The sequence below is a fragment of the Parus major genome, chromosome 8, assembly GCF_001522545.3.
Source record: "Parus major isolate Abel chromosome 8, Parus_major1.1, whole genome shotgun sequence".
Classification (NCBI taxonomy): Eukaryota; Metazoa; Chordata; class Aves; order Passeriformes; family Paridae; genus Parus; species Parus major.
In genome coordinates, this window is record NC_031777.1 from 12,755,954 (window position 1) to 12,828,042 (window position 72,089).

The 72,089-nt window shown below is 38.3% G+C and overlaps 1 protein-coding gene and 1 long non-coding RNA gene across 2 annotated transcripts; one reads left to right on the plus strand and one right to left on the minus strand.

The window, feature by feature from the left end:
* Positions 1–5,204: 5,204 nt before the first annotated feature.
* SNX7 (sorting nexin 7) lies at positions 5,205–34,174 on the minus strand. The gene is made up of 9 exons (XM_015635934.1): positions 33,764–34,174; positions 27,855–28,037; positions 25,893–26,003; positions 25,314–25,478; positions 24,183–24,384; positions 22,602–22,801; positions 19,555–19,641; positions 13,395–13,547; positions 5,205–5,610 (listed from the first exon to the last, which is right to left on the minus strand). The coding sequence occupies exons 1-9, from the start codon at positions 33,935–33,937 to the stop codon at positions 5,530–5,532; spliced, it is 1,356 nt and encodes a 451-aa protein (XP_015491420.1). The 5' UTR covers positions 33,938–34,174; the 3' UTR covers positions 5,205–5,529.
* An 83-nt stretch (positions 34,175–34,257) lies between these two features.
* On the plus strand, positions 34,258–58,637 carry LOC117244764. Its single transcript, XR_004498454.1, has 4 exons — positions 34,258–35,492; positions 42,245–45,161; positions 54,172–54,243; positions 54,381–58,637. It is a non-coding gene; the product is annotated as an uncharacterized LOC117244764 (long non-coding RNA).
* Positions 58,638–72,089: the final 13,452 nt, after the last annotated feature.

Here is a 72,089-nt window from a genome sequence, read left to right on the forward strand (position 1 = left end):
AGTTGAATTTTCTGCTTTAGCGCCTCCTCTTTTATACTTCTCTATTAATTTTCTTTCCTACAACAAGATGGTAACAAAACAGGTGCAATCATAGGAATAAAGGAACATCTGGAATGCACCAATAAATACTGAATAACTTTACAATGTTAAGCTGTCACAATTAATTCACTTACAAAATTTGTCCTGTCCTGTCAGTGAATGAACACATAGTCTCTGAAGAGCTATTCTTATTTAGGTATCTTCTCTCAAACCAAATTACAGATCTTTTTCTAATCTTGCATTAGATTTACTTTTGTATCAGCTGAGTATCTGCCAGGTTATTTTGTTTATTGCAAAAGGTATTGCTGATGGACAAAAGCAGGAAAGGATGTACTGAATTTTAATAATGTTTCTCTTAATAATGTAATTACTGTCAATTTCCACTCTATTTCATAGACTCCTAAAATATTTTCTAGGTTTAAAAGGACCCTCAAAAACTTCCTTCTTTAACCTTTTATTAGATAGAAAATTTGGACTCTTGTGCTGTGTTATTGAAGAATCAAGCAGTGAAGAGATGAAAAAGCAGCAGTGATTCTGAAACTCCAGTGAGCTGCTGCTCCTTTACAGACCCTGCCAGCCTTCAGGGCTCAGTACCAGCTTTGTCAGGCCCCAGCAATTCTTACAGGCTCGTGGGCAGGAGGTCTTGATGTTCAGAGCAGCTCTGGCTTTGTCTTCTAACCTGACAAATAATGCAGTGCCAGAGTCTGAGTGTGAGAGTCTGACGGTGGAGAAAAACAGAAGTGAGGAGCTTTGTGACAGTTGTACATGTACAGAGCACCTTGCTCAGCTCTCATTTTACATCCTATTTCTATACCTCCTTGTGAAGGCTTAGTTTATTATTTAAATGAACACACTCCAGGATACAAATAAAAAAAACATATTTGTTTTTGTTTGCAAAAGGAGCCTGGTGAGATGCTTCATTTTTGAAAAAAAAAAAGGGAGAAAATCATATTGTAACATTGCAGCTACTTATTTTTTGATTAAAGAAGTTAATTCAAAAAAGCAGTTCAGTTGTTCTATGTGCTGCCATGGTGTTATAAAAATTATTTAAAGAACAGTCAATCTTCCCTGCATCACATATTCACTACTGCTTTGATTCCAAGGAAGTTTCTTAGTTTGGTTTTAAGAGTTAATGACTTTCTGGTAACTTTTGGTTAAATATTAATGCAGACATAATAATGCTTATTCCTTAAGTAAACTTCTAAGCAATACAACTATCAAATGAATTATTCCTGCTGAAAAATCAGTCATGTCACAGTCTAGGTACAAAAATTTTAACCTCAAATGAGACTTTCTGCCTGTAGGAAAATGAATACAATGGTTTTTGGTATTTTTTTTTCCAATTATATTTTAGATAAGGACATTCTCTTACTGTTCTTAATTTCTTCAGTTGTGTATCTTACCTAAACCAGGATGTACCCTCATTTTTCAGGTCTCCAGAACCTCCCAAATCTGCTGAAAGTTTGTGTCTGTCCCTTTCAGGTTCAGGTGAGTTGCTGCCTCTCTGTTCCTCCCAGTGAGGCAGTGGCATCAACACTGAGGGCTGCATCCAAACATTGGTGCAGCTTGAAAATGCAGCACAGTGGATTTTGTGAAGTTGTTCATGGTTCATCATGTTGGCCAGGACTTCTTTCAATCACTCTGTAATCAATAAGAAGCCTCTGTGGGATTGCATAGATAAGGCTTCTCTCTCTCCACACTCATGGCAGGCCTAGAGTAAAGATGATGGCTATGTGACATACAGCCAGATAGCAGCAGGTCCACACAAGTAAAAGCTGTAAAGCTATGAAGTGCTTTATGAATGTTTTGCTGTCCAGGTGCTTTCTGCAAAGGTTTTACAATCTTGTCCTCTACTCACTCAAGTCAGTCGCACCAGCTGGCAGGTAGGAGCTCCTCCATTTGTTAGAAAAGGGATTATTTAGCCATTTTCCTTGAGTAAATCTAAACCAGAGTAGCCTATTACACACACCTCTGTCCTCATCCATTCTTTATGAAGTTGCAATGGACTATCTGTCCAAAATAGTGGGCAGTGCTGATAAGTGATATTAAAATATGATTTAGACATATGAAAGAAAACTACTTGATACTCCTCATGGCCTGCAAAGCTCCTAATCAAAGGTTGATTTCATGATTAATTTATGCCAGCATTATCCCTATTTTAATGATACTAGAAGTGATATTCTGCCCATAGCCATCAGGTAAATGAAAATAATTCAATACATAGCACACAAGTCTTTTTGAATGGTCACTATTTTAGGCATAGGCAGCAGCAGAGGCAGAACCTGTATTTATTTCTTTTTTCTCTGGACATGCATGTTGCCATAGATCAGTTGTAAAGTGATAGAGTCTGTTATCAGGCAACCCTTTAAAATCATTCAGTGATAGGGCCACTGATTTCTTACCCACAGCCCTGTTTCACCTTTACTGGCAGGAATTTGCTCAGGAATGGTGACATCTCCCCTGTTAGGTACCAGAGAAGGTTTTTATTCTTTCCTTTTCATGTGTTTTCAGTCTAATGAGAGAGAGAGATATGCACTGTTTATAGGCCCTAGATATGAACCACTGACATACACAGAGGCAGCATGAAATTCCAGTAAGAGGCAGACTGATTTTCAGTAATCAAATAGTTTAAGCACTTTCTAATCATAAGCCTAAGGAAGGTAAGACTCAATAAAAGAAAAATCTTTGGAAATAAGTCTAAATATGCAATAGACTTTCTAAAGTTTTAAGTTTCAGAAATATTTGCATGAAAAAAAGGGACAATGTTTTATTGTATTAAACAATAGACCTTATTTTACATGATGACAGAGCTACTAAAAAAAAATCAGGAAAATAAATACATGGTCACAAGAAGTGACCTCTATAAAACTGACTGCTGAAGTTTTTCCCCCATAAGTAATGGGCTAAGAGAAAAATAAATTAAAAATAAATATAATAAATAAATGAATAAAATATAATATAATGAATATAATGAACATTTCTACCAAGAATGCAAACTGTTCAATGGTGCTTCTGATTTCCAGTTGTCTCAGGTAACAACGTTCTAGTCCAGAAGAATATGCAGGTAAATGCAACACACATTGGCATGCTAACCAGACATTGTATGTCCTTAGAGGTGCCTGAATTAGCAGCATGGTAGTAATTTTTGGTTACACTCAAGTACTTCTATCCTTCCAGTAAGCCTATTCAAACTCAAAACCTTGAACCTCCACTTGTCTGGTATTCAGAGTGTTACTGCTGTCTGTCTTGTTGCAATCCTGTTTATAGAACTGTACACTACAGAGAGATTAGGAGCTAAAAACATCAGGCTAAATTGAGTATTAATAAATGCAAATAAATGCTCACTGGGGAAAAGCCAATTCTCCTATATATACACACTGATGGATATTAAATTATTCAGTAACCTTCAGAATAGCTCTATGGACAGTTCTGTGGAATGGCAGCTCAGCATTCAGTGGTACTTCAAAAAATAAATTAAGAATATGATGACAAAAATCAAAGCATAATTATGACAACATGTACATTTCTGGTGTGTCTGCATTTTAAACACTGGTTGCAGCAGAACTAGAAGATACAGAGAAAAGCAGTAACAATGAGCACAGATATGAAGTGCCTTTTGTACAATACAGTACTAAGCTCTGGCTTTTCCTCTGGGAAAACAGGCAGTACTTGGAAAACACACTAGGAGTCTGTAAATTCTTGAGTGGCACAGGGAAGACAAATAGGAAACAGTTGTTTATCTCTTCTCACAATTTAACAGGCAGAAGGCATTACCTGAAGTTGTTGGGCAGCTGGTTTAGGAAATCACAAAATTAATTGATTTTTCCTACATATTAAATTGTGGAATTCATTGATATTCAGTATGGAAAATCCTATGAGTTTAGATGGAAAAAAAAAAAAAAAAAGGGAAAACCATTTAGGCTATTAAGCCATTGACAGAAGCTGTCATGTTAAAAAACATCTTCAGGAAGGTACAGCGGGAAGAGAGCGCAGTTCAGCAACAGTTCTTCCTTGCCACTGGCAAGGATCCACTGCTCCAGCATGATTGGAGAACACCCTGTGAGGCTTCTTCAGCACTGCACTGCCCTCCTAGCACAGACTCACCTTGCATGGGGAGTTGTCCACACTGGGAGAGATGCATGCTCCCTGCAGGATTTCAGGAGAATCTTAACTGACACTTCATAGATGGAAAAAAGAGCCAAGCTTTCACTACTACTTAATGGGGGCAGCATCACAGCACTTTTCCTACCATTGCTGAAAAGGTCACGCTGATATTCCAGGTCTTGCAATATGCATTTTTTAAGATCAAAGCCACCAAATCCTTGCCCACCTTAGACAGGTCCACAGCCACTCAGGAGCAGCAGACATGTGCTCTGGAACTGTCTCCTGCAGCCATCAGGTGACTGACCAGAGCAAGCCCACAAAATGCCACCACAGAAGGTGCAGGTGATGGCTGAAGCCCTGCTCTTCTACAAGGCCAGAGCCCTGGTTAGGCTGTCTCTGATTCCTGCACCTCATTCTTCCCATGTAAAGCTTGTGGCTTTCTCAGACCTTAACCACCAGGTTAACTCCAGAAACTATAGCTGCAGACTGGAGGACCTTTTGGGTGGAATAATTCAGTGAGTGGAAGACTTTAATGCGTATTGCATGAGTGAATCAGCTGATCATTTTAATGCAAACCTCTTATTTTCTTAACCCCTTCTCTTCCACATTGACTGTCTAGAGAGGAAAGAAGTTAAGGATTACAGGACAGTCAGCCATGGGAGCAGAGGGTTTCACCCTACAAACTCCACATGGAAGTTCTTGTGTTGGCAGATCAGTATTGTGACTAATGGTATCACTGTACAGTGTTTCATGAACTGTCACTTTTTTCTTTATCCTTTAAAAAATGTCAGATTGAAGATTTCTAATAAACATATAAATACTGCAAAATTAAAACTAAATAGCAACCCTTTAAAGCAGCATTAATATCATAGAACATGTTTGGCATCTTTATGTCCTATGTTGCCATTGGGCAACTAGCAAGATCTATTAAAATAATCCTGAAGTCCTAGTCCTTGAGGACTATGTGACATAATTCTACAAGAAATTACTCAAGAAAGTGTATCTAAAAAGCATGCTAAAATACCAAAATACTTCTAAAAAAGACTAGGTACAGACTGATGACAAATTTTCCTTATTCAACTTTTTATTAAAATGGAGCTATTTTTACATATTTAAAATACTTCATATCAAAATTACACAATATTTATGAAAACAATTGTATGCAAATGCATAAAAATATGTAAAATCAGAGCTAAGCAATATAAAGCAATATATAGCACGTTTCAAAATGTATTTCAGGGCTAGAATACCTGAGTGTTCAATAAGCTGGTTTCTTGCATTTCACTGATTTTGACAATTAAGTTTAATAATGTATCTGATCTCATATAAAACACTTTGGTTGGGAATAACTGCATGGAAAAGGCAGTGATCAAGCAGATATATTACTCAAGGCCTGTCTTCAGAATCCTCATCCACATGAAGATCCACTGTTTGAGATGTCAGGAAGGACTCCCATGTAGCAAGGCACTTAAAAAACCCAAAGACATACATATGAGCACAGCAGAGATTTCTATAAACTGTTAGCCAAGGAAAAAATGAGTAAAAAACCCAGCAGAATACATACACATTGTCACAAGCTGCTTTTGTACGTGAGAGCAAAATAAGGTTTCCTAGGCAGCTCAGTGATATGCAAAATGTTAGCTAACATGCTGAGTGAGCTGTAAAGGTCAATTTTACATAATGACAAGCACACACTGTGAGCACTGTAATTGTATGTTGTAGCATGGAAGATGCTAACATTAATTATGCTCTTCTTTAATCTCTTCCTTTAGTTACAGGCAAAGATCTCTTCCAAATAGAAAGCACATTGTCGGGCACTGTTTCCTTGTAATCTCTGTGGATTCCTAATGTATACCAAATTTTCCTTCCAAGTTAAATTAAACCTTTTTTTTTCCTAAATAAGGAGAGAATTCATTTTTCCCCAGCGTAGTGGGAAAGAAATAGAACCAGAAAGGGAGGGGCTAGTAGTAGGGAAATTGTTATCCTTACAAGTGGTATTTCTCAGCTTATGGAAAAATGCATTTATAATTATAAAAACTGGTTTTTTATTTGAAGCATCAATTCTGCAGGCAGTAAAATGAAAAAAGAAACCCCAGAAAACCCAGAAACAAAACAAATAAAACCCCTAAATGACTTTGGTTCAATTTGGCTTAAATGAGTGTTGGCAGCTTGGCAAGCCATTCTAAATCATAAATTAGTGTTGAGAGCCATGGCAAGGCTATCACAAGGTATCCTGCAGTGCGTTGATCCTTGTTACCAAAAGCACCAGGTTTCTACTATTTCAAGTCTGCCAGTTGAACAGGACAGACAAATTGCTGAAATAATTTCCTTGTTCTGATGCTATTGAAAAAAAAAGCCCTTGGAATGGAAATGTTCTTACAAAATTTTGACTTATAAATTCATACCTATTGTTCTTGACAATGCATCCAATTTACTACTTACTCTACACAGCTTTTTTTCATGAAGAATCTTTATTATGCACCATAAATCAGTCTTCTGAAATTTCCCAGGAAATATATATTAAAACCTGGACAGCACACTCTATTTACCTAAACTTTGAATTAATTCAGTGCCCTGAAAACAGCATTATTTCCTAACTGAAATCTTTTGCCATAAACAATTTAAGCCACAGCAACTTGCTAAGCCCAGCTCATTGAAACACCTCGTCTCCATCTGTCATTGCTTAGGAGATGTGGAAATGACCCTGTTTGAACTTGCAGCCACCTAACTCCATTAGACATTTCTTGTGAATGACTTCCAAACTCTGCCATTAAATATGGAGATTTAATCATACTACACTGAAGAGCTAGGTCCTGGTGCATGTCTGTGTGTAAGCAGATGAGTGGGAGGATCTGATAGTGTTAAATATAAGCTCAAAGAGAAAAACAAAGAATACACACAGAATGACTGGAGATTGGGGGAATCCATGATAACACGAGGATACAGAAACAGGGATACCCATAAAATTAAGGGTAACAAAAGTAACAAGAAAAAGAAAAAAAAATAAGTCAGCAGTAGCTTTGTCTCTGAAGACATAAGAAAGTAGAACATGTGGGTCTGCAAGACAATGAAAGCAGTTACAACAGCCAACTGAACTAAAAGATCACCAAGAAAAAGTATGAGCTTATTTTTGCACAGATTTTTGGCTATTATCAGGCACGGTAGAGATCACTCCTGTTATCCACATTTTGCCCCATAGACTATGGATGCCATGATCTCTTCTGATCTTGCTGACAAAAGACCCAAGTAACTTCTGCTGCTATTGCACACAATATTATGCTGCTGTTCAGAGTATATCTATGATTTGAATTACTGTAAAAAGAGATAACTAATAGGGTAAGATTCAAGTGGAAATTTGCTTTCTTCATTGACTTTTTGGAGAAATGTTATTTTGAAATGGTACACCAGGGAGAAACTGAAGATACTGCCAGCCTGAAGACTGAACTGAAGCATTGAAAACTGGTTTCTGATTTAAAAGTTCTTTTTGATCTTTTGTATAAACCCTTTAAGTTTGATCATTAGATTCTCCCCTACTTCATGTGACACTGTGGCAGCTGAGTCTGTCTGCGAGGCTTGAGCTGGAACATGGCCTCTTGGTTTTGAAATGTCAGTGAGGCAGCTGCTAGCAATGTGTCTTCACTGTGGCACTCAAACTCATCAATTTCTGTTAGAGCCCAGCCTGGATTACCATCCTAGAAATATGCAAGGTGCAGCTGTTGTTCTAAGCTTTTTCTAGGTGTGGTACAAGAAAACATCATTTTTTCTTGAAGGGTCTTTCATTGGCAATGACAGATTTTTTTCTGAGACACAGTTTTTGATTTAATTACCACATAAATCCATGCTTTGTTATTTTGTAATTTCAGTAATGTGAATTAAAATACATGTATCAGCACTGGCTGCAATGTAAAAATGGCTTTATGTTATCTTTTCAACACAGAGGCAAGCTGTACATGGTAAAATGCAATCACAATACACTGCTTAACCAGATAGATATGATCTACTGAAATCTGTCCAGACAAAGATGCAAAGCATTTTTTTCTCAAACAAATTATTTGGCTTTTCATTTATCCCTGTTTATATAACCAAAACACATTTTTCAAAATGTAAGAGCAATGTTGGCTCATTTCACTGTCAGACATCAGAGTGCTGCTACAGCTGACAAATTTTATAATTAACCACACCAAAACTAAACTAGGTCTCTGTGCCTTAGGCTCAAGCTTTTCATATTGTGAAGCATGAACTGCATAAACGACATTTTGTTAGTGATGTATACTTCAACATTATTACAGAATGATTTTACTCCAGTCTCCTGGGAGGTTGAAAACGGAGATCTAAATAGAGGATCAGTCAGTTTTCACAAAGGAGACAGAAAGCAAAAAAAACCCCAGAAAATCCAAACTGAGGAAATTAAATGTGTTTGCCCAGGATTGAAATTCATAATCCAATTACTCGTAAAAGCCCAATGGAAAACATAAAAAAGCCTAAATATACAAAATGCAATAGCAGGAACTTAAATAAGGCTACTTTACCTAAAATATTCTGATTACTACTGGAGGACACATACCTATTCTGCAACATCATTCTTAGAAAAAGCAGCAAAAAGTTTTTCATATAGTACAATTGCATATATAATGAAAAAGGAGATATAAAAATTGAACATGTATTAAGGATGCTAGCAGAAGCAGTTGTGTCACATGCCATGTTCCCAGTTATACGTGGCTGATACCTTAAAAATAGCACTTATGATGGCATTTTTTGGAGTAGAATCTGAAAATGGAGTCTTGTTTGTGTCTGAGAGAAACAAAAAATATTTTCATTATTTCTGTGTGCATGGAAACAAAAGCTAGACTGCACAGAAATAGTTATTCGCATTCTAAAAATCGTCTTCCCAAAATTATTTTAAAAAAATTTAAAGGCTGAAGTGAATGAGGGTTCAAAGATGGATCTGCCTTTGAAGTGAGATGCACAGGGACAAAGAGGCTCAGACAGGGGAGCTTTTGAAAATCTCCTGAAGTTTGGTAGCAGAACTCCCAACCATGGGACATGATCAACACACAGGAGCAGCCAACTTTCTGCTACATGTCTAAATAACTGCTTCAATGCATCACTACAGAGGCCTCTAGGGCAAATAACAAATCTCATCTATTTTCTGCAGCTTTTACAAAACTGAGAAGTACACAAGGGCTTTGGAGTTAGAGGCAAGTTACTGTAATAGGGAACAAGTATTGTTTTGCTCTAATGAATCTTTTGGATCAATTTATTCCTGTACAACAATGTAGGTCACAGAAATATACTAAATTGTACTTGAAATACTTAAGAAAATCAGGAAATTATTTATATATGTGAAAAATAGTAAGGTGTGCCAATACCAACAAGAATGTGACTATATCAAAGGTAACAGATTATCTGATTAAGATGCAAGGGATTAACAGGATTAATTTCACATGCAATAAATAAAATCAAATGCTGTACTTTAAAAGAAATGTTCATCCATGCTCAAGAAAAAACCACATTCTTTCAGTGCCAAAACTTATTAGCAACCCAGATTAGGAAAAAACACCAATCTGCCTGCATTTCCTGGAGTACCCAATAAGCAGTGGAAACCCAAACTCTGGTATATTTGCTGGACTTACAATGTCTAACTAGTCTTTGCATTGGGCTGTAAAATCTAGCCACTTATTCTGGTGATTTTCCTGAAAAGAACAGGATATCAAAAATTCTTTGGCTGCATGTGTACTAGCTATACTAAACACATGAGAAAGAGGACAAATGTAGCATATGTTTAATTGCTTTTGCTCTTTGAAGCCAGAGTTCAATAGTGCCTGGTTTAGTTCTGCTAGTCTGCAGCAGCAACACTTCAAACCCGCCAGCTAAACAGCACTGCCAGCACCACCACTAACTATATCTTGCTTTGGGTTTAGTAATGCTGCATCTTTAGAATATCTATTTCTAAATTAATGAAAATATTCATGGTGACAATCAGTTTCTCAGATGAAAGCTCCACCCTGTGGAGAGTTTGTGATTCCAGCTGTTTGGCAGATACCTCTTCTGGACTAAGCTATCAAACAATGGTGTCATGACTAAGGCCTGATGAAAAGGAATAAAATAAATGGTATAGTGTTAACATGTGGTGAATAAATGCTGTTTACTTCAGAATTAGGAGTAAATTTATGAACTTCTAAAAATTAAAATCTTTTCATATTGTTTCAGAAAGTCCTCTTTATTTACATTGTATTTACTGTCACTGTTAGTACTGTATTTTTTTGGACTTAGGACTTTGTGGAATATGGAGAGACTTAAGGATGTATTCAACTATTTTTCAGAGGAAAAGAAGTACAGAACTGTATGAACCACTGAGACCACCTACAGGAATACCAAATGACTGATCAGTCACGGTAATGCTTGGCTCCTAATGATTTAAAATACATTATAACAAAGCTTGCACATTGTCACTTGAAAGCTTTCATTTTCATAGGCCTGCACAGGAGCACTCTGTAAATCTGCAACACTGGGCTTTTATTCATGTCTTTGTTACCACAGCATTGAGAGACACAAAACAGCTATAGAAACAAAGAAACAATTCTTATTTGAGTATAATAAATGCAGATACCCAATGAACTGGAAGACTACAGGAATAACTCTTAAATTTATAAATCTGCAGAAACATAATTACAGGTAACACTTTTAGAGTAACATTTATGTGAGCAGTAATTCAGCTCAAGGAAGACATACTCTTTTATGCTAGCTAAGTGATGCTTGACAAGTTTGACAGCAGAATCCTTAGGCAACTACAATTAAGAAAAAACCCAAACAAATGTCATACTCTTTGCCCAAATTGTGACAAAGATTAAATGACATTTTAGAAATTTTACTGTACTTTGACATGCTGGTATGTTGTTTTTGACCACACTGGCTTGGGTTTTATACAGTTTTGAAGGATTGCATTCTCTACTGCAGCAGCCATCAGAAAATACAAAATGCCTGTCTCTCTGTGGTTCCCAAAATTCAAGGGAAGCAGAGAATGACTGTGAACATAAATGACTCCTTTGGTTGTATGCCTGGGAAATGCAGTCAGCAAGAGGAATAATGAGAAGCACAGTGAAATGCTGCTGAAGAGAAGAGAATGGGACACTGCTTGTGGAGAGGCAAGAATAGTTTAACTGAGGGGCGGGGGAAGTTGTGGAAAGGATGAGAAGCAGGTAGACACTAAGTGAGAAAGCAGGATTCCTCATAGGAGTTGGGTAGAGGAACTGGGCAACTGAATCACATTCATAGCAACCATGGTGCCTTGGAAAATGCACAAAACATGCTTTAGGGAACAGAAAAGGCAGGAAATAACATGAGGGATGTTAGAGCAAGAAGAGGCTTAGTAAGCATCAAATGGTGCATCAAAAGTCTGAATGAGTAACTTCAGACATGTGAAAGAATGCTAATGAAGCAAGTAATAATTAAACAAGCAAAAAACACTGTAACAGACTCTGTGTGCATAAGCTTAATGAGTCAGACTCAAACTATTACATTTAAGATTGGATTCTCTTTCCTACTGAAAGCATAAAAATAATATTCTGCTTCTCAGGTTTCTGAGATTCCCTTCCTGGAGTTTCACTCCCAAACAGCAGGAGCAGATGCCAGAGCTTCTTTTCCTTCTGCTTTCAGGAGTACACAATTGTAGTTTGAGATACAAGGGCCTCTGACAGTAATCAGTAATCATTTCTCTATGAATTAACCATCACCATTAACCATGGGTCTTGAATAAACGTATTTCAGGTGAAAACTCCCAATCAAAATATTAACTTTATCAAGTTCTTTTGAATATCAGGATTAGATAGTGATTTTCTGATAAAACAGAAAAAGTTGGTAAGTGCTCACTTTGCAAACAAGAAGTGATAGTTGGCACAAGGTTGCTTATTATTGCAACTGCTGTAGTAAGATAAGGTGCCTTTTCTAAAATGTGGATCTACAAAGATCTAACAGGAAAACCATTTACTGAAGATTTCAATACTCAAGAAGAGCACCAACAAAAGATCGTGTCTCAGTATAAACCAATTTGTCTGGCATTTCAGAGGATATTTAAGAAGAACCTCTGGCAGATACAGAGACAGCTGAATAATTTTCTGCAGTTTGTGGCTTCAGAAAAGTAATTTCATATATGGTATGAGCTTTGGTGTTCTAAATTAAGCTTCTAATTCAGCAAAAAGGCATTTCTAGACAGGAAAAGGAACCAAATAATTATTTTTTTTTACCTTTTAGCTAATTATTCACAAAGAAAATTTTCTAATATATTCAGCATTGTTTTAACATACATATTGCTGCTACAGAAGTCAGAGACCATCAATAAATGAAGACAATGTTAGAGGATGCCAAAAGCTTGTTGCCTGATTTCTGAAAATATTTTGATCTTAATATGTAACAACAGATTGTCAATGTCCATGCATCTCACAGACTGCATGTTAATTAATTAGACTTGATGATCAAGAGCTCTGTCTTTTCAATCATGTTTTCACAAAATGATTTGCAAAATCAGAGCACTGCCACTGGCTAATGCACAATCCATAAAAGGCTCAGACTACAGGACCGAAATTACAGATACCAAAATATATCTGTGAAAATGACTAATTTATGATTAATAGATTGCTCAGTGCATTCCATTTTTTCCCCCCAAAATAAGGAAAAATTATTTTAGAACTTCAGACATTTGGGATATTTTCAAAATGCACATTTCAATCAACATTGTGTTACCCATGAGGAAACTTCAGAGACTGCTTAATGTATTTTGTTGTATGTTTTCAAATTCTACTTCCTAGAATATATTCTTGGAAATTCTCACCAAGAATATTACCTCTGGCATTTGAGCTGAAAATAAAAATCTGATGGAAACATATTTAAAGGTTTTCCTCATACAGGTCTGAACCTTCCAGAATGCTTCTTCATGCTCTCACAGCAAAGTGTTTCCAAACTCAAATATAGCAGCTGACATTGAACTGAAAAGCATGTTCCAAGTTGTTGTGGTTAGTAAAACAAGAGTGCCCTCTGTCGATGATGAACTCAGGATCAACAACTTGGGCACAGTAAAATATATTCAGCTTGACATCTGTCAAATTCAGGATAACTGCCTCACTATTCCCACAGAAACTGATTCCAAAGTTACCAAATGTTTCAGCTAAAATGCAAAATTTCCTCTTTACAGGGAACCCATGGACTTCTTCACAGAAATAATGAAAAAATAACATTTTTGTGAGAAAGAGTTTTACCTCTTCATAATAACGGAGATTATTCTCAGCCACATTAGTGAATGTCGATCTCATATCCCACTGCATGTTCTGCTTCCACCTGTCCCAATCTGCTTTCAGAGCATTATTGGCACGTTCAACTTTGTCTTCAAGTTTCCCAATCTCTTCTGAGAACTAAATATTAATTGTAAACATTAAAAAATATTAGTAAAATCACCATTTTCAAAATTATTGAAATTGACTGTAGTAGAGATGAAGAGAACTGCAGAACCAAGATTGAATTTAATTTAGCAAAAAAAGTATTTCCCTAGAGATAAATTTAAAATTAATTCTTAATTTCTGAAATATTAATAACATAAAATACAGACCAGAATTAAAGTGTTCCTGGAGATATTTTTGTTCACTGAGAAGTTACAGACTCTGGCACCTCTTCACTAGCACTTGACATTAATGCATCAAAAAGAAATATATAGAGGGCTTTACTAAAGCAGAATCAATTGTACAAATTAGATTTGGCTAGAAAAAATGAGAAAATCCAAAGACAGAATCTTTGATAACAAGAGAAAACAGAATGAGGAGAAGACAGCAGAAATCAAAATCACAAACTTTCTGGTTTCTTGCCTGTCACATTGCCATCTTTTCTTGTTGAACTGTGTGTGACCATATGAGGGAAGAAGAAATACAGAAGCAGAGAAAGAAATTAAATGGAAGGACTTCTACAGAGAAGAAACTCTTTTACAGCAATCCAGGACCCAAAACCTTGAGGGCTACTCTACAGACATTACTTGCTTCTCATTACTGTAGATGCACAAACTGACTTGCCAGCTAATGGGAGTAAGTGGACAGCAGCCTTGTCTTTAATGAGTTTTTCTGGTCTTCTCAGTAATTCAGTTACCTATTGTCATTTACTAATCAGCTGTGTCTGTTCTGGCTGGCACCAGGTTACAGAACGAGGTACATCTCCTGTGGCTACAGTGCAAAATCATCTGCTGCAGAGATGGGACTGCAGAGCCACTGTCTGCAGCAGGAGGGAGGGCAGGCACAAACACCACCAAAATAAGGAGGATCAGGCAGGGAAACTTAATTCCTCGAATTGCTTCCATTGCAACTCAGGCTCCATTCATTTCTTCTTCGTCCTTATATTCTGCCATAAAGCAAATAGTTTCTTCCTCATTACCTCAAGTGTAAAGTGTAAAGTGGGATAGGTGCTTTTGCTTTCTGCAGAGCTGGTGTTTTCATTGATAAGAAGTTCAGGATTCCAGGACTAACTTCCAGGATTTTTAAGAAATGTTTATGCTCCTGGTAGAACACAGAAACATCAGAACTCACAGCAAGACATGAAAAGTCTGGGTGCACAGCCACCAGCTTGGACCATGCAGGGCAATACAGTGATCGAGTGCAACAGCAGTGATGCTGCCATCAGCCACAAACTGAATCATCAAACATTGCCTGAAATGGTCACAGAACCTGGATCCCATTCAGCTCTTAAAGAAGCCAAGAACTGTTTAGCTAGTTAAACTGAAAACTTCATCTGAATCAATGTTATCCACAGCCAATAACATACATCTTTAGTTAGATTTGATTTCGACACTGATTTTCTTTGCCACGCTTCTAAATTAATGAAATACAGGTTATTAACGGGGAAAAGAATGAAAAAAAAAATAAATCCTACTTTACTGAAAAGCCCAAGTTCAGTTATCTGGCTACACCACTAATCAAGCTACAGACAAGGGTAATTTCAACTACCAACTGCATTCAAAATGAAAAGGTTAATCCAAAGTTTAAACGTGGGGGAATTACCTTTAAAGGAATTACAGACAACTGGATTTGGTATTTTGACCATGTTCAATGCTAATTACCTGTCCTTCAAATACCAAAAAATGAATGCACACAGAATACCAAAAGTGATGACATTTTAAAGATGATTTAGAGTAGGAAAGACAGTTGAATCTATTCTCTGCTTTTGAATAAAGTTCCTATAAGGGAATGCACTAGTCTACACACATAAAGAACTTCTCTGACTTAGAAGTCCTGGCTGCAGCAAATTCCCCTGACCTCATTCTTTATAACTTTAAGTAAGTTATTTTACAGTTTGTTTTTCTCCAGCCTTTTCTAGCAACTACAAATTTCTTCCATGCTATTGTCAGAACATGATATGGACAGGTAGACTCTGTTACACAACTGTCCTGGGGTGACTTTATGATGCTTTATCCCAAATCAACTCTTCTGCTTATGCAGTTTGTGTTCAGAAATGGCACTCGCTCCCCGGCATCCTGCTCTGGAGTGTGCTGTCTGCAGCATGGACAGACAGTGGGACAGAGCTCTCCTTTGCTTTGACTTAGTTTGTAGCTAGCTGAGGCAGAGAAGCTCCCCAGACTGTGTTTTTTCCTTTTCCTTGGATCTGTTCAAACCTGCTGTGGATTGAAACCCCAGCCAAGCCCCAGGAGCTCACTCCTGTGGCCCACCAGGGCCTGGGCCTCGGCACTTTCCATCTCTGGAGGGATTGCTAAGAGACTGAGCGAGCCGAGCTACACCCCACAACAAGGGGTCATCTCTTCAGAATAGAGAGAGGTTTCATTGTTTACTATTATTCATTTTTATGCTTGTAGATACTTTGCTTGTTAAATAAACAGTTTTTTCCACTTTTCTCCAAGGAAATCTTTTCCTGAACCAGTCGGGGGACGGTCCACTTAAATTTGCTTTCTAGAGAGACCCCATTCAGAGGTTTTCTCGCAATTTTCCCTAAGCCAGGACAACAACTCTGCCTGGATATGCAGTTTAAACATCCCACTCTAAAACCCCAAAGAAACCACGTATTGTATTAAGGCAAGGGTTGGACTCAAGGTCTAAAGGCAGCATTATGCTGCATGTCACCATGTCAAGTAGAGATGTTCAAGGTCTACTTTTTCAAAACTGAAATAACTCATCAGTGCTACTCTCTTTAGCTGCCATGACAGCAGAAATGAAAGAATGGCTTGGATTTAACAAAAACATAGTGTGTTTCTTATTTACAAGGTGTAAATTGTTACAACTGATCCTGCAAATTAAACAGGATTCTGAATCCATTTTCTTACACTGATCTCACTGAGGCAGCTGGTGTGAGAAATGAAATATCCCATAAATGATGACCAGAGGCCAGCACAGGACTAATCAGTCATGGGACCAGAGCACAGGAAGGTGGGAGCCAGGCATTGCTAGGGCAGAGTGTTACCAGACATGGACCGTGTGACTGTAGCCAGAGAGACCTGGTCCAATAGCCAAATTACATGGTAAGTGACATAGCATTTTACACTATCTCACTATGCAAAATAGCACGAATTTCTATCTGCTATGTGAATTAATCCTACAGCTTGGTGATACTAACTCCTTTTTAGCCTGGAGTTAAAACACAAAATATATTCAGAATGTAATAAATTCAGCATTTCATCTCTTTACTACTCAGTTTCAAGCCTAAACACTAGAATCCTTAAATTGGCATTTAATGCTTATCTCGCTCTGTCAGAGCACATTTATACCAACCTTTTTTCAGAATTATTATCAGCCCTAGTGGCAAGACTAAAACTATTAAATATGCCCAAACCATAGAGAGATACACTAGCATTTCTGTGTAACCTCCAGGATGGAATGTGGGAGTCATGAAGCAGCATATCCCACTATCTTTACAGCCACAGCTCTGGAGGCAAGAAATGTCTAGATAAGCAGGAGGGTACCAAAGTCCTGCCCCATCTCTCTGTCAGAGCCTGCATCCAAAATCAGTCTTCAAATCATCCATACCCTGAACAACCACCTCCTTTGTGGACCAAATTTTGGAGTAAAAACCAAGGTTTTGGCTTTTGTAGCAGCACCACAAGCAGCTTTCTAACACAGCTCAAGGAAACTTTTTTTTTCTCAGCCAATGAGCCTAATGTCCCATAAGGTTTAATTTACAATTCCAGCCTATTTCATCTGCACTGCCCTTTAGGGATGTTTTGCGTTGTTCTGCTGTACAACCTTGTGTTCATTAAATCATTTACTGTTTGCCATGACCAGTGCTAAATATCTCACAACCTTTTATCAGCTCTAATGATAGTCTGAGACTCCTTCTCTGTGGTGGAAATGTACTTCAAATGAGATTAAGGTTCATGCCACTCATTGTCAGCAAAAGTTCTGGCTACTAGATTGCAGTGACAAGTTCAATCTGACATCTATGAGATCATTAGAAGCTACAGGAGTTCAGCTTAGGAACAGACATGCAAATTCACCCAAACTTGGTGTCTCACACCTGTTCCAACAACATATCTGTGTTATGACCACCTTTCATTATGAAGTAAGTCTGGTTAGAATTGTCAGAAAAATATTCCAACTCATAATAAAAGTTAAAACATAGTAAAAAAATTAACAAGAAAATAGTTAAGTCACTTGAATGGTTAAAAATAACAGTACACCGTTTTCTGTTGCCAAACTATCCTTACTAGAAAAAGGCTTCAGCTTCTAATTAAGAAAAAGGCTTCAGGATACAGCTGCCACTCAATTAGAGAACATAGGATTTTATTATCAGATTAGACTAACAGACATCTGTTTTACTGCTCTTCTGAGACTGTAAGGAGTACCAGGCTCTCAAGAACAGGATTCTCTGAAATTAATAAGAAATAGAGGGGCTGGAAAGATAAAGCAAAATCTGAACACCTGAGTAATCAGAGTGTCCAAAGCCTTTACCAAACTGTAAGTGCAGATATGGAAACATATATACAGTGAAAAAAATAAGTTTGGGCAAACTGATTTTAAAATCCTACTGGAAGCAAGTACAAACATATCATGATGGAGTAAACCACTGTTGATATCAAATCAACATGGTATGATCAATTCTGTGCTAAAATACAAATATTCTTTTTTTTTATTTGTAACAGTTCAGGAAAAGGGAGTGCATGCACATTGTCTCAGAACTCCATCAGATTATAACAGAAATGCATCCTAAAAGGTTGCATTGGTCTTTTCTACAGTAAACAACGAGTCTGGCTGCTAAACAAGCTGTATGGAGCTGAATTCGTCACTGAGTGCACCTGCCATGGCTACCCAACTCCCAGCCTAGGGGGCTTCTCCAACTCGCTATCTTCTGTTCATTTTGTAAGAGCTTCAGGCTTTAAACCACAGAAAAAGGACAGGAAAAACAGCAAAGAAAGTAGAGAAACAAAAGCAAATTACAGAACACAAAGGCAGTAAATAAATAAAATTTCCACTTCAGGAAAAAAACCCCCAAAACTAGAGAAATTTACTTAATGTCCCACTGCAGTACACAGAAGCAAATTGTTACATAATATACCATAGCCATTGTAGATATCAGAAATCAGCAATATATTTTTAGTTATTCACCTTATTGCCAAAAAAGTCAAATGAAAATATGCATTTCAGGTGCCAAAAACTATCTAAACAGCTCATCTTCACATGGAAACTAATTACAATAAGTCTAATAAAAAGTATCGGAAACGTTAAGGATTTTCTCCTTTGATGTACTAAAAAGTTAATAGTAATTTTTATATATTATTTACACTGTATAACACTTAGTATTAATACTGTGCTAAAAGGTCATTATTTAGGCTGGAGAGTTTAACAATCAAAAATTTTAAAAATGTTAATTCTCTTCCCAGAAGTTGTTTTTAATTGGCTGCTGAGCCTTGCTGGTGGTTTTGGGGATGCCTGTCCCCAAGGGGTATCAGTTACAGTCTGATTTCACTAGAATGAATAAAAGTTTCATACTGGGAGAAAAAAAAATAAATATCACTGGGCCCAACTAGAAAAAAACAGAAATCTGAAAGAACAGAATGCAGAACATTTTAATTTAAATAAGTTTAATGAACAGCTTTGTTGATTCTAATCACCTCTTCTACTTCTCCTACATCAATGAAGCAGCAGCTACAAGAGCATTGCAGCAACTGTTACTTTCCTTTAGTTCCAAGTGTGGAAGTAAATAGAAAAGCTAAAAATAAGCTGTGGTACAGTCTGTGTTGACAAAGGCCAGTGGTCACCCACCACAACGAGCCCTTCCCACCAGAGGTGCTGCTTCTTTCTTGTGATGGCCTTTGCCTGGCACAGAGAGCTACCAGAGACAGCACCCAGTCCCAGCACACGGCCTCAGGGGACACGTGTCCTTCTTCTGGGTGTCTCCTGCTGTTACAATAAGGCCCAGCTTTCTGAAAATACTCACCTGATCCTTTTCTGTCTTTTTATTGGCTAAAGCATCAACTTTGGAATCCAGCTCGCCTTGAATTTGGTCTCTCCTTTTCAAAACACCCTTAGTATGAAAAAAAAAAAAAAAAAAGAAAGTAAATGGCACCGAATTTTAGCTCTTTCAGAAAACTATCAAACAACTTGACTATTTGATAAACAAGATCATAGAATTACACCATTTATTAATTTTGATATGATATATGTTTTATAAAAAAAAATAAAATAATGAAGACTTATTTTTCCAAGACTGTATTTTATCTTACAGGTTTTTCAATAATCTTACTAAATCCAAAATCAGTACCACAAGAATCTGCCATAGACAATATCACTGCCAGTTGGATGAGCAGAACTGCTACAGCAGTTTACTTGGTATCAGCTTAACTTACTATATATTCATTCAAAAACAGCAACATGAGTTTGCCAAATATCATGAACAGAAGTATGTTGAGTAAAATTTACAATATAAAGTAGAATGACTAGAAATGGTATACAAAGCATTATTGAAATAGTGACTTCAATCTTTAATATTAATTTGTAAGTGCCAAATATAGTTCTGGCAAATCAGAAAAAAAAAATCAGAAAAATCAGATAAAAGTTATAGGATGATAGCTTTTCTGCCATTAATATATGTGCTTATTTTCAGCATATGTAATTTTTACCTCCTTTGAAACTGTCTTATCAGGTATTGGGTTTTTAGCATAATGTCAAAAAATAATTAGAAAGGGGAAGGAATATTACTTATTAAGCTACAAAACAGGAACAGTATTACAGATTAAATTTCAATTTCTAATGCTCATTTGCTCTGAGACCTTGATGAAGCCTTACAAATGTCTCTTTGTCTTAGCTTCCTGATCTGTAAAAGCACACTCAGGTATGCTTATCTTGCAGAAGTGTTGCAAGGCTTTTGTCTGTTTGAAAAAAAATCAGAAGCAGGACATACATAATTACAAATCTCAAAACCTTCTTTTACATTACTTTGCCACAACTGGTTTTACTGCTTCTTCTGCAGAGATGTTCAGTATTCACCTCTAGCATAGGGCATGTTGAAACAGCACAGGCCACAAGCAGCTCTACCTTCTCTAGCTCTCTTATTTGACTGAGTTCTCTCTGAAATCTTGACACTTTATCAAACATGATAGAATAATTTAAGAGCTTAATTTTCAAATAATTTTTCAATGTTTCTTTTTGAACAGGTAATCACTACAAAAAATTGGTAGACCTGACTTCGGGCATTTCTGAACAACACAGATGAATGCTCATTAATAGCTTGGAATCATTTGGTTAGATAAATACAGAAAATATTTAGCTGGAAGCACAGAAGCAAAACAAATGTCTGGAACAGCTTTTCTTCATAATACAAATGTTTTCTCTTTCTTCCTTCCTTTTGCCTCTTTTAAAACTCCTAATGACTGCTTGGCAACATTTATCACACATACACTTTAAATTACAAGACAAAACTAATTACTTTAATATTAACGTGCTACATCTATAGGAAAGTGCTGAATTCTAGTGGCCAACAAAGGCTCTTTATTTTTAAAACATATTATTATACTTTTACAAGTTTTTTGTATAATAATTAATGGTAGCTTGCCACCCACAAATATTTTATATGGACCCATAACTAACTAATGCTGTAATTTTTACCCTGAGGGACAGCAAATTTGCTCTGTGGGTCAGTTAGGAAGGGGTTGGTCCAGATGTAAATATTTTAGCTATGAATTCAACTCTTTTCCCGGTTAGAGGCTGATCTCTCAACACTGGAAAATATAAGGATTGTATTTTTAGATCACACCTCTGCACATTTGCATGTGATCTTGGCAGCACAATGAGGGGTTAAACACACCTCTGAAGTGTGTTACTACTGGGTGACATCCACAGGGTAGGCAATGGGCAGGCAGCATCTCCTCAGTTGCATGAAGACTACAATTGCTTATGGGTAAAAAACACAGAAATTCTGAAAAATAAGGTTGGAAGTGAGGGAGATGACCTGCAATTGCTACGACAATAATCTCTTCAGATCTTTAAGCAAAGCAGTACCTACCTCCATCCAGCAGCAAATAATGAGGCCTGTGAGATACAGGACATTTTGTATGGCCCCTTTTCCTGTGGAGCTTGTTTTAAAGACAGCAGTCATTGCAGCAGGAATTCCTAACTCTCAGTAGCTAAGCCTTACTGAAAAAGTAGCAATACCCTGCAGAGTGCCACCAAAGGCTCAGTTAACTTGGGTATTGCTCTACTCATGGACTGTAAGACTCTTGCAGCCCCTACTGAAACCACTGCAGCAGGAGCTGGGTTCCCAGCAGGAACACAAGAACAGATTCTGCAGCTGGCATTGCTCAAAACCTAGACAAAGAGGGGTTTGTACACATGTTCTGCTTTCTGTAGGCAGCTAAGTGGGAATTATGAGATACTGAATTCAGTTACTTAATTATGTTGATTATCCACCAGCACTGACTATATTAACTCTGGAGTCTGATTTTTTACTTCCTCTCTAAGTGTAAGAAAAATACATACATAAAGGGAACTGAGAGCAGTAGCTTGTGGCAAAGACTAACACATGCTTATGTAATGGCACAGGGACTGGAAGTTCCCAGCTGTTCTGGAAAAGAAAACATACTTAGGAAGAGCTCCTAGAAAGGGAAAAACCTCTCCACTCCTTTTCCCACACACAATCTGTTACTCAATGAGTTCATGTCTTTCTCAGCTGCTGTCCCCAAACCCTCACTGCTACAATGCAGAGCTCATTGAAGTCTGCAAACTAGACACCATAGCACAGCTACTCAGGGCTGCCTTCCAGGCAAAACTATCAAGCTCTTCTTATTTGGAAGGGGCACCTCTTACCTGATTAGCAAGAGAAACAGGACCAGTTGGATTTCCCGATAACGGACAGGTATCGTATGCTGTGCACGCTTTGTACTGAGTAAATACAGGGACTGTAAAGTCATTTTCATCAGCTACAGATTCTCTCCTGGACATTTTCATTGGACTATAGTGAGCCAGAAAGAGTCCTTCAGGAAACCTTACCATGAGAATTTCACTGTAGAGAACGTATTCATGTAAAACGGGCAGCAGGTGCTCTGAGAGCCCTGCCATTCGCTTCTCTGTAGCCCTGCAGCAGCGGTCGATGCAGCTGGCAATGCCCTTCAGGGAGTCTGCTATGTCTTCTTCTGATGCTGACCACAGTGTGTGGATGGGGCCATACTCCTTCATTTCATTAAAATAGTCTTAAAAGGAACATATACACCTATTACTCTTTTCTTCATTAACAGAGGTCTAAGTGACACTAATTGCAACTTTGTATTTACTGTGAACCAAACAAGATACTGATGCTAATGTTTAAATTTGCTCAAATGACCAAGATAAGTAAACTCCAGTTCACTGTTTATGAACAAACTAATCAATTAATGTAATTAAGTAACTTTGAGAAATCTATCAGCAAAAACGCCCCAGACATTTCACAATGACACACATACTCAAGTAGACTTGAAGAGCTGTTTTCAGACACCAATGACCTGCATTACTTCACAGTCTTCAGAGCAACAGGAGCCACAGCAGTTGGTGTGACTTGCTGACTTCTACTGCCCTGAATTCCTCTGGTTCTTGATAATAGTAATGTTCCAAATACAGTCTCAGTTATTAAAACCAGAAGCTTTGTTATGTCCCAAAAGCTTCAGAAGAAACACTGAAGTTCACTCCTGCTCAGAAGGTATCTCCTTCAGTAGTTTTTATTAATTTAAACACAGGGGTATCTTATTAATTAATTTTCCTATGCTTCTAGACCAAGTGATAATCCATAAACAGACAGAAGGCCCACAGATCACTGTGCCATTTGGTACAGCTAAACACAGGCAAGTTGCAGTTCACAGGACAAACACATTGGTCATGCACTGAAAACGCAATTTTGTCACTACTAAATTTATAATGAAGAAAGATGAAAGCAATCGTCTGACATAAAGAGTGTAATGTTTACTTTGAGATTATTTGGACAAAATAAAAGCCCTCTATGGAAGATGTTATCGAGCACCCCGTGTTAAGGTACAGCAAGCAGGAATGTTCCCTGTATCACAGTTACCAAAAATTCCAGTAGTGTTGCCCTGCTTAAGGAAAAAAATCAGATTAAGATATCCTTCTTGAGAGAACTTTAGTAGGCACAGTTTGCCATGACAAAAATTATGGCCAACAGTAAAACTATTAAATAATTAAAATCTACTTTGTCAACGGAAGAAAGGTACAGAACAAAATTGAACAGAGATGTTTAGAGACCTGGAATCAACATAGCCTCTTGTCACTATAAGATTGCACAGAAAACTGTACATTCCCTTGAAAGTTAAAAACCAAAGGTCATACAGCTTTCCAAAAAGCACATTAAAGTATTCTTCTAAGTTCCTTATAAGTAGCTGAATGACATGTTAAAACTCTTCCTATTAAAAAAATTAATCAAACTTGAAGGTCTGTCAAAAACATGACCAGAAAAAAAACCACAATATAAACATAGAAATCTCCCTTTTTCCTTGCTTGCTGGAAAGCATATTTTGCTTGCCACAATGAAAACTAATTTACTTTTTAATTACTTAAATCAATAAAACTGACACGTTTTCTACTTACCCCTTTCTTCCTTGTAAATCCTATGAGCTATTTTATCTAGTAAGTTTATTTTCTGACTAAATGTTTCCATGTAATTGTTCATTTCTGTAAACATTTCAGGGCGATTTTTAACTGCTCCTCTTACTGAGGATGCTACAGCTCTGACGGTCTGTCCCATCCTGCTCAGCAAACCAGGACCCTGCTTCTTGTGTGAGGAGAGTTCCTAAAGACAGAACAAGCTCTCTTTATTTCCAGGTACTTTTGTTAATTCTCTGAAAAAAATAAATAAAGTGCCTTTTTTTTCTTCTTTTTTGTTTTTTTTTTTTTTTAAATAAAACTACATACATAAACCTGCCTTTTTAATGTATAAATCTCATCATTATTAGATCAATACCAGAACCATCCCTGTCCTGTGCATTTACCAGCCAAGCCTTTCTGAGCTAACACAAGCATGCCATGTATAACAAAAGCAAGAAGAACCTTCACCCCTTCACTCCTCACGGTGAGTTAGCTAGTTTGCCATTTAGCTTTTTGAACAGGAAAGCAGAGGTAATGATTGCAGAAATAAGTCTTTGCGAAAAGCAGACAGTGCTCCTACTAGAGGAAGTAATCAATCTATTTTTTTAACTCTTTTTATATGTTACTAGAATAACCTTTGCTGAAATTAAGAGGCAGGCTTTTCTGAGTACAAAACTCCAGTTTGCAACTGGACACATTTTACAACAATGCAGCAGGAGAAGCCTGTATTTTTCTTTTAAGAGATTAGTAAAACTTAATTAAACAAACAAAACACAGTGCCATGCAAAAACAATAATTAATTAAAACCACTATTTTCCTCATAATCTTGGAAACCTGTATGTGTACCAAAAAACATGCAGAGTTGAAATACTATGAATTTGCCACAAAAATCCAAAATGCAGAAACAAAAACAACTTTGGAAGGTACAGCTATATTTATGGTCATGTGCATGATTACCAAAACCACTGAAGAAATGGTTATCTCAAGTTATGAATATTCCATGAATCCCTGCCTGCTTCTGCCACTTCTGTAACAAGCCATGGGATGACACTACTGAATACTGAACCAGGGAGGCTCCTGATATACCCTACTAGCACAACATGTGGTTTCATGTAACTGTAAATAAAATTTTACCCAGGCTTGTGCAGTAAGAAAAATTTTGAAGTCCTCATTAAAAGTTAAAGTTGGATGATCAGCAATCCGGTTCAAAAATTTATGTAAAGCTTTTCTTCGAGTCTCAATGAATTCATCACTAAATCGTTCCACCATTCCCTTCATTATGAATTTTTCCGGCAATGGCTAAGAAAAAAAGAAGAAATATATTGTATAATTTGCATAATATTCAGAGTATTACAACAGTTCTTCTGCTTACTAAAAAACATAGATATACCTTGTAAAATCTATCAATAACCCAAAAGCTATATAAAGTTACCATATGCAACTAAGGTATACCATTTTGCTTGTAATATGCAGTGCAGACAAGCATAACTAAGAAAGGACATAAATTACTGCAAATTACTTCAAATGCCACAATTAAAAACCTAAGAAATACATTTATGTGATTTTTTGTCACATACATACAAAACTAGGGAAAATAGGTTGGCTTAATGTTTGTGAAACTTCAGAAGCTGAAGAAAGACTTCAAACATCTCTGTATAAAACTGGAGCCATCTTATAAACAAATAAAAATAACTTAAGTTTTAGCAAACAAACAGGAATAATCAGTGTTGGATGTGCTTCTTCAAGTCTGCTCTTCAACCAAAGGAAATCCTGATACCGTCTTCGGACTTCATATTCACTGGAGTCAAATTCACCACGGGTTGTCTGAAAAACAAAAGCAGAAAAAACAGATCTAGATTAGAATACCACAAAAAAAAAAAGTTTTAGATTTTGGAGAAAACTGATTACTTGAGGGAACGCATATGTTCTATTTCATCCCCGTTACTGGTTTGCTGTTATTTTAAATAACAGTGATCAATTATTTTAAAAACACATCCTACTTCAGCAACACATCAAAGTTTTCTTGGGGAAAAAAAAATGCGAGCAATAAGCTGCACTTTGTACAGTATAATGATTATTTTACCACAATGTTTCCAAATAATTGCAGTAATTACTTTAGTGTGGCATTTTTCTTTCAGCAATCAGAGGTATGTTCATTACTTTAAGGGCACTTCTTTTAAAGTAATTAGTAATCTACTCTGAACAAAGCCCAAAGAGCTGACACATGTCCTTGGGACCTGGTGACATTGCTCAATAATCCTCACATTCAAAACATGAAAACTTCAGCATATCACAGCAATAACACTTCCTGCACTGCTTAATGGATTCTGCGGCCCATCATCAATTCCAGTTTTGCAGCCCCTGTTAGAACTTGCCAACAAACCTTTAATGCCTACAAAAAATGCTTATTACAGATTACAAAATTGTCAGACCGTGAGATTTATTTTAGCACTGCTCTGTCTTCTGGAGGCAAGCCACAAAGAGCCAATGTTTTCATTAACGTGTGCTATTTAGCATTCATTGTGGCACAGAGATTTATAACATAATGCAAGTAAATTCTAAAAACCTCAAAACATGCTTTTGTAATCTAAACATTTTTGAGGGTTGAATAAAAATTTTTCAAGGTACGTGGGAGGAATGCTATTACTGTATCATCAACAACCAGCACTCCAAATTAAATATGATAAGAAGGGATAGAAGAGATAGAAAAAGCAAAAGCAATCCACCTTACAGCCCTTTCATACTTGCCTGAAGAAAAAATGTTCTCTCGTCTACAGAAACAAGCATAAAGTGAGAATTATTGCTAGCAACCTAACAAAGATAGCTCTCTTCCTACTCATTAAATATTTTATGAGGAATTGATATTTCCTCTTATGTAAAGATTAAGAATTTCCATTTGAAAATGTGTTTTTAAATGTATCTTTTAAAAATAACTCAAAATAAAATAAATTAACAGCGTGATTCTCGAAATGGAGCCTGTAGAATATTTACTGGTAATCTCAGAAGACCTGACTGGTCTCACAAGGCTGACTTTTCTTCCTTATTTCCTGTAAATAACTTACGTTCAGGACAACTAAAAATACACTTGATTGTTTCCTGATACTATTTCATTAGAGAATTGCAGCAATTTCCCCAGAAATCGCATGCAACTGCACATGGGAAGCAATCATCCATGTGCTAATGGATGCTGCCATTAGAAAAGAATGGAATTGAAAGACTGTAGGAGGCAATGTTTATGCAAGATGTAAGACTGGTAGCCTGTAAGTGATCCAAAAGTCATCAATACTTGTGCTAATATAGTGTCTTCGAAGGGGATCAGTCCTTTGGCTGTTTCCTGCTAAAATCACAACAGAAAACATTATTGCCTCACAGCACTCATTTTGCTATTGAAGAATTATTAACTATTTATTATTTAAATTTTTAACTAATCATTATTAACTATTATTATTTTCTTAGCATAAAGAATTTAAGCATGTATAATCTAAGCATCTGTGTATGCAGACTCACACTAAATTTTTCCCATTATATAGCACATTTTCATGCAGTTTTAGTTGTCTATAACTCATGGCAAAATTAAAGTTTAAATTTAGTAATATCCCAGAGAATGATGTGCAAGAAGAGTGAAAATGCTAATTGTTATCAAAGTAAGCCATTAAACCATGAAAAGATACTTACCTTTGTGACTACTCTGTATGTAATAAATGTTTCGATGGCTGTAATGTGGCTTTCAGGATCATCGACTGTAATGAAGAGATCTCTTAATTCTGGCCCATCTTCAAATTTATACTGGTTTATCATTGATGAGGGGGATATTGGCACTGAAGGACTGAATGAGTTTACCTCAGCCAGAGACGTATCCTACAGATAAGACACCAGGACACCCATATCAATAATCTTTGTAAACAAACACATCTCCAATGCTAAAATGGCAAGCTTTAAAATTATCTCATAGAACAGATGAAACTGGGAGCAGATAAAATTATGTAGTATGTAGCAAATCAGTATTTGCTTTGGTGAAGATGGAAGAAATGAGATTTATTCTAAAATGGATGAAAGAACAAAATACTACCATTTGAGAAGAATATTATGCATAGCTAGAAGGAGAACTTGCCTATGAACAGTAAAATTAGTTATGAATCAAGCACCCATTAATTGTGTAGGGTACTTACCAGTTTTATTAAAATTGTTAGAAGCCAGTTACTGAGAACTTATGATGTTTGAATTATCTCTAATTACGTGAAGAGGACGGATGAAAAAATGATGATTCAAAAAAAACCAAGGCAAAATCCAAATCAGAATTTTTACTGGAATTGGATGTTTCAGTTTGCATTTATTTTAAAATAAAATTTGAAATGGAAAACAATTACAGGTACATAAATTAACCCCTTTTTTATTTTTTTAAGGAAAACAGTAAGTAAAGATGCAGTACAAATTTGCTGCTTAATTTCTAAAAAAAAAAGTCAAACCACTGTTTTGCTGGAGTGAAAACCACTTTTTGATAGCACTGACTACTTCTACACAACTCTGTAAGAATATGTCCCCATAGCAACTGCTTCTGCTAGTGTATTCAGTGGTGTTCAGTCTGCTGAGAAACGAGGTGGAAACTGGAAACAGGCAAGATGTCTCATTTTCTTCCTTAAATACAAGTCTGGGTAAGATCCACTAATCTAGAATCTTGAAGGATACAGTTATTATGAAAATGAATTGAGTTTACTAACTCCAATTACTAATAAAAGAGTGTAACAAATAAATAAATCTTTAGAAATAATAGAGAAACTGAAAGAAATCATTATATTTTAAATATCAAATACTGTATATGGCTTTTTTAATATATGCAATGCAAAGAATTATTTTCATAACAAACTTTGTATTTTCTAGAAGTTTTCTAAAAAGGTAGTTAGACTACACTGACTATGAGTGGCAAAGAGCTGCCCTCTCCAGTGCCTTGTTAACTATGCAGGAAGGAGAACAGAGATGTAGTTTAAGAGAAAACTGCTCAAATTCCAGGACTGGAAAGGTGTGAGTCCTCACTAACTGGAGTCACAGCACCATCCCAAGGCTGACGTCACAGGAATGAAGAGAAACCCACAGCAGAGCTGCTGAACTGGGTGAGAGCTGCTTTTTGCCTTACAATTCAATTGGATCAGAACTTTCTTTGGAAAGGAACACTTTATCTTGTTCTTTTTCTTTGGATTTATCAATGTACTCCCACAAATATGGGAGCGACATTTACATGAGGAATTATGCTCAGAAAGTGCTCATGTACCAGCTCTCCTCCTATCGCTTACATGCAGTTCTTTGAACAGGGAGACAAAAGCAACACAGAAGACTAAAGACAACACTTTAAATATTACACAGTGCCTTCCTTGTACACCTGTCAGTCATTTTACTTTTACCCAGTGTGTTTCTACATGGTTTCTATACAGCCAGCACTATCCCGAGTCATGCAGAATAAACAGAGCTGTTCCCAGAGCCCGCTCACACTGGCTGCCCATGGTCTAGATGAAGAATAAGGACTGCTAGCTCAGAGCAGCCCATGCAATTCAAAGTGCTGAGGCAATGGGAAATTTCCAGGGAAAGAAATATGCATGCAAGAAAGGACTTGAATGGCCATATAACTTGAGGAGTAATGACTCTGCAAGGCCTAAACTGGATCAAGGTAAATGTGTTTCATATTTTCTTATTTTCCATGGGGCATTAATATATTAATGTTACATTCCTTCTTATAGGCTGCTACTAAAATTTGCTCTATTCATGCAGGTGTCTGAAAGTATATGTTTATGTGGAAGGGCTTATGAATATGTGGTTTGAGAAACAAAATCTGGGCAATAAAAATCCACAGAATAAGCAAGTCTTTGGTTTTGTTTAATACAGCTCTAGTATTCACATGCACATGAATGAATACGACGAGTTTTAAACAAGCATCTGTCTCTTTATCCTCATGATAGTTCAGGTTTACTTCCAGTAATTCTTGAAGTTCATGTGACCTAAGTCTGATGTCATCACAGAAACACAGTTAAAAAAACCATGACAATTTTCTATACAGCTGTAATTTTGTGGTTGGAACTGTTTTTGTGTTCATACACGAGGGCAGGAGTTTTGTTGCACAGGAAAAATAGACAGTTCTTCTAGCCCTTGGGTTGTGTAACCTTCTTCCTCCTCATCCATGCAAAGAGCATCAAGGTCCTCTCCCAGAAAATTATGTCCTTTCCCACACCTCGCCCCTCCCCACCTACCTGCAGTACCCCTTTCCAAGCCCCTTCCCTCCTGACAGGGCAGTTGGCATACCTATGTGTGCCACTCCACAAACAGGTTCATGCCTTTTAATTTACTGGCCAAGAGACCAAAGAGATAGAAAATCAATGAGCAGCTTGAGGGCCTTTTTCTGGGTGTCCTTTTTCTAACACTTGCAGTTACCCTGTATCAGCCTCACATTTGACTGCAACTGGTCAGTAACACTCCAAAATACATAAGGTTAGAAAACACTCCCACAGCTGGAGCAGCCTCCAAACAGGCTGAGACAGACACAGCTGAGAATGCAACTCTTTGGAGAAGACACTAATCCTGGGGGATTGTATAAACAATGCTCCCTCCCAGAGCATAGGTCCTTGACCCAAGGTTACCTCTGTGCTCCATCCATCCATCCATCCATCCATCCGTCCGTCCGTCCGTCCGTCCATCCACCCCTACCTCCCAGCAAGGATCCAGAGCTTGCAATAATCTGAAGCCAGGATCCAAAAACAGGTCTTGAGATAAAGAACACGGGGGCAAGTTTGTCTTATAAGTGAATAGCTTGGATGTTGGAGCATTCTTCAAAGAGCAAAGATATTCAGGATGTCTGATTTATAAGTGAATTTTTTTGCCAGTAAACTATTCTGTCTCAAATCCTTGATGAACTTAAAGAAGAATCTTGAAGAAAAATTAGTCTCTATGCAATTCTGAAGTGGCATATACATATTTTTCAGAAATATCATTAAGTTTTCTATAATTATAAAATGCAGACAAACACTGTGAAACAGAGTTTGAAAGCAGAGGTGCTAAAGGTTTTAAGTATTAACCAAACTGCTGACAGCTTTGTCAATGCTACATATCAGTTATCAACAAATGCAAAAGATAACTGAATGGATATTTGTGATACAGGCAGTACTCTAAAGCTAAAGGAAGAAAGCAGGGTGAAAACATTCCATCTGTGTGACTCACAACTCCGCTCCCAGAATTTGTCTCTGCTGAAAAGAATTCAGAACTTTTTCAGTAGCAGTGGAAACTAGGATAAAGTGAAACGCACTTCACAATCATGAAATGCTTTATCAGAGCTGCTGAAGATGCTGGTCTGTAATGTTTGAGATATGTTAGAGGATACCAGGTCAATGGTTTATAACACTATCAGGTTAAACATCTATGGATTTTTGTAAAATAAAAGCCCAGCGTTTACGTTCTGAGTAATAACTCAGGGTATTGAGGTTGACAATTTTTAAGAATCTCATTTTTCACCATTTTGTTAGCTGGCACATTGCACTGCCTTGACAGAGAAAGATGAAGCTGACGAGAGTGGCAGCCAGTGAGCTGTGCGTGGCTGCTGCTGTCCTGCTTGGCCTGCAAAGGCAACACCACTGCCTTACTGACACTGCATGAGGAGCCCCATTAAGATACAATTTACAATTTTTCCAAGGTAGTCCTGGAACAGTATGTTATGGAAAAATTAGTCTTACAAGACTTAGTTGTAAACTACATTTAGCCTGTCAGATTCCTTTGAATATATGGAACATGAATAAATAGGGTGTAAAGCCCAAACAACCTCACAGATTTTTAACAGCTCAAAAGATCAATCTCAAATTGCACTTGAAAACAAATGATGAATTTCTGGTTGATATATACAACCACTACATGCAGGTATCCAAGCTTTGGAAGGAAATCTGTATTTTCATATAATATGACAATTTTTTTTGTTTGCAGGAATAACTTATCATGTAGCATGCATTAATAGCAGTTAAGATTTCATACAGGTAAAAACATTTGGCATGAATCCAGGTAGAAATGTAAAGATCTCAGTATTTGCAACAAAGCAGCAGTAACTTGTATCTACTCCACTTGTTTTTATCTTTTATTCCCAAGGAGAATTCTCTTGACAAGCAAGCAGCATAAGCATCAATCCAGTGTGTGGATAAGCAGATACCTTCATGGAGAACTGCCTGAACTTCACTCATAAAAGGAAATGGATGCAAAGTGAGCATAAGCAACTAAAATTATATTTTAGCACTGCTTTTGCATGCAATTTCAGTGAATCATTCATCTTTTTATGTCAAATCAGGACTGGTGCTTTCCAAGAAAATATAAATCAGCTCAACCCTAGTTATGCTTCAGAAAAATACAGGTAACTTAGTGAAATTTAGCCTAATCTCTTGCATGTTACAGAGTATTATTAAACCACCTAAGAGTCCCTTCTGGCCTTAAAAGCCATGAGTTTCAAGAATTCTATTATAGTCAGAGTTTAAATACATAACTCCTAAGAAGGAAGTCCTTATTCCAACAGTTGTATTCATACATACCACAACAGTGCTTCTCACCTACAGAAATATAAAAACCAAACATCTGCTCCCTATGACAATCTGTCCTACTGAATAGAAATACGTTGTCACTTTTTCAGATCGGAAATGTAACTGCTATTTCTCTCCCATGGCACACATTCTGTCACAGCACTTCACAAGTCTCAGATGGTGAATGACACACTAGCCCTGTATATATTTTTTCCACCCTAGCTCTCCATGTGCACTTATATTTTAGATGCTGCCTTGATAAGGCAAATAGATCCATGACATGCCCTCTTCTTTAACTGCTGAGGAGACAAGAGGTAAGTCTTGTCTTAACCTGTCCTAAGTCAGCACTACATGAGAAAGAATATATGTGGAAGCCATACCCCCCCCCCTTCACTGGTTTAATTAAAACCAGCACTATCAGCCAGACTGGCACACATGTACCTGTGTGCTCTCTGAACGTGGACCCTGATACATTATCAGTTACGTTTATTTTATTCTCTTCATCAAAATTCAGATGTTATCTTTTCAAATCTCCTATATGAAGGTGTGAGACTTCATCTTTTAAAAGAAAACTCAAAGTGAAACTTGGAAACATTTATTTACATTCAAACACAGCTGCAATTACTCAACACGACTGTTTATTTAATTTACAGATACATATACGGCACCTGACGAACGTAAGTGCTGATAAGGGTACAGCGAGTCCAGATTAGATGGCATATTTAAGGTAAGCGTAGTCATGACTCGCATTGCTGGTCCGAAGCAGCGACTCCGCGTTTCGTGCCCGAGAAGTCACCCGGGACTGCGGGCGCCGCCGAGCGCTGCCCCGGCCAGCCCCGCGCCCTCGGGCAGCCCGGCCCGTCACGGAGCCCCGGTGGCACCGGGGAGCACCGTGCGTGCGAGGGGCGGGCGGGCAGAGCCCGCGATCGCCTCCCGGCCCGGCCCGGCTCGGCCCGTCCCACCGCACCGCCCCAGCTCGCCCGGCGCCCGCTGGGGCAAAGTACCGGCGAGCTCGCCCGGACAACCCCAGCGCGGAGGGCGCTGCCGTACCTTGCTGAACACCTCCAGGTCGTCTTCCTCATCGTCCAGCGCCAGCACCTCGGCGGCGGCGAGCAGCGGCCCCCGGGCCGTGCCGAGGGCACCCTCAGCGAGATGCGAGTCGACCCCGTGCCCTTCCCCGCCGGCTGGGAGCGGCGGCCCCGGTAGCCGGCCCTCCGCCTCCATCCTGCCCCGCGAGCGAGGGAGGCGGCCCCGCCACAGCCGCTCCCTGCGGGACCGCAACCGGCGGCTCCCCCGCCCGCCCCTGGCCGCGGCCGGCCCGGGGGGCGCGCCCAGTGCGCAGAAGTGGAAGCGGCGGCGGGAGGGCCGCGCCGCCGGGCCGGGCTGCGAGCGAGCGGGGCCGGGAGCTGCAGAGCCTGCCGGCAGGCCCGGGCAGCGGGCGGGGGGACTGCGACTGCGGCCTCTGCGGAGGCGGGACGGGGCGGCTCAACGCCCACAGGCGTGTTCGTGGCGGCGCGGGGGACCCCGCCCGGGCCGCCCCCGGGGCTGCCGGGGGATTGGGCGAGCCGTCCCCGGGGCTGCCGCTGGCCGGAGCCGCTGGAAAGTGTGTGCAGTGCCTCGGTCTGGAGAGCCCCGTGCCCTCCTAGGCAGCCGCCGGCTCTGGCCTTAGCAGCCCCCGGGCCCGGCAGGGACGTACCCAAGCTTTCTTTCCTGCGCTCTCCGAGTTGGTCTTTTTGCCCTCCTGGCAGGCGCCGCCGGGGCGGCAGCCAAAACCCACGCGTCGCTGCTTTGCCTCTTGCCTCTCGCCTCTCGTACATCTTCTCTTGGGCAGGCGCTGTGTCGCTCCCAGCTGCACCCCTTCGCCGAGGGGTCAGGCGTGTGTCCTGGTGCTGAGGCCAGGGACTACTTTGGTGTCAGAAATGTGCTTGTGAGAACAAAGTGACACCACTCTACATCAGAAGAACAGCGGGGACAGAGACACCAAACGTTTAAAAGCAGCAAAGCTGTCCTTTTTTTTTTCAAAAGTAAAACCATCGGAACTGTGTGATTTCGAAGTTGCCAGTGTTGAACTGAAGGGATGGCGGGCGCTGTTGGCTGCAGGGGCCAGGGCCGGGCAGGGGAAGGCAGCTCTGAGCTGCCGTGCCCTTCAGCGCTTCCCTCACACCGCCTGTGCCGGACGCGGGAGCTCCGCTGCGGGGCCGGCTCCTCACCGAGGCCCGCCTCTGCTCAGTGGGGAACGGGGCACGTCTTTCCAGGCGCCGCCTGAAATAGCTCAAGTCAACTTTGTTGTTAATGTAAATTTCGGGAGTCGTGGGCGGGTTCTTAAACAGGCACATACAACATTGCCTTTGTGTATCTTGGTTCCCTTGCTGTCAAACTAGAAAAGGCAAAACCCCGTAATCAAACGAAAGTATTTTGGAAAGTATTCCTTGGTGAACCACTGCTGGCAACTGATTTGATATTTTACGCTTTTCAGCGAAGTCCTGAACCACAACTTGAAGTAAAGGGATTAAAATAAAAAAACACCGAATGTTCACTGAACTGTGCAAAGAGATAAAGACTACGTCTGCCTAATTAGAGAGAGTTTACTAAGACATTTTAATTGTTGTTTAGAAAATCCCCTAGAATTCCTGAGGAGCCGGGGGCAGCGGCCCGCCCCACGCCTGAGGTGCCAGCAGCGTTTGCTGCAGGACGTCTCTCGCACGGAGCCGCCGGCAGAGGGAGATGGGATCCGCCTGTCCTGGAGCCTCGGACACTCGCTGGTGGCTGAGACCTTTCAGTAAGTGAAAATAAACAGTTTCTGTAGTACTAAAATAACAACTGGTACGAGATGCCCAGGCTTTTCTTCCCGACCCTGTGTAGTCTGCCCCTGCCTTACTGCTCTTTGCTGTGCCTCAGCTCTGCTCCCCTGAGGAGCCCGGGGTTGCTTTGGTGCGCTGCCCTCCTCGCAGACTGCCACGGGCCCTGGCTGGGGCTGCCCGCCTCCAGCTGCTGCAAGGGGCGTGCTGGGGCCCCTTGTGCTGCAGGAGCTTCTCATCGGGCGTCAAATCTCCAGCTCTTCCTACCTCTGTGTTTTTTACGGTTCCTTTCCAGTGTCGTCGCTGCTCCCGTGTCCTCTGATTACCTTCAGGTACCAAAGACTGATGAAAAGCGACTATTACAATATAAATTTTCTACTGTTTCTTTTGTCCATCAGAGAGAAGTGTAGCTGGTTTGTTTTCTGGCTTTATATGTAGCTGATAGTATATAGTTTCCACTGGCTTTGCCCTTATTTCCACATGTTCTGCTAGAGCTCTGCAGGTTTTCTGAATAAAGTACCTATAACCTGTATAATGACCGAGATTTTAATATGTCTGTATTTAAATTCAGATGCTTGTGAGGCAATAACAAAATAAAACTCATCAAGGATCACAATTTCAGACAATACACATCAGAGATGATAAATAAAGGACAGCCAAAGAAAGTATAAAATTGATGTACTGTAGGCATGAATTCTGAGGCTGTTGTCTGAATCATACTAATTTTTCAAAGTTTTACCGTGTTCTTGGATTCTTTATTTGTGTTTGAAAGAAATATCACAAGATGCTTTAATTGGATTTTTTCTTATTATAGCTTTTTATTAGCTCATTAATCAAGCTTAAGAAGACATATTTTTAGATTCCTTGCTGGCAGCGCTTATCTTTCTGTGCTTTATATTTGAAGTATCAATCTGTAAGGAAAAGGTATTCATTGTCCTTCACTCTAGAAAAATATGCATTGCATTTAACAGTCATTTGGAGGCTTAATCATCAAAAGGACCCCTGCTAAAACAAAATATGAGACTGTTCTCTGATCATTTTCAACTGCCCTCCCCACCCTCTACCCCAGCTGTCCCTAATTTCTATTGAAAGGGCTGAGTAAACAAATACATCTTCAGTGCGCCTTCCCACCCCTGCTGAGTCCCAGAGGCGTTGCCAGCACCTCTCCCCTGCATTGTTTGCCGAAAAGGACGTTTTACAGACTTAGGAATTTTGTGCTCATTTCCTGCTATAGGATCAGAGATGACTTTAAATAGTTGAATAATTGTTCTATCCAAAGATATTACAGATAGTGTAAATACAGAGCTACACTTAGCAAAGGGGTTTTGCAGGTTTCTCTTGTACTTTTATTTTAGAAGTGCATTGCTATAGATCTTGGTTTTTCTTCATTTCCATTTGTGTATATTCACAGGCTCCATGTTTCCTGGGCACCAGGGGTTTACGCATTTTACTGCAGATAACGTTTCCTAAACCTGTGGAATGAGATCCTGGCAATAATTAAGAGTCAATATATTAGATGATTTTATACCATGAATGTCGTTGCCCCACTTACTGCACCAAAACAATGCTTGACAATATTTTGCGAAATAATTTTTTTACATTTTGTAAAATATGGTGTTTTCTAAATTCCTATATATTTTTCATGAAATACTCAAGCTTCCCAGGCCCTCCTACTCAGGAACACTGAGTGGAATATTCTCATATGCTGGTGTTGAGCTACAATTGCCTCCAAATTTTATTTATTCACTTAAGCCCAAAAAGCTATTTTGTATTACAAAAACGTCAATATTATTCCTTCTTGCATTTTCTCTTTTTCTTTGGTAAGAGTGTTGATCCTAGCTAGTAATCCCTTCCAGAGTTGCTTTTCCTTGAACAAATTAAATTTACAAACGCCGAAGCAGAACCAAGCTATTCCTTTGCTCTTATGTGCAGGCTGCATGTGATCCCTTTAGGCCACAATACCACTTTGAATACTTAATGTTGACTTGTCAAGTTTCACCAACTGCACAGTGATATGGACAGGATTAAATCTTATTTCTCCATCTCCCTAGCCAGGCAGCAGCGGGGTATGGAGGACTCGTGGTATTTTACTCTGTTCCACCACTGCAGTGCAAATAAGCGTGTTAGTGAATCTGCTGACATTCAGCACCTTGACGCAAATGAGAACGTTTTTCTAGGTCTGAAATGGATTGTCAAGTAGCATTCTTGTCAGGGTTGTGTAGTGCATAAGCAGAAGTCATTATGTTTACACCCAGAAGATATTTTGATGGTGAATTAAGGGCTGACCTTCATATCATACCATTTATTAGAGCAAGCTTTTTAGTAAGCTTCATTTAATGGCTCAGAATAAGGTTAACTATTTATGTTCCGTGCTTGAACTCACAAGGAAGTTGGGACATTAAAGCTCTCTACATTGTGAGCTGCTTAGCTTTTCAGCTGCCTCTTGTTTTGTGGTTGAAAGGTAACTGTTAAGTTCTTGGGTTACTTTTGTTGTTGTTGTTAATTGAAGTTTGGAAGATTCTTTAATTGGAATATTGTAAAATGATTCATCTATCAGATGGTGGATATCCTGCAAGCTTATTTTTCTCAGGGACTATCAGACTGTTTTTCCTTTCTGACTGCCCAAAGGAAATTACAATGCAGTGTACTCATAATCATGTTATCTCTTTTATAGCTGCAGATCATTTTTATGGCATTGCAGCTGTACAAAGCCCTGATCAATATCTGGAGATGTGCTATCCTTTTAAGTTATGTTACTGCCAAATTTTAGACATAAAAATATTCCAGGTGAAGCACTATTGGGTTTCATATATTTTATAATATTTAAAAGCAGTTCTCAAGCTTCATTAGATATGAAGGCATTGATTTTTTGGAGAGGGTGAGGGGGTATAATACTTTTATATTGTCAAATAGAGTCTATCTGTTCTAATACAGCATTGTCTTTTCTGCTGAAAAAATGGTTTCCTGTTTTCAAATAAATGCTTCTGTCCTTGTTTGTTGAGGAACTGTGTATTTAGCAATCCATACTGTATGAAATGTACTGAGTGAAATACTAGAAAGTAGTCAGAAAGTATGCAAAAAATATTCATACATTACACGTATATAAAGACTTATTCAATTAATTTGATACAGGAATTAGAGTTCTCTCTCAATTGTTAATTTTTCTCATGCCTAGTTTGGAACTCTAGGTAAAGGGTTTACTGGATTAATATTGGACCTCAGTTATCCTGTTTGTCAATGACCAGGTGTAGTCCTGCTTGTTAAATAAATTTTAAGAAAAGTGTCAGTGGTTGATATGAATGTTATTTCTTTACAAGTGTCTGTTTATAATCCATTTACATTGAAGAATTCTGTATTTCATCTGGTACAGTATAATGTCTCTGAAAACATCATGGAAACTGATGATCATTTTTTGACCTTTTAGGCAAAGGTTTTGCCACCATTTCAAAGTTAATTAGCCTTTATAGAATTGCTTTATATGGATTTGGCAATCTTTAATGTTCACATGCTTTCAGTAATCCTCAAAACTTTGTAGTAGGTGAGCCTGAGTACATTTGTGGTAGGTGAGAGTTCTTAGACCAATATGGAAGACACATCGTGGTTGAATTAACGCTCCATATTCATGATGTTTTAATAGGCTTATTTTTTTAGATAGCAAATTTGTGTGCTTTTTGCCTTAGTTTATTACTACCAGGATGATTACTAAGAAAGTTTTATAAAGGAGATTTTTTTTAGTTTTCAAATTCACATATGAACTATTGACATAAAATTTGAAAGAACATGCAACCTAATTAACAGTTTAATACTAATTGATAAAAAGTCTATAAAGGTATACATGTATATAGGTAGTCATAAAGCATGTAAAAAATTCATACTGCAGCTACACTGCTGGAGAATCTCTCACTTTTAACTGAGCTCTTCCATAAAACTCTGTATAATACTAACTGTAAAGGATGGTGATTCAAGGTCATTCTTGCTGAAAGCTTCCTCTTTTTGTTCTACAAAGATCAGAAAATGAAAAAAAAAACATCATCATAATGCAGAAATAAAAATATGGTCATGTTTAGTAGATTATGACCCAGAGGAAAGAATGTGAACAGCATGGCTGCAGAGAGGAATTTTAAGTGATGTATGTGAAACTGCCAAAATGAGAATTGCTGCTGAAGGAAGTGAGCCAGCAGTCTAACTGCAATCAATATCCAGGTTAAGTAAACAATTACAATCTGCCAGAGCTGAAGGAAAATCCAGATAGCCTGACAGGGTACCTGAAGTGGCTTTGGGTATAAATTCTGAATTTACTTCATGGATAACTTCGTTGTCATTTGCACAGACTGGGACTGATTTATTTTTTTTTTTTTTTTTAATCTATAAGGCAAAAAACTATTTGCAGTGTATGAAGAGCTGTTGTTAAGTCCTTGCAAACAAATTATGCATTTTAGTTAATATTGGAGGTTGTTTAAAAATCTGGAAACTGGTGAGACTCAGAAGTGACCAAAGAACAATCTATTTTATCAGACAATCTGATTGGTTGGGAAGCAGGCTTGTGAATAATTTAGAAATACAAAGGAGTAGATATTGGGGTCCTTTATGATCACTGAGCTTACCCAACATAGGTGTCAAGCTTAAAATGGGAACAGATGTGTTTACAGTATTTTAGGATAGTTTTCTTATCAAAGATTAATATGTGGAAAAGCCCTTGTGTTGGTCTAAGATTCTTCCTCCCCGTGACATCTTCTTCCTTTCCTAACTTTAATTGTTAAAAAGTCGCTAAATAGTTCAGAATAGTTTCAACACCATTAAGAGATATGCCTAAATCTCAAAAAGAGCTGAGATAGATTTATAGAAGAATGAATGTTTTTTACATTGTGCCTTGACCCCTTAGGCAGAACTTCTCAGGAAACCTCAAAATTTTCCTGCCAGAGTACATACATATAAAACTGGTAGTATAGTCGACAACTATTAGGGCACTCATGTGCCCTAGTTTTATATTTAATCCCCCCAAATATCTTCATTATTCAAAAATATCTATTGCTTCTGGTGGACAGTAAAGTGACAGAGTATTTATTTGCCATTGCTCAGAACACACAAAAAGCAACAAGCCAGCTACTGTCTGTTCCCTTACCACTGCATGACATGCTTGGGATTAGCTAAGGCATGTGATGTATTTGGTAGGAATGCTATATAGCAAGTGTGTGCATGAGAACAAGTGCACAGAGGAGCAGACTTCAGTAATTTTGTATTGGCGTTTTTTTTCATTTCCCCTTAGCCTGTCTTAGTGTGTTTGCACCGTGTTCAATTTTGCGGGTTCTGTGTCTTGAAAACTGAGACGCATTTGTCTCCAGATGCTGAGAACTATTGCCAAATTCTAGAAAAGAATAGCAAGGGAAACAATTTAAATTTCAAGACCATACCATGATGTAGTACAAGAATAGAGTGACTTTGGACAGTATGGTCAGACTGCAGCTGTGAGAGCTCTAGATCAGATGGGAAGGAAGTATTCCAGCAGATGTGATTTACAGTGGCAACACAAGCAGTCATTTGCTTCCTGCAGTTTTCTCTTTTGTGAGAAAATGAAAAAGACCAGATTGGACTGTGTCTTACAGGGGAAACAATGGGATTAATTAGATCATTATTATATCCAACAGAATTTTCACTTAGGGATGATACGATAGCAATGCACTGATGATGTTGACCCTGTGGATTTGCAAGAGAACTTCTGTTTAAAATGAGGTTTGTGGCTAGATTGTGTCATTGAAATACTGTGTTCTAGTGAATTGCAGTGAGCTCTGTAGTTAGCATTGGTACTTGTTTACCACTGAAAAGCTGTTATGCAAGATGAAACTGCAGGGGAGAGTAGGTGTACCTCCCCAGCTCCTAAGAAATAAATCCCTATCATATTACATGAAAGCTTAAATACATTAAATTTCTCTTCTTTATCTTTCTGATAAGCAATTGCTAGAAGGATGTTGTAGACCTCAAAAAGGAAGACTATAGGAAGGAATATACAAGAACTTAAGAGGCATGTAGTACAATATTTACACTTGACCTACTCCATACTCTGAAAAAGTTCAGACATGAGAGAGGTCAGTTCCTTCTGCCTTAAGTAGGTAATCATGCTTTTCTTTTCCGTGAAGCAAAGTTGCATGCTATTTTTGGCTTTGTTGAGCTTCTGAAGCATTAACAGAATAATATTTTCTTTTCTGTATGCCATATCACTTAAGACAGCAAATGACCATCTGCTAGATTGCATTTCTATGTGTGTGGCCTGTGGCCATATTTACTATAATAGTTATTTTGGTGTTCTGTAAAAATTTCTCTTCAAACTGGCTTAATGATTTATGCTACCAAATTGTTCACATTTCTAAACTGTATATGAAACTATTCAAATAGACTAGAATTTTAGGTTTTTCTTGTTCTCATGTGATACACATGAGGAAAAAACCAATGAACAGAGCACAACTGTTGGAAAGGGTACATTTTCCATGTGCAGCATCTCTGAACAAACCTTTGGTTTTGTTTAAGAGAAATTCCAGTTTAACCATTCTAGCACCTTCGAGACTGTATCTAAGATGGGCAAACTCTGTTGAGACCAGACTCAATAGCTGAGTCTTGGGAGAAGGGTCTCAGTGGTAAATTCATCTGGTTTTGAACCAGCTGGGAATTACTCCAGCTCTTCAGCAGGCTTGAATACTTTAGGAGTGCCTTCATGTGAATTTGTATCTCTGTGTTTCAGAAAGCCCTTCAACCCACCAGGAGGAATGATACAAGACTTGGAAGACTTATATTTGGCTCCCACTCTGCCAAAAATATCACATATAATTTCCTATAAGCTGTATGGATTCTGTTTGAAGCCCTATGCTGATAAGGCAATACAGAAGAGTTTTGGATACAGTGCTGCAGTCATTCTTACCTTCAGCTATTCCCTCTGCTAAAAAGTCATTGAGTAGATCGAAGAAAATCTGCTTTGATATCTGTGTGCCTTTTGAGGGCTTTAGGAGCACACCCCAAGAAGATTCCTAATTCCTGTGCTTCAGCAGAACCGATTCAGGCTATTCACGAGACAGCAAATTAGCTGAAGGTTTCCATGAAAATATGCTACTGGTTTGAGGATGCTTCAACTTTAATTTTACATGCACACTGGAACAAAGAAACATGCCTGATAGGAGTAAGGAAAGGAAGTGAAAGGAAACAATAAAAGCAAACATGGTAGTTATGAACTTAAACCCAGATGAAAAAAGGTTTAAACAGTCCCCTGGTTATGCAATATATTTAAAAATATAATCTAATAAAGGAATAATTTTTTGCTCATTGTTTTTTAGTACAAAAAAAAAGCTAAGTAATGTAGTAGCATGCAGATCAGCACAGAAGCTGGAGGAATGAGTCTCCAGTAAAAGTATGGCCTGAAATGCAAATGATTTTAAAACAAATTTGTCTGTTTAAAAAATGAGTAAGTCTATTTTTAGGTAACCACAATGCAGAGTGGGATGGATACAAATTATCTCGTAGTTGATCAAAAGGTAGGTAATGGTATGTACTGCTGCATTCTGAAGAAACTGAAAATAGGAAATAACTTTAGTAATATGCCTCTGGGCAGCTGAAGTTGGCATGACAGACAAAATGAGTCTGAAGCCAAGAAACAGGCTAAGACAGATTTGGGCTGCCCAACCTACCTCCTGTTAACAGAAAAAGTCAAGTCAAAGAGTTCAAGTGTTTTCCAATGATGATGGAGCTGACAGCAGAAACAGTTCAAGTAGTATAGCACTAAGATAGGTTTTAGTGGGCATGGTGCATTAGGTTAAAGGTTGGACTTGATCTTGGAAGTTTTTTCCAGCCTTAATGATTCTTAATTCTTAGTGGTTAGATGGATTACAAGCATGTAGTGGAAAAACAGGTGAGAAAACTGATATGGTAATCACAAAAAGTAGAATTGAATATTAAATTATGAGGCAGATTAAAGAAATTAATAGCTTTAGTGTAGCTATATTGTTTGAATCAAAACCACCTCAAAGTCAGAGAATGATAGAAAAATTCTATTAGTTTCGTGAGTCTGTAGGATATTGTAGGGTTGAATTTGCATATTAAAAGGGATCTTTTTAAAGAATTTTATGTTTTAACATTCTGTGCGTGGTTAAAGCTTTTAAGTACTACTAGGAGTTGTGACCATATGGGTGGGCAGCCCTGCATATGGAAGTATTTAACTTCTTCAGAATAAATTGGAGAACAAATGTTGATAGTACTGGTTATTTCTGCTGATAATAGCTGACAGTTTTTTAACTTCATCAATAAGGCTTCATTTAAGTAATGAAGATATTCTAGATGAGCTGATTGAGGAATGTATGATATGTGGTTCAGATAAAATTAAATGACAAGAGGAAAAGAAATCTGTGTGTAACTGAGGATTTCAAAGCTCAATACTCTACAGGTGTGAATCAATCTACCAAAGAAGCCCTGAAACTTAAATGCGGAAAAGGTCTGGAACTTCCTTATTCAGAAGCTTTAACACTCTCTGGCCTTAATACCTGTAACAAAGAAAGAAGCGTAGAAATAATTTAACTGCATCAATAGCCAAATAATTAAAAGTAAATTAGCAGAATGAAAAAAGACTGACAGGCATACACAAAAGAGTTAGAGAAGGATAGGAGTAAGGTGAATTGAAGTCAAGCAGAGCCAGACCTTGCACTGGATATTAAACATGACAAAATTAGTCAGCCTTAAGCAAGCAGTTTCAAGAAACAAACCACTAAGAATAACATGTAGTCACTGTTCAGAGATTAAATGTATTGCCTTAAAGATAATGAAATGTGTTATTCTGTCTTCATTACAGGCATTGGTGCTGATTATGGTGAGAATTGGAGGTTGTGTAGTAGGAATAAGTCCACAGGCTTAATAAAAATCATCACAACCAAGATCCAAGCAGTTTGATGGAGTGAAGGATGGCGATCAGTAATTCCTTGGCCAGAGAGATACTGGCTCATGAAGTCTCATATCTGACTATGTGACAGCAAATACACAGTGATTAGGGAGAAAGACTGAAGATCCAAGTGGTTATAGGTGCACTAGTCCTACTTTGAGGCTTGAGAACAACTTTTGAAGACAAGCTTTCCTGTACCTGCAAATAAATGCTTGACTGATTCCAGCTTTGGTTATAGACATCGGCTGTCACAGGACTGCCAGTGTTGGCAGTGCTGCAGGCAGTGCACACACACTCCTCCCCAGAGACCATGTGTTCTTGAGGGCCAGTTTATCCCAACTTTGGGCTGGAGTGCATCTGTACAATTTGGATCTTTAGGTAGCATTAGACTTTTTTTTTTTTAAGTGTCTGAGCATGGCTCAATCTAGAAATTATTCTTATTTCCTTGCCTGTAATTTAATTTTCATGCATACTGGGCAGATCAAGATTTGCACAAATATGAATTTCAGTTGTAGGCTAAGATTTTCTCATACAATGCACCAAAACTTAATATAGGTGCAGAATTGACATGGAGTTTTTGTGAGATTCCCCTCCCACTGACTTAGGAGCGCAGTGAACTCTGAAGTGATCTTTACTTTCTTCTTGAGAATGAGAAAGACTCTGAAGAACACACGAATCTACAAAGATTTTCATATAAGAATCAAGTCTACTGGATGAATTTCAAATTTTATCCTGTAAGGTAAGTGCTTTAGACCTCTTACTAGCACTAGGCATAAATTAAGTTGTAGATTGCAATCTATTTAGAAAAATTAAATTTATTTCTAAATTGTGTTTAAGTGGTGGTGTTGTGAATGAGATGAAAAAACTCAAAACAGATCTTTTCCCAATAGGTTTCTTGACAAAGGAATTTTCTTTTTGACCATCAGAACCAACAGCTTTAAAAAAAGCATCCTAAATACCACATTTTCTCTAACATATCTACAGGAACTATAAGAAAAATAGGCCCAACCCAAATATCAGAGAGCAAGTCACATTTTGTGACCTGTGGTCTTCCCCAGAGTTTAGGACTGTCTGTTGAACTAAGGTTTGAGGAGTTATTTCCAGAACTGAGATGAGGTAGTGGTAGGCATTTTTACAACTTAGGTCATTTTAGTATTAAAATTATTGCTTAAAGTGCTTGTACTCTATAAAGAGTGCTGGAAGAGGACTGTATGATGAATAATAAGCTTAAGCAATACTAATAAATTAAAAATAAAACCCGGCTTTAGAATTTGCTCAGAGGAGCTTGTTAATGTCTAAATTTTCCCAAAATTAAATATCAAATTATAGGTAATGCCTGGCATCCTTTGTAGAAATGCAATTCAGATACACTCACCAAAAGAGCTCACATTGTTAGCAGGGTGATTGTGTCATCATCCATTGAAATGTTCTACACCATTGGTGTTTTTTGGCAAACTGACATGTTTTCACTTGACATTGCTGTAACCTCTGGGAAAGAAAGCCCTGCCTTTCTGTGAATAATTCTTTAGTGAGCCATTCCACTGAAGTATTCCCTCCTTTTGAGGGAGGAGGGTAGGGATACCAAAGCTACTTACTATAAGTTTTGGGGTGTTTTTTTACTTTTTTTAATGCTACCTTGCAGTCTTAACACTTCCTAAGTATTCTTCCATAGGACAAATACTTCTCTCCTAACATTGAACTAACTCTCAGTTCTGATCCTTTGGTTTGTGAATTAATCCATGTAATTTTTCCAAAGGGTTCTGGATCAGAGCAGTGGAAAGGTGCTGATGCAGTGTAACCTTTCTGATAATGCTGGACAGTAATGCCAGTAAATCAAACTTTCAGAAATCTAGCTAGGAAGCATGGCTGGCTGTTCAGTAAAACGTGCTAAAATAAGTTTGAAATGACTGTGTAGACTTCCATTGCCAGCAGTGAGCATGCAGGGCACGTAGTACACCCTTGGCAGAACCAGGGGAAGGAGCCCTTTCATATTTGACCAGAGAATGGAGGGCTCAGTGTTCACAGGCGTGTTTAAAGCACTGCTGAAAATGTTTACATGGAGTTGATTTGTCTGACTTTTGAAGTGTAAAAACTCTGTATCTTCACTTTACCTGGATAAATGTTCCTATTGCATGTAATAATTTTAAGAAATGTGTTGAAACAGAGGACCCAATATAGCTTTTTTAAAAATTCATGTTAGGTAAACCTTGTACTAGGTATCCTGTTTGAAGGCTTTACTAATGGCTTTTTTTCCTAAAACTGTATCAGTAGCAGGTGTTCACTTCATTCTTTACTTTTTAACTTCTAATATGTATTTTTTCATGTCTGCTAGAAAAGCTTTACTCTTAGTTTTTAAAGCATGTTCTTGATAACAGACAGACAAGGGCTGGATGAACTGTTCTTCTATTCTTATGTGCAATATCTTGGGTATTTGAAGGGCTCTTTAGTGATCCCTTCCTCTAAGAAGCTCAAATAATTCCTGGTCTTTTATTAATCTGTCAGAGCAGGGGTTGCTTCTGAATTTATCTTAGTATTTCTGTCTGAAACAGCTGTGCAGCCTATGCTTCAAATTGCCAGCATTAAATCAACATAGTTTTCCTCCTCATTCTTCATCAATTTGTCATATAGATAAGCCCACTACCTGCACTAGCAATCTTCCATTATCCACTGTTCTTGCTGGTTTCTTCCATATGCTCCCATCAACACGCACAAAGGCTTTTTTGCCCTCAGATATATTCTGTCTCTCTCTCTTTAGGTTTTTTAAGTCCACTGCATAAGACAATGTCTACAGATAGCTAATGATTCTAAAATTGAGCATGACATATGACTTATTTTGCCAGCAATATAGCTAGGTGATTTGGACTTTAATATCTTGAGATTGTATAAAGGAAATTAAAACATTATGAAGCAGATAGAAAGAAAAAAAAATCACAAGAAAAAGGCATCTTAATGTTTTTTGTTATTTATGTAAACTCTAACATCCAAATTTCTTTTCTAATTACTGAAACTGTAAACACTGAAAATGTACACATTTGAGGAATATAAATGAATACACTGTACCCTCCATTATGCACTGTGCAGAAAATGTCCTTTGTGATCAGAGTTCTACCCCATGAAATTTAATCTTCATTCAGATTCTTCTGGGATTTTTCATATATTTGCCTGTCTTTAAATGTGCTTTTGTGACATCTGTATATGTAACCTCCATAACTAAGATGTGCTTATTTGCATTGTAAAAGAGTAAAATGTTTCCAGTGCCAGTGTTATAATGAATACTATATTTAAAAGATCATGTCTCATTTTCCTATGTGCTGTGCTGGCAGCAGTGTTGTAGTCTGTCCTGATATTTCACTGTATAAATTAGACAGCTAAGGAAGGGAGGAGAGCAGCAGATATAGATTGAGTGACCTGTTCCATATCACAACACACAACTTAGCATGAGAAGCAGATTCCTAGCCCAACCTACTAATTAAGGAGTCATCAGAAACACAGTCCTGATTTTTAGGAAGAGGTGAGGAGTTTTGAATTGTCTTGAATTTTATTTTTGTCGTCTTTGTGCCTCTCTACAGAAATAATTTTAACTGTATATGATGGTTTTTGTAAATGTCTTTGAAACGGTTTCAGAAACTATTGCTTCCAATGGTCATTCCAGAATGTTTTTCTAAAATGAAAAAAAAAAAAAAAAAAGAAAACTAACTTCTTTTCACAGGAAGAAAGACATTTCAAAGGTTTCTGGTTTTCCTCCATTAGAGCTCAAGAACAAGTTGAAAAGGGGCATATGTTTTTCAGTGTTTAACTTCCATGTATGAACATACTGGATGCTAAAAAAAGAGCTGATAGACTTTTTAAAAAGGAATAGATATATTTGCATGAAGAAAGATTAGAAAAATAATCTAAACACCTGAAGAAATAAATAATTAAGAATAGAAAAAATGGAGACTCCTCTAAAAATGTTGTGCAAGGTGTTTGCAAATAAATGCTTTAAAGGAGGTGAATCCTATTTCAAATCAGACCAAAGCTGCTGATTCCCTTTGCTTCCCTATGGCTGCTCCAGGTGCCCCTGTTTTTTTTCCTCCAGAGCAGCTGTGTTCCACTGACACAAATGGCTCATCCTGGGGACTACATCTTTAGTTACTGGAACAAGAGTCATCGTAATGTGCAATGGGATTTCAGTAATGCTTTCAATTGGCTATTAAAACACAACACTGCATAAGCTAATCACAACTGCTTGCTTGCAGATAGAGCTGCCAGTGACACAGATACCTATGTGTTATTCCCTTCAAAGAGGAGCTACTAGAAAAATTGTAGGGCAGCAAGGAAATGTGTGAAAAAAACCAGATGCTTAGTGATGTAGTCTTGCTGCTGTCTGTCTTCCCATCTCACTCCCAATTTTCTGTTTCATTTTGTGATCTCCAAAATACCGAGTTTTCATAGCTCAATTTATTTTTTTCCTCACATCACAGGGAATGCCTAACAATATCAAATATACAAAAACTGATTCAAAGTATGCAGATGTCTTCAAAAAGGTCCCAGTTTTTACCTGCACAAAGTATACATTTTGCTTGGGAGAGTGCAATATGATGTGTGTTAACAGAGTGCTTTGCCTTTTCCTTGACAAAAGTCTCTTAATTTAGAATTTGTGCGTTAAAGCAGGGGTAAACCCAAATGATGATTGTAAAGCTCATAGCCCATTCTGCAAGATAGAAATTATTAGGGTAAAGAAAAAAGTTAAACAATGTTGAGGAATTGTAGCAAATGTTCCTTTCTCTTCCCTAGTATCCCACAGTAAATATTAAAAAGGAACCACATGTAAGCTGACTTTGGTGCAGCATGTGTTCCTGGCTTCTCAGGACCTCATCCAGGATGTACAGAATTTATCTGCCAAGGATTTTGCAGCTGTGGAGGTTGTTGGTCTCACAAGTGGTGCAGGACTCCTCACTTAGCTCTGAGGACTTGTGTGTCAGGGTAGGATGCTGTTGTGTGAAGGTATTGAGATACCTAGTGAAGAATAATGTACATTTCTTGGGGCAAGTAAACAGGGACTTAAAAGTTCTTCTGGGTGCTTAGAAATTGAGATCCACAACAGCCAGCAGTATCTGTTCCTAGGTTTTTTGATTTTCATAGGTTCGTGCTTTTGTCATTAGCTTATTCTGCCCTTAAATATAGATTGCAGCTTGTCAGGGTTTCAATTTGAGGAGTTAAGCTTTACATCCTTTATCTATGAAGTCGTATCTGTATATGAAGAGGGGAATAGTAACAGTTCAAACACCACCATGTATTTCAGGCAGACCCTGAATACTCAAAAAGTGTTAGGATTCAGGATGTTTCCAATGACAGCCATGACTGCTTTGTTTAATGTCAGGACTCTGAAAGATCCTTTCCTAGCCAATGTTGTTTACCTATCTGTCCCATAAAGGGAAAAGAGACACAGATCTTGCATTTGAGTTACTCTCTCTCTAGCTGGAAGTGTTGTGTAGTATACTATTGTATTTATTACAGAGTATGTGGTACCTGCTTGAGTACAGCAAAACCACATACTTGAATTGCTTTTTTTTTTTTTTATTGTTCATGACATTTGCCCAGTGATTTGCACTCAAATCTTATTTTTGCAACAGAATTTCATTCTCATCTTGCATTCTCTACCCTTTATTTTGTCATCGGAACTGTTAAAATTCATAAGTGATTTGGCAGTCTGTCTATTTGTGGACAGTTTATTTGGGAACAATAATGGTTATCTGCTAGATATTTCCATCATGATTTTTTGAAACACAGCATTTGGCTTTAAAGTATTTGAAAATATCAGTGATTGAAATATGAACTGTATGGTACCATGATAAAAAGTATATCCTGGTTTTGTTTTCTGCTTGGGGAGGAATCAAGTTTCAGTTCAAATTGGTCATGGTTGTTTCTTTGTATTTTGTTTCTGGTAGGTTGTTCTACAAACCTGCAGAGTAATGATACAGAATAAAAAACTCCTGAATAAATCCTAAATGTTATGTATATGTTTTATAGATATATAGATTTGCCAGCATAGAATATTTGTTATTTCAAGGTTTTTAGTTTCCTTATAGTTTGGATAGGATTTTTGTGTGTCAGAAAAGAAATTTCTGTCATTATCTTCAACTGATTTTTTGCATTAGTGTAAGGCAATTATAAATAAGTCTGGTAAAAATAGTCTCCTTTGATTCTTTAGTAGATGTTGCTTAAATTAATCAGTTTCTTTATGTATGTATGTGAATTGAAAGACTAAAGAGCAGTAGGTTTAGGGAAGTTGAGAGCTGCTGGGAAGGGGACAGTGGACAGTTATCCAGATTCAGCATAAGTGAGACTAGAGATGCAACTGCTTTTAATATTGATAACCGTACCTAATTTTCTTCTGGTGATTTGTGTCATTTCAAAGACATGATTTTAAAGGATGAAGCTTTCTGTGGAGCTGTCAAAATTTTATATTTCACATTTCTGAAATAATCAAATTACATCTTCTTATAAATAACTAGAGAGACTGAGGTGCTTTTCACATGCAGTATTGCGCTTAGCACGAAAACAAATGCTAATGTGACTATCAGTACAGGACCAAACTTTATCTGAGATCTGGGGTGTTGCCATGGCAATTCCAATTGTTGGAAAAAAATTCTCTTTTGTGCTTCATTCTGACATTATATTGCAAAATGATGATTATGAAGAAACATACAACCCAAAAAGGGGGGGGAGGGATCTCTTCTTGAAGATGTAAAACACACTTTCTATCACATTTACTTTTTCTGAAACACTGAGTGTGTGACCAGATTGTTACGAGCTGTATTTTTTGCAGATTCAGATACATTGTTATTTCTCAAGCTGCCATAATAATACTCAATGTTATTTCTCCCAAATGTAATAATCAACATAATAAGGAACTCTGAGAAATATATCCCATTTCCTATGCAAAATATTGGTTTCTAGTGTATGTTATACTGCTGATGTGGCCCTTTTGCTTTTAACAATACTGCCTATGTTAGCTGAAGCATATCTACAATACAGATCTCGCTTAAGTTATTTATATATATCAGCTCTATAATCTATGTATAATAGAATAGCTCATACTAGCTAATAGATCAGTCATTTCTGTTTAGTTATAAAATTGTTTTTCTACCAGTACATCTCACTGTGACAAAATTGATATGGCTATTACCTGTTCCTTGCTAAATCAATACACAACAAGCTTTAAATAAATAAATAAATAATAACACACCCCTACGCCCCCCCACAAAACCCCAACAGCTGAGCAGCAAAACCACACAATACTTCCCAAAAAAGAAGCAAATGAAGGAGTACAGTTAAAATGTAGTTTGCACTGCAGTTCATGCTGAAGTTTATTGTGCATTCTTTTATGTAGGCAATGTGTAAAATGGGAAACATTTCCAGAAGAAAACTAATTCTTGCAGTGCTGCATTGCTGCTTTATAAATAAATCATTGTCCTTTCTCTATTGATCACTGGAACAAGGCAGTCGAAGAATGCTGACTTAGTGCAGCCCTATGCAGGATGGCTGGATTGAGAGAAAAAGCTGGGTAAGTGGGACCCAGCAGCAGGGAATTGGGAAAATCCCAGACTGGTTAGAGATCAGGTTTGGTGCATGAAATTCTTGACTTGTCTTTTACCTCCCAAAAAACTGGACAAAGCAGCTGATTTCTACAAGATTTTCTGTCCGTCTTTTCATAATGTCATTGATCAGGAGAATTTAAATTTAAGACAATACTAGTTTTAATAAGTGGATGATGCTGAAAATTTGTGTTTAATGTATTGTGATTTATTTTTTTTTTGAGAACATAAGAAAAGAACTTCCAAATTTAATTAACAATCTCAATTATGATATTTATTTGTCAAGAAATAAGGGCTCAGATCTTCCAGGAATATGTTAGAATTTGTAGACTCTCAGAAATAGTACTGCATTCCTGTGAATTGAGGTGGAATCTGAATTTTATTTGGTTATCACAGATAACCAAGATCATAGCTTGCCAGTCTGACAATTTGATGATGTCTGATTTGTCAAGACTTCAGGTGACAAGCCTCAAGGCTTTTTTGGGAATAGGAGTAGCCTGTTACAATGAGGACCTGAGAAGTACTACTTGGATTTGCATGTTGGACCAATAAGATCAGTATTGGATCTCAGAGGCATATATACTTTTTAAAACATGACTTTCACCAAAGCCTTTGGTAGATATCCATAGCAAGAGTCTATACTCACAATGTTGTTATCCAGAACTTCTAGCTAGTTCTAGAATATAAAGTTCTTAGTTTTCATAAAATAAGATTGACTGGTAAATGCAGTGCTCAGCTGATAACAGGTTACTCAGGGCCATGGTGATGCATTGTTCTTAGGGCATGTTGTCATCACATCACTTTTTATTTTGTTTCTCATTCATTACAAATACTTCCAGGATGCAGGTCCGTAAAATGTAATTATTTATTCCACTGGGTGTTTTATCTCTAGTGCTGCAATCAGAGGCAGCACATTGCCCCGCTCTCACCAGTGCGCCATTGGGAGGCTGAGAGGAAGCAAAGGGGCTGACTTTGCTGGCTGCAGTCCGAGGTGTGGGGCACGGAGCAGGGCAGCCCGGAGTGTCTGCTGCCTCTGCTTGCCTCGCTGCTGCCGGAGCAGCTCTGCCCAGCGCCCAGTGATAAACCTGCACCCAAAGGACTACAGGGAACGAATCTGGAGGTACAGAAAGAGACTACGTGTGTCCATGCTGCTACCGTGGCAGAAAGCACCTGGCACGGCCCTGGTTTCCATTGGACTGGCAGTGGATAGGCTTTGCTTTCCTCTCCAGTGTCCGAGTATCAATCGGTTCGTGCCTTCTGCTAGGATGCTAAAAGGCCTGTAATTAACATGAGCATAATAATCCATGAAGTATTTCGTTGTCTGAAATAATGCGATCTATTAAACAAACAAAAACCCCGGTGTTTATTATTACTCCTGCGCTTGACCGTCCCCCTCTTCCAGCCGGAGCAGAGCCTGGCCGCTGGCCACTAGATGCCAGTGTTGTATAAGGACAAGTTGGGCGTAATGATTTAGACAATGAGTAATTTACTTAGAGAACATGTATGTGTGTAATTAGGAGTCATCAATGTCTTTCTTTTAAAATAAAATAAGTTTACCATATCTAATTAGATATTTCTTATAAGATGGATTTCATTCTAATTGGGTAAAGCTATGCTACTGATTTAAAATACAGCAAAGGGATTTAAAATACAGCAAAGGATGTATTTGTATTCACTTTCACAGTTTCCATATTTTTTTAGTCCTTGCAATAAATGGATCTGATTACACCTTTTAAATCGATGTTCTCTCAAACTGGTATGACATAAATGATTGTTCTGTCATTGTGATTTTACTGCCATTGTTTTCAGCGTGTGAGGTTTTTTTAGTGATATCTCTCTTACTCTCATTCTGTCTTTCCCTATTCTCCTGGTTGTGATCTTAAATCTGCATGTTCTTTCCATCTAAACTGAAGTAATCTATTTAAAGAGCCAACAGCAGCCACCACGGATGACTCTGGCTTGACCATGACAGCACAGGCTTTCCAGCAGCAGTGAGCTCAGTAACCCACAGCTAATGAGCCAGAACTCCAAAATGTCTGTTGTGCAAGGGGCTTCTTTAAAAGCTCAGATTTCCTGTAGCTGAATGTTGCCAATGGAAATCTCGATTTTGCAGATATTGGACTATATCCAGCCTAGGTGAAATTCAAATTCAATGTTTTTTTTTTGCAGGGAAAAGGAATGCCTTAAAGTCTCAGTATGGATTCAGAAGGCACTGGCCAGTCATTGTCTCACCTGGTGTGGGTAAGGCTTACGCCCCTTCCCAAAGTGGTTTTATTAGTGCCTGAATTCTGTTCACCAATCTGAGTTCTGGATTTTGCCACCAAAATTCTGTGTTGCATGCTAACATAAGAACTATGCTCGTTTTACTGTTCTTTCAGATCTGTGGGAGTTTTGGTATGGGCAATCTTCCTCAGAGCAGCTCTGGTGACACCAGGCTTCAACACTGACCACTCCCACCTTAGGAGTGTTCCCATCAGGCTGTTCCTGCCTCTGCCTGACGCATCAGCTACTCTGGTGTTTCCCAATTATGACTAGAACTTGTCTATTGAATCTTGATGGCATCTTTCAGATTTCTCTAAATTAGCTCCTGAAAGAAGCTGCTCCTGCAACAAAACAATGGCAAAGTGATTTTGGAGTAATTTTCAGATTGTGGTTTATAACTGCATTGCACCTCAGAAATAGCTTGTCCCAGTGGGCATGGCTTTTTCTGCTATCCCTATCTCTCATATATCAAATTATGGATTGTTATACAAAAGTTGTATCTCTGTCTTATTTATTGAAGTGTTGGTTCACTAAATAAAGGATCTCAACAGTGATTTGAGCTGGCTGAAAACCTGCTTGAAATTTATGTATTTCAGTGAAAGGTTTTCAACAAGCTCTATTTCTGAAGCTAAAGTACTTCAATACCCAATGACCAAATTCATTAAAATATAAATTAGCCTAAAGAAACATATGAATCACAATGGTATATTTTCATATCATCTATTTGGTCTGCCTATAACAGTTTCTTCATGTGGACTAACAGCTACAGCAATCTTCACAACCACAGAGTTGAATAAATGACTGTGGGGTGAATGAGAAAGCAAAGAGGACAAGGATGAAAATTCTGCTGAATAAGAAAGAACACTGAAGAATTCTGAAACTGAAATTAAAACCCTTGTTAAACCAGTTTCCCTCACTAAGACATGTCTTAGCTAATCAATTAGCATTGACTGTCTCAGTATTCTAATAATAGGAAAGGATTTAAGGAAATGTCATGTTTCGTTTGTATTTTCAGAACTGTAGATAATTACTGATTATGGCACAAGAGTGAATATCATCTAGGAAATAAAGGTGAAGAGGGTGGAATGAGAATGTCTTATCTCAGGGGGAGTTAAATGATCCTCCTGCAGTAAGACCTTTGCATCCTCCAAAGGCAGCAGCAGAAATTTCTCATAAAGTTTGACCTGTTGTTCTGTAAGTAATATATCTGAGACTCCAATACAGAGTATCTTGTCAATTCCTTTTAATAAATGAAACTGAACTGATACAGTAGCTCAGGTAGTTTCTCTGATCTGTACCAGTTCTCTGGTCTATGCCTTCACATGTATTTCCATGAATTGTTGATACACTTGGTCAGTGAGTTTTCTGTGACTTCAAAGCTAAGCCTTTCACTTTGCTTTGTATAAAACATGCCCAGAAGCTGGATTCTGAAGAAAATAAGTAGAGGGAAAAATATTGATTTTAGATGTTAGGATAATCTAAGAAAAATGGTTCAAAAATAAAAGAAGAGTGGAAACCCCTTTTTCTTTCTTTTTCTTTTTATTTTTTCATTTTTATTTTATATATTTGTCATTTGTTGCAAATACTTCCCAAAAAATTCTTTTGTAGTGAAGTAATTAGCTCCATATAAATGCAAACAGTAAATGCAAGTATTGCATTTGTGACATCCAGAAAGTGCTTTGGCATTCTTAAGAGATAATGTTCTACATCTCTTCATCTTTGCAGGGGAAAGAAGGAAGAAAGCATTGGTTTGTTTTCAAGAATGATGGGCATCAGGTTAATTCTTGGATTTTCTGAAAAGGCTTATGTTTGGTATCATAGAGCACAAACTTGATTAGCTCTAATGTAATTTGTTAGTTTTTTTGATGCAACTCAGTGTATGTCATTGTGCATTGCTCTGATCAAGTAATGTTAGGGAGACAGTCAAAAGAGCCAATTAGTCACAGATTTATGCCCTTTCTAGAAGTGGCTAGAACATTTTGAATCCTATAGGAGAATAGACCTTTACACTTCTAACTCACCTAGAATATCTTTAAAAATATGACCTTTAATATAATCCCATCTTTCTGAACGGCTTAAGGGGTCATCCTAGCATTTCCAGATAAATTTGGACACAAATAAAATGAGGAACTACTGAGTTCTCTTCCAACTGAGAAAGAGTAAATCATAAGATGTGAAAAAAAGTTCCATGACTAAAGCTTTTAAAAAATGCAATTTTACTGTATTATCATATCTCACTAGTCCTTCAGTCACATGAGAACACAAAGCATGTAAGTAACCTAAGTATGACTATTGCTGCTCTTTAGAAAAATGGTTCAATAATTCATTGACCTCCTATTGCTTAAGTTTGCCATCTAAAATATAATCCTCCTTTTACTTGATATTGTCAATTTTTTTCATGAGTGGAAGAGTTTTTAATATTCAATTTGGTAGCATTTGAAATCAGCCTGAAATAGACAATTTTATGAGAGTTTTATAAACTTCATTTAAACTGAATCCAAGGAAATGTGGAAAGAAGTATTGCGGATGAGTAATTTTTAAGGAATTGGGAGGAAGAGACACCATTATGTAAAGGAATGTTTAGTATCAAAGCATATAAATAGCTTTAGCTGACAGCAGAACAATAACTTCAAAAGTTAACAAATCATTCTCAAATTTTGATAGAAAATGAAGCTAGAAAAAGAAAGCTAGATTTATTCCATTCTGAAGATAAGAAAGGCTGTTTTAATTGTGATTTTTAAGGATTTTTCAGACATGCTCAACTTTTGATTTCAGTGTTTTTAATCCTGATTTGCACTAATAAAAACTAGGTGCAAATGAAGGCTGATGAGTCTGTATTGAAGTTAAACGAATAGTTGAAAATGTGTATGAATATTCATTTAAATTCAGAAATTAAGTCCAAATTGATCATGCTTATGACTTTGCTCTCTACAAGCATACATGCACTTGAAATTAACTTTCATGAATATTTGCAAAAGCAAATTTTCAACTAGATATTTCATATACTTGCAGAAAATAATTTTTCAGTGATATATTTAATTGTGAAATTTGGATTTTACATCATGCTGCTTGATATTTGTGATCTGTTCTGTGGGACTGCATGTTTGAAGGCCTTCAGGAAGGCTTAAGCTGGATGGAATGCTTTGGAAAACCCTTACCTTGTGAATTACAGGATTCATCAAGAAGCAGAAACAAATTAGAATATACAAGAAAATAAGAAACTGTGCTGATTTCCAATTTTCAATTGAGGATTTTAAAAAAAAAATATATTGAATATTGTACTTCATCATGAAGTCAATCTTAGAAGCCAACTTCTCCTCATTTGTGCTGTCAGGCCATGATCACAGCCAAGTTCAGTGCAGAACTGAATGTCCAAGCAGAATAATTTTAACGAAGTGGTTGTTTGGATTTTTAACCATTGAAGATGAGGATGGCGATAGATTGCAAAGGCTGATAGTTTGGGGTAGCTTAGAAAAAGTGGCATACATGCAGTGACTGTCATTGCAGCTCCAAAATGCTATGTGTGGTTTCAGTTAGAAGCTGACTTCACGTAATAAGTCCTAGATCTAATAAGATGTTTGTATAAAACTGTTCTCATGGTGAATCCAGTTTAAACATTATCTAGAGCCCGCTGACTTGCAGGAAGAACTGAAGCTGAAAACAATATTCCTACTAAGGAACACAGTAGAATCTCAGGAGGAGAAACCAACACCAGCAGGTGAGTTGAGAGGATGTGGGCCTGTTTGGCACAGGTACTTTTGTCTTTCTAGAAACAAGGAGAAGCAGGAAGGACCCTTGACCCTTCCATGGATGCAGTGGGCTCAGTTCTGGCCAGAGCTGTGATCCATGGGGAGGCTCAGAGGAGAAGCTGCTGGTGGCCACAGCAGGCCATGGGCCAGCCCAGGAAGGTAAGTTCTCCCACCTGGAACAAGGGAAAGGGGCTGCTCAGGAGGAGCAGCCGGAGTGAGGTTTGCAGCTGGCCTTAGCAGCCCCCTGTGCTACTAATCTTGCAGGGGAGGAGAGGTCCTCATTGATAACTGCAGTCTAGGAATGTACTTTTAAATTTCAGTTTAGTTTTTATTTTGTGAGTTCATCCACTGTTGTGCGCAGGAGTGTAACCACTTATTTTGTTACTGAATTGTTACTAAATTTTTAAATACAATACACTTTGCTCGACTAAATGTGTCCTGGTTTCATCTTTTACCTTGGTAACTGACGGCATGTTCCCTATGGCTGATCCAGGGCACTTTATTACTGGTGGAGCAAGGAAATACACACACACACAGGTATTCTCTCAGAGCAGGGGAGTGATTTCCCACCTAGTTGCTGGAGCCAGCTTGAGGGCAGATAACAGGCAGTGCTGGGTCAATCTCCCTCAGCAGGCACAGCCAGTGCCTCTAACAAGCAGCAGGGGAGGGGGAGATTGTTTATGATGCAGAAGGTAGCATAAGAGGGTAATACAACTCTAAAGAAATTGAATCAGGTTCTGAAACTGAGACAACCAAATTTTTCAGAACAACCAGCCTTGGCTTGCCAGGGTATTGAGTACGTTGGATTCCATGTTCAAATATTTTACAAGCTAAAACACTGTTTATTGGAAGAAACTTGTGAGTAATTTAAAGCCAGGAATTATTTGGGGAATTTCCTGAGTGATTTTGAGATAATTTGCAAACAAGAAATGTAGGATGAGTAAATTATTTTGCTATGTATTACTTCTTCATCTCTAGTTTGAATAGTGAGAGAATCTGGCCCCAGTGCCTAGAGGTCATACTCAAGGATTGCATTTCCTGTGTAAAAGCTCTACAGTGTGATCACACAGTTGTACTGCATATTCAGTTTTGATATGTAACCTTTTAAATAAATTGGAATACTCTTTGTGCCTATACTGGCACACACAGAGAGATCATAAACAATAATTTTGTAAAGGTCACTTCCTCACTAAGAGCTTGAGCTCATGGCAAGAGCAGCATAGGGCTATTAAAGGACTTTTATGCTTCTATTTTTTGGTGTCAATATTTTTGCAGCTTTGAAGCTATGTTTAACATAAAGGCTGTGGAGTGTCCCATGCCATGGGTCAGTCTGTGCAGGCCTGTGCTGTGAGACCCTGGGCAGCCTCCCTGTGCATTTTAATAGCAAATGCCTGCTGGCTGTAGGGTCTGGGGTTACTCAGCAGAGTGGAGCAGCATGCCCGAGGCTGGCAGCATTCCTCCTGCTGTGAATGAGGGGCAACACAGCAAGATCCAAATAGTGGAGGCTTTTGTGTCAGTAGGATCTCAAGACAAGCAGGTATCAGGAACCTGGGCAATACATGAGTGCCAGCAGTGGCTGAGGGATCTGCACAAGGTGAGAGGTACCAGATGCTTGCCAAGCTCAGTTCAGCTGTATAGCACATTGCTCAGATTTTCCTGCTGCTGCCTTTCTAAGGTGCTAATGAAGTTGTTGATTGAATAATTTTTTTTGGTCCAGTGGAAAGTCTCTTGGTCTTGCTTGTCCCCAGCCAAATACTTTGTCTCAGAGGAGATGCTTGGAAGTTTATAGGCCGCCCAACCAACATTAAAACCACATATATCTGCTGGCCTTCAGAAATAAAAACAGATTTTGTTACAAACTCCCTTTATGCTATACCTGTTGGACTGTTCTTTCCTGTGATTGACAAGATGGCCTAAATCAATATCCTTTCATTTTCAGATCTCTATTATTTTGAAGAAATACACATCTGTCTTGCTGACAGTGTAGGGGGAAGTTATTCACCACTGTAGTGGCATCAGAGGATACCCTCAGCAGGGTAAGGGGAGTCTAACTGGTGTCATTAAAAGAGCCCCTAGCCAAGATATGTATGGTATTTGCAGGGGGGCAGTTGAACAGGAGGCTGAGATGGCACATTTTAACTGTGAAAAGTTGTTTTCTCTCCAGTGCTGCCTGCTGGTGTAAAGCCACCGTGGCTCACAGAGGGAATGGGAAGGTTGTAGGTGTATTGACCTTACCCAGAGGGGTTGTAACTGGAAAACACCACAGTGTTCCTGGAGGAAGGACGTTTGATGTTGCAGGCATGGCCTCTCTAGTGGGCAGAGGTTGGTGCTCTGTACACAGGAGGTGGTTCATCTATCTGCTTGTAGGGACACTCCCACACCTGCTCTGGCACAGCCTGAATTGTCCCAATCCCAGACACAGCACTATGCAAAGCCAGGGTCATAGCTGGGGGACAGCCCAGGTGTCCCCCAGCTTCTGTTGCTGCCATCCGTGCTGCTGTGGTGTTTATTCAATACCTAGAATTTTGTTTAAAATTATTTCACTTCTTTCTCAGTGAGAAGTCCTTGAATGTATGATTCAGAGCTTTGATTTTCTCCTCTATGGAAGACCTGTGCCTAGCACCTGTCTGTGATCTTGGGGAGGTTACATGTACTCAACAACAGGGATATGTCAGCCTGAAAGTTTAAATTACTCAGGTATCTCTTATCCTGGAACATCTCTTCACTCTTTCTGAGGGCAGGCTGATAAAAATCCGTATTTCCTAGATTTAAAGCATCAATGTTGCTAGCTCCTTCTTCATTACTAGATTGTCTATTTCATGGGATTCCTAATAAGGCACCTAAATTTTAACAAATTTGCATGAATGAATTTTAAGGAAGGTCATAACATTATAGAAGTATGTATTTGTACTTGTTCCACATCACTTTAAAAACTGTAGCTTTTTTCTCAAACTGATAATTGTACCTAGTAATTTCACTCCTTTGGCAGCATTTTTCTGACCTTCCCTACTTTCCCCTGTTCCTGAATCGAAAAGAATCTTTTGGTAAGATACTACATAATCTTCCCAAAAAAAGGGATAGAACTTCACTCTCATAATAAGGAATAAAAGATGTAATTTCCCTTGTGATTGGTAAGCATAATTTCTAAATGAACCTGCTTTATGGAATGGTGAAAAATGGTTGGAGCAGTTAAAAAATGAATCGAATATGGTGAAAATAGATTCCCCATAAGAAATAATAAAATTTGTAAATGTGGAATACAAAATTATTTATAGACATTGAATGAACAAATTAATTTGGCTGACATTACCTTCAATTTACATAGAAACCCTCTTTCACATTTTCCGTGTAGACCATTTTCTATGTTTTGCTCTGACTGAGGGAAAAATAAAGCACATGAGTCCTTTAAGGCAAGAGGAAAACATCCCAAAAGTCATTTTAACTGATTCCAAGAGTTGTGCAGTGGGCAGAGATTCAGGGAATGACAAAGGCACATGCAGAGAGGGAGGCAGCGATGCCAGGGAAACAGCTGGTGTCTGAAAAGCCCAGTTTGCTGTTCCCGTTATTGCTCTGCGTGGAGGCTGGGGTAGAGCTGTTTGCTGATCAGGCCAGGATCTAGCAAGGATGCTGCTGGGGAGATGCTGGTCTGAAACTCATGGCTTGGGAGGCACCAGCCAGCTGGGAAAGTACAGCAAAACCAGGTCCATGGAGAACTGTAAAGCCAGCTTCTTGATTGACCACATGGACTCAGTGGGAGTGGTTGTACTGAGGAAAGATCTCTGGGGTGGGCTTGTTTCAGTTCTGCTTGCAGGGTAGACATTGCTCCTAGACTACATGGGTACGTCTGGGTACTTCTGGTTCTTCTATCACAAGACTCAGAAGCAATTTTTTAATCTGTGAGCCTTTGTTTTTCTAATTATTTCTGATCACCAGAAAGCTGAACAGCTGGTGAAGACCAAATATATGTGTTGAAGGCACCAGTGCTGAAAACAAACCACAGTGTTGTTCTGCTACATTATGTCATAACCATCCAGAACACTTTTTGTGCAGGAGGACCTAGGTGAACATCTCAGTAGATGCAGCTAAATTGCAAAGCAGAGTACAGTTCCTGAGCCCCACATAATGTCTAGGAACTGCCACAGGCTGATTTAAAGGCCAGGGACAGTGACTGTCTGATTCCTTCTCTTCCATCCGCATCCTTTCCCGTCTTGGTGAGAAGTATAAGAAACACCCATTTATTCTTCCTAGATCAAACTCAATCCATAATGAGACATGCTGGTATCCTTTCTTGCTACTCAGGCACATAAAACACTCAGCAAGTTTTTCCAGGCTTAAAAACTCACTGAGTGGAGCCTTGTGTGGTGACACTGTGCGACCAAAAGCGTAGTGCAAAAATGCCTAAAATTCAGGACCTCAATTTAATTCACTTTTGTTGGGACATTTCAGACGAAGGATAGAGAATGACACGTGAATCCAAAAGACAATTTTTGTATAAAAAGTCTAATAAATATTTCGTATGTCTTCCACAAGCATTTTAAAAAAAATAAACTTGCTGTCCTGTTCTGTTTCAAATTTTAAAGTCAGTAGCAAACTATTTGAAATCTGCCATTCTCAGTAGCTGTGGCCAGGGGAAGGAAACAATAGTGTCAAGGCATTGGGAAGAGAGAAGCAAAAATAGGTTGCCCATTCTCATTTCTTTCATCTCTTGCACAGTTTGGCAGAGAGTTTGGGAAGGGGCTTTTTGCCTCTTCAGGGAGAGACATAAACTTGGACCACACATTCTCAAACACTGCCAGCTTGTCATTCAGCTCATGCATTCAAGATGTTGCATATTAATAGCACTCCCTGATGACTGGTGGATAGGGGTCTCTCCACCTATACAAAATAAGCCTCTTGGCACAACAAAGTACAAAAGAGGCCCATACAGGGAAAAAATGCACTTGAGAACTGGTTTGGAGAAACTCTGCACAGATGCTCATGTGCAGATGCATATTTCAGATGTTTTTTTCCTGATTAGCATGCAGAAAACTCACCTGTTTTTCTGCCTAGAGGAGTCACAGCAGACATGGAGAAACACCTGCGTGAGTTTAGTTCTGTCTCCTGTGAATATGATTTCCATGGCTGTTCTGTGTAGCTGCTGAGACCCTTTTCAATCCCCCTCTTGGACATGCCTAAGCCAGCAAACACAGAGCAGTACTTTGGGATGAAGACAAAGCATGAACAGCACAGGGTGCTGCGTGTTGAGATGGGAAGAAGAGAACGAGTGGGTGGATTGGTCACACAGGAGTGTTGGGGGTGCACTGGAGATGCTCAGGCCAGATGGGTTCTGGCATGGCTGAGATAGGAGGATGAGCTCACAGGACCTGTAGAAGAACATCACATTTGTCATCTGCAAATGATCTGACACTCAGCACATACAGTTTTACCTGAGATCTGGTCATGGGATTCAAAAAAATTAAGCAGGCTGTTTCCCACCTCCCCTGCAGTGTGCTGGTTACACGTGTCTGCCATTAATTCTCACACTGAGCTCTACAGGCAGATCCTACACACACGGGGAATAAATTTCCTTTGTGCTCTGCTCCATTGTAGTTTACTCCAATGGCAGAAAGCACAGTTCTAACCATGTGTTCTTGTAAAAATGAACCTCAGAAGGAGAAAGTGGGGAGAGAGTTGCTTATACATGTGTCGGTCTATAATGCAATCCGCAGTGTGAGCCACGTTTTTCTGGATATTTCAGCATACACTGATAATGACACATGAGTAGTCTAAGCTATTTTCAGAACTGACAGTTTTCCTTTTCACTCCAACAATTGATTCTTCAATACACTAGAGTATGCAAAGTGCTTCAATAAACTTTTAATTGGGAGTAGGAATAACAGTGAAACTAAGGGAAAACTTTAGGCAAAACAAAAGCTGACCTCAACTCATACCTGTTTTGTGGGCTTGTTGTTAACTTCTAAAAAGAAGCTGAACAGCTTGGCATTTGTTGGTTTCTGGCAAGGCTTTTCAGAAGTCCTTTTTAGGAGTCATGAAACAGCCTATGAAAGACTGGGTTTATGATGTTCTTGACCCAGGAAAGATCCAGCAGAAATCTGCTCTGATGGGAGCCATGGGCTAAAGCTGTCTGGATATATTTTGGTCTAAGCTCTTAGGTATTTCTCTAAAACAAAATATTCAAAATTTTTGAGATTTTTCAGAAAATCTTCTCAGACCCTTACAACAGAAAATAGATTACAAACAAAACTCTCCAGATAAATGTGAGATGGATTTTGCTCTAATGGCTCTTTCATACTCTTTGCCTGAAGTTTACTGATTGACACCAAGAATGCAAATATGCCAGGGACAGGGTCTCTACTTTTTCTTAAGCTGTCAAAATCAATTAAGGATCTCAGGCATGGTGGTGTATTTCCGAGGAACTTAATTTCTTTCTATTACCCTCCTGACAAAAATAACCAATCTCTTTGGAGCTTGCGAAGTAAGGTGCATCCCACAGAGCTAATGTTGTGTGCACTACTTGTTGAAAGGTATGTTTTACAAAAGCTGCATTCTGGATGCACTCCCAATATCATTACTATTGTTTAATTTCAGCTGCAGTTCGGCGTCTGTTTAAGATAGTTTCAAAGATAATAATTTCGCCAGACAGATACAAAATACAAAACTGAAATTATGTTGCTCAATTATTTTGTTTACTAGTGGTGTTAAACTGCTGTTTTTGTCTGAATCATGCAGAAGAGCTGTGATTTTTTTTTACCTTTAAGCTCCTCTGAAAATACAGCTGTTTAGCATCAGTACCTATTTCTTTCCAGATTACGTTGTATGAATGAGTTTGATAGGAGTCACCATGGTGAGGAAAGGATAATGGAATTTCAGGTAAGAGTTCTCCATAATGAATTCATTCCTTACAGCATGTTAACACCCACCCATGGAATTAGGGACCTTTGTAACACAATGCAACAATTTACTAGACATCACAAAACACCAATTATAGAATTGGACTGAAACGAGCTGCCAAATCCTCTGTCCCTGATAAAAGAAGGATAGGTACAGTCATGCCAGCACATTTTAACTCCTTCCTAAAAATTCACTTGGGTCCATTGTGAACATCCTCAGTGATACAGTAGATTGACTGCAGTGCTATGTGTATGACATGAAAGTAAAATAAAATAAAAATGAATAGGTCATGAACAGCAGTGAATATGAACTCAATTTGGATCATATTTATTTAAATAATTACAGCAGATTTTTAACTTTGAGAGTCTCCTGATTTATGCAAGGGAAAATGAAAGAGACTTGGCTTCTATATTGTGTATTTAGCTTGATAAAAGGAAGCCAGTCTGCATGGAAGAAGTGTGCAATTGAAGTTCCTCAGCTGATATTTTATAAAAGCACAATTAAATGTCAGTACTTTACAAAGAACTCTTAAATCCTAAGACTGAATCTCGTCTGTTTTTACTGGTAGCAGAGTACCGAACTGTAAGCAGAACTGAACAGGATCTGACTTTCCATCACAGACAGTTAATAATTAAATCAAACATTATATTCAACAATAGAACATATGCATCAGCTTCTTTCAAATTGCATTTCCTTCCTGTTAGATCCATTAGTGTAAACCAGACTGCCTTTAGAAAACCCCTTATTGCTGCTGTCTTTCAGCACAGTTCCTGAAATGGATAATGTGGTGCATATTATGGGCAATTACACAGAACTCCCTAGTGACAGGGTTTTAGAGTTTCAGAATAAAACAGCTGGAACTACAGGGCTGTAAACTAATCGGAAAAAGAGACAATAGTAACACATTTAATGCACATTGTTAGAACATGGACAAAGACTAGATGAGAAATACTACATATCACTATACCTACTGTATTGCATAGTTATCTTCACTGCAAAATCCTGTTTAACTCTTGAAAGACAAGACAGTCAAAAGCCCAAGATTTTGTCATGGACAAATGCATGCACAGCTCTATAACCTGAGCTAATTGGAAACATTAGGGGAAGAAGCCTTGATCCAGAGCCCTGGTTTTCTCTTGATGTCAGCGTAGTTTGAATCAAATCCAGAACTCTATTCAAAAATGATAATTTATTAATGAATGCATAATGAATATATACCCACATATGCTAAAAAAACTATGTCTCCATCCCTCTTTTACTGTTTCAATATACTGAGAATTTAGCATTTACATTGCAAAAATTGCATTTGCTCTTGGACACATCTTAGATATTGCCACAGTGTATAGTGTTTGATCCTCCATCAGTTTAAATTGATGGCAAAGCTCCCATTAATTTTAGTAATACAGCAGCGAATTTTTAGAATAGCACATGCATCATTTAAAAGCACAATGACCATGATTACATGTGTAATCACAGTAATTGTGCACACAATTACTGGTTGGGTATCTAACTGCCTTTCAAAAATCAGTTGCTCTACTTGTGGGTATACTCACAGCAGTCGCTTGTGCAAATGCAGTGCAGCCCAGAGCATCCCCACCTCTGTGCTTGCCCCTGAAATACTACAGGGGAGGGCTTGTCTGTGGAGTAGGGATGTAGGATAGAGAAGTATATGTTTACATTGCAGTGGTTTGAACAGTAAATAAGAAAGGAAGAGAAATGGCTGCAGTGTCTCTTTGGGAAAGTAAAAATGTAAAATTACTTCAACTAATTTTTCAAAAGGACAGAGACTGATTTGCACCAGCTCCTGTCTTGTGAGCCTCCTTATCAGCAGTGTCCAGCAGGCATGGGCATGTTAATGTTTTGTAATGGTATGGCAAAATGATCAAATAATATATCAAATAACAGCACCATACTAGAATAAAACAAAAAAAAAATTAAAACCAAATAAACAACATTGAGTCAAATTTTGCAGCTTAAAAAAATTCAGAAAACAATTAAAGTTTAAACATAGTGCAGCAAGTTTCTTAGAATTCAGAACCCAAGAATCAACTGCTGTGGTTCTGTAGTTTAAAAGGTGACTCCTTTCTCTCAGAAGGTTGATTCCTACAGCTGCAGAGGTATAGAAAAGCACATCCTCCCTAGATAGGAATAAGACTTCCAGAGCCATTCTTTTCTCAGTAAAATAGTAGCTGGAGAAAGTTTTACCCAGTTTTCCCCCACAGTCCTGGCTTCCCTCCTCCCCTGGGGCATGGCGAGTGTGCTTTGCTTTCCCGGTAACAGCTTTATGACCCCACAGTGGAGGGGAGGGATGGAGGAGCTGGGCAGGCTGGGCCTGGCTGCCTGGCCTGTGCTTCTCCTGAAGGAAGGCTGGGACATGAGTCCCCATGAGGGAAAGCAGGTGTCAGAAGGCACTCTCCTCCTGGGGAGGAATGGGCCCAGTTCCAGGGCATGGGCACACCAGAGTTGTGTTAGAATGAGAAGTAGCACAGCCTCTCCAGGAGCTCCCTTGCTGTGCAGTGACAGCCAAGAGCGCTCGCTCCAAGGGACTGGGGCAGGACAGGATCCCACAGGAGAACAGGCCCCCAGCAGCCCTGACCCTGTGGGAAAGGCAACTGTCTTTCCAGATGGAAGAATCAAAAATTGGCAATTAATGAAAAATGAACTTTTTCTGAGGCTGTCAGTGACTGGAGGAGGGCAGCTGGACCGGAAGGCCTTCAGCAGACTACACGTTATATGTTTAGCAAGGAGGAAACCTTGTAAAATGTGCTGGGGCAGATGTAATGGTTACAAATCACATGTGCTGTATAAATAAGTTCTGAATATCAAATGTTGCAATGTTTGACAATATCTGGGTTTCAACTTTCCTTATTTTAGAGGTGGAAATTTTGAGTCTCATCCCCATCTGAGGGATTTTAGTCCTATCAGAGTTTGGGAAGTTTGGTTCTGGGCTCTGGGACTAGACTAATGTACAGTCTCTATCAGGAAGAAGAGGGAACAGGGATCAGATGCTTGAAAAATGTTTCCTCTGCTACTGGAAAGCTTCATTACCTTTCCCTTCAACAGCATCAGCTTGTAGCCTGGGCTCAGGGCTGGGGAGCACTGCACTGCATGCATGGCTGTGCTCCCTGGCTTCTCAGAGCCCATGGCCGCAGTGATGCGACATGTTTTCAGAATAGCTTTATGTAAGTTAATCCAGATGGCATGTCTTGTTGCCTCTGCACAAATAGCTGCTAAATAGTTTTTTTAAAACTATATTGAAGCACATGATTCCCTTCTTGATTCTCTACAACCGTCCTGCTGATCATTGTAGCAGATTCTGTTCTTCATTTCATTACCATAAACGTGAAGTAACCTCATTGACATCCAATCAGAAGGAATTTCAGCTCTCTGCATTGCCTTGGGTCTGCAGTCTTGTACACAGGAGCTGTTGATGTAGACTAAATTCAGTACAGAGCATTAAACACTGTGACTTTTGTAATTAACATCAGAGAGCTATATGAAGCCTTGAAGCTAGGAAATCCTGTCAGTCCAGTAGAAGATGTTTCTTTATACAGATCTGAAGTGTTATTCAAAGGAATTCACCCTAAAAGATGGAGAATTGCTGAGACATGAAGAACATAAGGCTCTAAGGCTGTATATTGGAGAAAAGTTCCCTCAAAAGTATGCATTTAGTCACCTTTGGTGACACTTGCTGCCTTGGCTGCCACCTCTGCAAGTGTGGCCTCGCTTTCACTGTTATTGCAACATGTGTCAAACGAAATGAAAACAGAGATTTGGGAAAGGATATAATTAACCTACTTGTAAACATTAACCTTAAATATCTTGCTAATTATCTCACTAATTTAATCACTGCAGATTTCAAACTTGTTTGTTAAATATTTAATTCTGCAAATTGTTTTTGCTACAGAGGTGTGGGGAGCTTTCTCTGAGTGTAAGTTACTTCGTAAAACTCTGTAAAACCATTGTTATGTTCACACTTCATTGAACAAACCCTGCTGTCAACAAGACTTTTAATAGAAATCACAAGAAACTGTGCCCTGAGGCAAAGAGATATAGTGCCCTCTTATTTTAAAATCTAATGAACACATTGTGTTGAGTGTAGACCAGGGTAAATTTCTTCCTGCACATCTTCATGTTTGATTCCATGGGAGTCTAGACTGGAAAGCTCTGGGTTTCCTTGTTCCTTTGGTTGCAGTGAAGCAATACAGTTATTTCTTACCTATTCACTTCTTTGTTACATGAGTACTTTGTTACTTGAGTAACTCAGCAAAATTATATCCTTGATTTTCAACCCTTTTTATCAAGTCATTACCTTGTGCTACAAGGAACCTAAAAGGTGTTTAGGTGCTTCCACATCTAACACATCTAGTTATCCCACCCAAAGTGCTTCTAATTATTCCTGAGAGAAATGCTTTTGAATTTGATAGTGTTTGTTGAGAAGTTGAAAGGTCTGTGTTTGTTCCCTCCTCCCTGATGGGAAGGGGGCTGTGCTTGTGCTGCCTCCTGCAAACACCCATGGCACAGCCAAGCACTGCAAGGCAGGGCCATGGGACACCTCCCAGTGCTGAGGCTGGGAGAGGAAACAGGTGGGCTGTGGGTGCTGGGGAACATCCTGGATGGAGTGGATGGCTAAGCCAGGACACACTCTGGAGGCTGGAAGCACCCAAATCCTCTGTCCCATGTGAAGGTGGGAGCCCTTAGCTGTGCAGTGCCTCCCCTCAGACAGGAGCTTCAGCCAGCCCCGTGTTTCAGGCTGTACTGCTATGGCAGATCTTTGTCTGTGTTATTTTCTCCATTTTTGTTATATTTGTCTTCTTAATTGAGGAAGAAAGTGAAAGATTGGGACTCACATTGTGTTTCTGCACTGTAATTCTTACTATGAGAAGAAGGTGCAAAGGTATGCTAAATCCAGCTCACAGCAGACCTGTGACAAGAGCCATTTGATTAGTTAGGTGTCCATATAAATACCTATTTGGGATTATGTTGCTACCTTATCATATATTATTTAGAATTTCATCCTGATTGTCTGTGGTTATTTATTACACACTTAGGTACTGGTTAGTTCAATAAAAAACAAATTTCCGTGAATTTAGTTGAATAAAGCTCTGTTTGTTCTTGTTAGCTATATGAAGTCTCCCTCTTTCTATGCATTATCTCAATTTCTGGGCATTTTTCCCCTTCATTTACTCCAAAAATTACTTCAATACTAATGAATACTGAAAGACAGCCAAGACAGGATGAACTTTTGGACAATTTATGCAGACACGACACATGATAATAGATTTACTATAAACATGTCAGGCACAAAAGACTTGACTGCTTTTTAAATACAGTGATACTGGAAGAGATTTATGGATATTTTCAACTGTTCATTAAAGAGAAAAATATTTTGAAACTATAGGCTCTATCCTTTTATCCATTTTTGCCTTCCAGGCTGAGTTGCAAACCTTTGATGTTTTCTTCACCAAAAAATAGTTATGAATTTATTTCTTCCAAGTACTTTCATTTTTGTGTCAATTTACAGTTTTTATTACATTCCTGGCAGCCCAAATTATGGTGTTTGGAGAGCACCTAGAGTCCACAGCTCTGAGTTTTCTGAAAATAAGGACCAAGTTCACTTAATGATGCTTTCTGGCTACTGTCTTTTTTCTTCTCCTTTAGTAATAAAAGGTTAGTAAAATCTTTGAATACTTTAACTGCCTGTTACACCAACCAAGCAATTAAAGGTTATTCTATTCAAAATGACTGGAAGCCACTTGAATTGATAAAAGTTAACATGAAATAGCTAGTACCTGTTGGATCAGGTTAATAAAAAGGAAAGTCTTAGACATGAAAATCATGTATAAATATGGTTCCTGTAGTTGACCCAGGTATCAATTCTTAGAGCCAGACAGGCATTTCTTTAACTGTTTATTGTCAGAGTCTGCTTCTGTGCCCTTACAAATCAATAGTAAGCCTTGCTTTCAACTTCAGTGCAAGTGATTTTGTTGGCAGTCAATGATTTTGCAAGATCAGTTCAAGATACTGGAATGGTTTCATGGAATTATTGGATTCTTTCTTTCTAAAATAGTGTTAAACTCATAAGTAGGAATTTAAGGAATTTAAATGTGAAAATATATGCTCTTCCACTGCTTCTTAAAACCAGTGTATCTTGCCAAATCTTCTATCAAGTCAAAGCAGTGCACCAAAATGATAGCAGGAAGGATTGTGCAGTGCTCAGACATCTAATCCTGCATACTCACAGTGCTGAGCTTGCCCTCATTTTTTGAATAGATGGAGAAAGATGAAGAAAGATGGAGAAAGCAGATCTGGGTGGAAAATAACAGTTTTCATTGCAACTTTAGAAGAATATTGACAATTTTGTAACAGAATGATTTGAGCATTCTGAGACCCTTCAAAGGAGGGCAGGAAGCTTAATAAAGGCTTCATTTTGGAAAAACAGATAGCTGAAAGTAGTATTTTACTAATTCTTATTCAAAGTGCATTTCCAGCTTTTGAAAATTAATTTAAGAGCCACAAACCAACACACATTTATGAATAATATAATGCTGTTGGAGATAATGCAAATGTCTTTATACATAACATAGTATAACTTAAATCATTATTTTTAATGCCTCTTTTTTTTTTTTTTTTCTATATGAACAGGTCTGTGCTGGTCTGCATTAATTAAATGTAGGTAGGTTTGTAAGGCCAGATGATCATTACTTCTCTGTCCCTGATTTAAATCTGCAGTAAAACATTTCTCCATTTAGTTTGGTGCTTTTGTGTCATATTTCATACACTAGTTGTCTCTTAATTAAATCCATGATGGCCCACCAACACAGACTATTAAAATAACTATACTTTGCACTTGACATATTTATGAGACAGATTCATAAGAGTATAGACTGATACTTGAACTACTCACTGAGAAATGCTAATAAGATTATGATGAAGGTAAGATTAGAACATTCGTCTCCTTTTCACTTCTCTCTTCTTTATAGGAATTTATTTTTATAACTGCAATTCACTATTTCTATTCCAGGCTCTTTGATGTTGTTGTATATACGAACAGTTCTTTCTGTGTCGATTTATTGTGGCAATGAAGAGTGGGAAACTGCTAATTTATATCACACCAGCAAAGTGCATAACTGTTGTGTTCCTTGAAGTATGAATGTTTGCAGATGTCTGTAAACCTTTGCACGG

Excerpts from the sequence above, each read along its gene's own strand:
- SNX7 (XM_015635934.1), bottom strand. The coding sequence starts at position 33,937 with ATGGAGGCGGAGGGCCGGCTACCGGGGCCGCCGCTCCCAGCCGGCGGG. Across the intron at positions 19,642-22,601 it reads TCTACAGTGAAATTCTCATG|GGTGTTTTGAAAAGGAGAGA; the intron begins GTAAGGTTTCCT and ends TTTCATACTAAG. Across the intron at positions 13,548-19,554 it reads AAAAGACAGAAAAGGATCAG|TTCTCAGAAGAGATTGGGAA; the intron begins GTGAGTATTTTC and ends ATTAATATTTAG.